Source organism: Diabrotica undecimpunctata, chromosome 6 (assembly GCF_040954645.1).
Source record: "Diabrotica undecimpunctata isolate CICGRU chromosome 6, icDiaUnde3, whole genome shotgun sequence".
Lineage (NCBI taxonomy): Eukaryota > Metazoa > Arthropoda > Insecta > Coleoptera > Chrysomelidae > Diabrotica > Diabrotica undecimpunctata.
The window spans coordinates 79,638,157-79,710,245 of NC_092808.1; positions in this window are offsets into that span (position 1 = coordinate 79,638,157).

Here is a 72,089-nt window from a genome sequence, read left to right on the forward strand (position 1 = left end):
TGACATATTGAGTTGAAAGTTAGGCAGTTTTTTCCGCTGATGGCACCACTAATTTAAAAAAAATTATTTAATTTGTAAATTTTAAATTATATATCAGTTATAAAAGGAAACCAATCCTGAACCAATACACAGGTTTAGGATCGTAAACGTGGTTCAGGTTTGTGTTTAACTATCGTGTGTATAACTATGTTTAACTATAAGTTTTACTATCGAAGGCCCAGGATTGTACTAAAAACAAATATATATATATATATATATATATATATATATATATATATATATATATATATATATAAAATAAAGTTATGTATATATATATATATATATATATATATATATATATATATATATATATAAAACGGAGCTTTGAGGATTATTGTGATACGCAGCGGTGGAATAAGTGTACTCTTTTAACTGAGTTTCAAGCTTTCGAAAATGTTTATTTTCATCGTCAGGAAAAAACTAAAATAAAGTGCTACTGTTAGTAAAACATCCTTGAAAAAAAATTTTTTATTAAAAGATGTAAAAGTTGTTTTTTTACTTACGTAATTGAGATTATTATTTCTTGGATGTTACACTAACATGTGACAATATTACGAACCACGAGTTAAAAAAATTAAAAAATACATGGTGTAAAAAATTTTTTAAAATTGACAAATTATATAAACTGACACATAAGAAAAAGACAAAATCAAAAAAATTGTTTAAAGGCGAAGTGTGCCAGCCAACTGTGAATTGTGATTAAGAAAAGATGTTATTTTGGACATTGCAAAATGACGCAAATTCTTCTATTATTTTATATATTTATATATATATATACATATATATATATATATATATATATATATATATATATATATATATATATATATATATATATATATATATATATATATATATGTATATGAGGGTCCCATGATTTACCTTGATCTCAAATTTTAACTCACAATTTATATTATCACCAACTATTATAGGAGGTGAAATCAATGCAAACCTTGAGATCTAGGGTTCATTTAAACTAAATCCTAAAGAAACTCAGCTATTAGACATACTCGAGAATACTAATCTACTGCTTTTGAATGGTGAAGAATCTACCAAACTTACAATGAATAACATTAAATCAGTCGTCAACCTAACATATTCGTCATCTGATCTTGCTATTGTTTTTGTGAACGGTATACACGGATGTAATGGGATCAGGTCATTTTCCAGTTATTGTCAAAATAGACAAAAAAATTCATTTAAGTGATACATTTTTCAACTTTAAAACTAAACGGAACCTGCGCAAGTCAAATTGGGAAATATACAAACATAATATAACGTGTACGTGGAAGTTTTAGAATACCCTTCTTAAAGAGAAATTTAAGAAGTGTGATGCTAAAATTAATCACATGACACATTGGTGTTACTAGCTCCAAGGTACAAGATTTTATTAAACTATTTAATATTTCATCAAGAATTGTGGGAAAATTCAAACTAAATACATAAGGTCATTTTACCAAACTAAAGGATGGATAAAAGACCAGAATCAGTGTTTATAACAGAAAATATCAGTGGCTATATATATATATATATATATATATATATATATATATATATATATATATATATATATATATATATATATATATATATATATATCGAGAAAAGGAGTACGACCGTCAATCCAAAATAAACTAAGGTACACTCGAAGAGTGGTGGGTTTTTCGGTCAAAGTGGAGAAATAAAAGACAAAGAAGGTGGCTACTTCATCTATTTATTGAAGACGTTTCGCTTTCTGCTCAGAAAGCATCATCAGTTTTTCTAAAAAGAACAATATGAAACCAAACATCCATAGAGAAGTTAAAAAAAAAGTGTGTTACCTTACAAAGACATGTAGCAGTCGATGATGTTAAAAATATGAAAAAGCTTACGAAACTGGACATTTAGAGTTAAAGTTGTATAAAACAATTAATTGAAACTAGGTATAGTTTGCAATTTAACAAAATTAGCACAGCAAAAGAACATGTGATAAACATACATGTATATAAAAAAGTTATTATGAAAACTTAAGTAAAAAACATTAAGGTTTATTTTAAAGTGTAAAGAACTAGAAGGATCATGAGAATGCACTTCCAACAATTTATTCATAATCAATTAGATTTTAATTTTAACTTTAGGTAACAATATTGAGTTATTTAAGATTAATATAGTAATAAAGATAAAATTATGTTACCAGTCTTAAGCTTACTGAATCTCGCAGGTAAATGAATTTACAGGTTTAACACCCACGCACACAACGTGAATAGATATGGCCTTGAGGTCAAAGTGACAAAAACAGCAAGGCAAAATACCAACCTCTAATATAATAGGGCGGTATATTCAAAGAATGTGATAAATTTGGTTGACAACTTGTCGTTAAAAAGCCAAACAATGAAAGGAAAAGGTGGTTAAGATCACCATTTACCCTACAGTGATTGATTTGTCAACAAAGAACAAAGCATGCGAGGTCAATCCAAAATATCATATATTATAATATTAATGACGTCACTGGTTAGCCAGCCAACAGGTGAAGATTAATTCAACTTCAACTATATATATATATATATATATATATATATATATATATATATATATATATATATATATATGTGTGTGTGTGTGTGTGTGTGTGTCTGTATGTGTGTGTTTGTGTGTGTGTGTGTGTATCCTCTAAAATAACAACTGATCTGCTAGATGAAAAGGGGGTTAAGATTAATTAAGTAAACAGCTGATTAAAAACCAAGTGTACTGTGTTTATACATTTCATTATATTTCGCCAATTTTCATTGCCATCATCAGATGAAAATTTTATAATTATTTGTTATTTGATATTTTACTTGATTGAGGTTAACGACAGTGTGATTTTAATTAACCCAAGAACCACAAGGAGGGATGGGATCGTGCGTGACACGATCACATAATTTTTTTTGACAAAAGCACGATTCTTAAAAACGGTCGCTCTCTAGTACATTATCTTCATCTTTGCATCACTAGAAACATCCTTATAAAGAGTTTTCCATAATTCCTCTTGCGTAGTAAAGGGACGCTATTAATTATTAATACTTAGAAAACATTTACCGATAAAACACTTGTTACGGCAACGGCAAAATATAATGAGGTGTTTGAACAGAGTACACTTGGCTTTTAATCAGCTGTATACCGAATTAACCTCAATCCCCTTACATATATATATATATATATATATATATATATATATATATATATATATATATATATATATATATATATATATATATATGTATATACATATAAATATATATATAGATATATACATATATATTATATATATATATATATATCATTTTAACAGATTCATTAAGATACATTTGAATTGCTTTTAAAATCATTTTAAAATATTGAATATACTACTACCATAATTTCACCTGAAAAATATTAACGAGATCTAATCATAATCAGATCATAATTATATTGCCACCCTATATAAGTTAAATTGACATGTAACATGTTTAAATCTCGATATTTTATTCGATTCTCCCCAATTTCAATGATATGAATAGAAAGTGCAAAATCAGCTAAAAATACACTCTTTTCTCGAAGAGCACCCGTCGTTATTACAAAAAGAATAATAATAGTTGTCACAGAAAATGATCTAAATCAAACTTTTCAAACGACAAATTCGATTTTGCATTGATAATCCACTCCATGACAATGTGAACTTCCAACTTCTTACTATATTTTTGGAAAACGAGATTGAAGATGACACCTCTTTCTTTTGTATATAAACTTTCATTGAAACAGAAGTTCTGATTGTATTCGAAACTTTTGTGCTTTGTTCCAAACTTACATTACATTTTTATTATAAAAGAAATTGTATTTTATGGTTTAGGAGTATGAAATTGGAAATTTTGTTCGGAGGAGTTTTCTAACTACGAAAGTAATTAATATAATTTGCCTAGGTAGGTATTTAAATTATTTAGAGTTCTCATTAAGCAATTCTGTCGTAGCTTCGGTAATAAACTAAAGGAAAGCATTGATAGATATTATTACGTAGGTATATTTGTCTACCTTGTACTAATAGCGCCTTAATGGAATTCAAATTGAACATCAATATGAACTCTATTAAGCATAAAATAAAATATTATTATTTTTACAACAGACTATAAAATTAGGCAACTAAAATATTAATTGTTAGAAAAAGTTTAATATTTTTCATTACGTAAAATATTATTATTATATTAGAGATGGACAGTTCTAGATAATGGATACTTGTTTAATTTTGCCGAGATGATTTTAATTTTAAATATTTACTCCTCAATAGTATTATGGATAGCGATAATTCTTAAAAAAAAAAGAATAATAACATAAAAAATATACTTGACATACTTTGGTGTAAAACTTAGTGGTCAAACAAATGTGTAACTTCGTTATGTTTCTTATATTTTTCTTGAGAGTGTACTCATAGTCTCAAAAAAAAGCGGTTCCGTGACATATAACGCAATAGTCCCTAACCCAACAAGTGACAACAACCAATAATTCGTAACGCCGTCAATTCATAACGACGACACTTTGTAACATCGACGGTTCGTAACTACAACTATTCGTAACGGTTTAATTCGCAACGCCCCCATTTATGTTTTTTTAGCAAATTTAGCCTTACTGGATATAGACAAAAATGTATTACTTTTCTACACTAGAAATGCCGATATATTTCTTAAGACGACTTTTTTTAAAAACATTTCACATATATTTTGCATATATTTTGGTGAATGTGACAACTAAAAAATATTTTGTTTTTGTATATAACTAAGTATGTATTCCTAACATTGATCATGTATAGTCAAGTATACAATTTTTAAAGTATTCATATTTATTTATTGTAAAACTCAGAATAAGTGAGCTATATTTCTTAGATATGTGATATGTCAATAGACATTCAACATCATAATCTTAGACGACTGTAAATGTGCGCCCTTTTATTTGTTTATATTTCCAACTTTAAGGCATTCTTTGGCCGCTTTCATATTTCAAATAATACGTCAAGTTAGTTGTTGACGATGGTGGTTCCATATGATGTATCGAGGATATGCTGGATTTCTTAATTTACCACTTTTAATATCATATAATCATCTTAACTGGTGTTTCAGCCCTAGTTGAGCCTAGACCTTCGTTATTCTATTTCGCCAGTCGTTCTGTTCATCGCCAACCGTTGTCAGTTTGCTGCGTCGATGTTCCTCGCGTCCTCGTCCACACCATCCCTCTACCTCTACTACTATTTCCTACTGGTGTCGCCAATAGGGTTCATCTAGGTGGGTAATTTTTATTTGATTTTGACACATGTCCAGTCCATCTAAGTCTACCCAATTTTTTGAAATATATTACATCTCTACCATTAATTATTTCTTTATACATCTCGTACCATTCGAAATAATATTGCCATCTCCAAATTTCGTTGTTACAGATTGCGCTCATAATTCTGCGTAGTAACTTCCTTTCAAAGACGAGTAGGCCATTTTCGCCTGTTCAGGAGATGGTCCATGCTTCTGACCCATATGTCACCACTGGTAGGATGTGTGCTGTATTAGTTTGGTTTTTTGGCTTAAATTTTTGCTTTTTAGCTGCTTATTTAGCAAAAAATTACACTTTTTCGCTATCAGTACCCTTCGTTTTTCTTCTTTAGATGTGTCATTATCGCTTGTTATGAGAAAACCCAGATAGGTTAACTTATTTACTACCTCAAAATTATAGTGGTCTATGATAAAGTATTGTTCGGCATTTCTAGCACTATCTCTGTTATTTGGCATTGACGCCAACATTTTGGTTTTTTCCTCGTGCGGCCGTCAAGTAGTTGAAAGCCATCTCTTTATGTCCTCGTGTGGTGCGTGCGATCAAATCCAAATCGTCACCGTAAGCCACAATTTGCATTGGCTTAATAAAGATTGTTCCCCTGTTGTGTAACTGGGCATATCTTATATGTAGTCTGTTCTAATGCTATATAAAAGAAAAGACACGCTAGCACATCCCGCAACCCCGTATATTTTTAAAATTCTTGTGACAGATCGCCTTGTATTTGTACTCTGCAGATTACATTACTCATACTCATAGTTGTTTTTACAAGTCTTAGTAATTTAAAGGGAATCTTAAGTTCATTCATAGCTTCATATTATTTACATCTTAGGGCGCTATACGCTGACTTAAAGTTTACAAAAGGATAGAACTTATAATGTGAAATGTATTGTTTTTTTTTTAGATTCCACCTTTAATATACGTAGTTTTAAAGTATTGCAAAAACTCTTTAGTTTTGTCATTAAATTCAGGAAAAATTTTTGCGCCTTGTAAATATACATTAGTTTTGTTTCTTCCATAGGGAGTAATCATATTGAAGTTAGCTGATTTATTTAAATGAAAAAAAAACCTTTGTTTCAATTATATGAAACTCAGCTTGTAAAATACTAATTGCCGTCTTTCCAAAATCAAGTGGACAAGAATCGGGATTTAAATTCTGTAGTGGGATTGTTAACATACATAATAATCTTTGATAAGTTTCTTCGGTTTTATTTGGCAGTAACGCAAAAAAAACAAGAAAATGCTATATGATTAAGTTGACTTTTGATAGCATAAAGTTTGAAAACTAGTTCAGATACAAGTTTGAAAGTTTCTTCAGCTAACCAATTTTGATGCTATAGGAACAAATTTAATAAAACATATATAACATACAAAACCTAACTGCTTACGTTAAAATATTAATATTTATTGGGATCATGAGATCCACTGTCACGTAACAGCACGTTGTATTTTTCATTAAGTAGAAAATTCATGTTGTTAGAAGTAGCAGATATAACATTTGTTTCTCTCTATTTGGCACGCTAAAGTATTGTTAAATTAAAATTTTTTTTGGCATTCTGGCAGTAGTAATTTAACACTTTCATTTGCTTAAAGAAGTTTTGTACTCAAGACCTTTTTTGGATGTTGCTCCAGGATTTTTCTTATTTGCTTTCCTCTCATTTACCACCTTACTTCAGTCCCTAGTCTTCATTTTATTTGATTATAACGTCACCTTTTATCACAAGTGATTTGGACTTAGAGTTATAACGCATAATTTCAGATACGGTTATCTGATTTTAAAGAAACTCAAAATTTTGGAATGTAAGAGTACATTTTCCATGCAAGCTAAGACTATAGGTAGGTTTATTTCTTATAATAAATTTTGTTCAAATATTATTCTTAAAGCACTAGTTACAAGATCACTAATATTTCTCAAATTATATGTTTAAAGATATTCCTCTTAGCAGCTATAATCAATCGGAAGGCATATTATAATAATAGATAGTTACACATTTTCCTTTACAAAATGTTTACTTATAAAGTTGGGAATTTTTAAGGATGGTTAGCAGCTAAAAGTTACACTTATTAATTCATTAATACTTTATTTAGGCGTATGGTAATTTAAGGAATAATAAAAGGCTTAATTATATTTCCTTTATATGTAGATTATATGTATTTTAAAACACAATTTTTAAAATATATTTCTCCACGAAATATGAAATGAGTTAAAAATGTTTATCCTAATGTTGTTCCGGTACATTGTAATAAAAATTGGTTTCCATGTTAACAAAAATAAAAAGAAAATAATTCAATTTTGACGTATCAAATTAAACTAGACTACAAACCCATCGGATATTTTTAATGGGTTATGTGACCCAGTATGAATTGCATATAAAACAATGCTACAATATGTAATAAACTATGCCTCCAATTCTTATCTGTACGAGTGGGTCACAGGTAAGACATACATACCACTCACGGAGAGGGGGATACATTTTAACCAAACATGTTTTGAATTTTTCTAAGGTAAATTGTTCTATACATTGGTAGTGTTTTATTTTACATTAATTCAAAAATTTTTGTTTTACGAGATTGTATTCATAAAGGGACAGGGAAGTGATCATTTTGACCCGAATCGATTTATGTGGGTTATTCAAGAAATTTCACTTTTACGTGGGAATTTTGTTCAATTGGCAATATAATTTCCTAAAAATATTATTTCTAGGATTTTTTTTAAGTTCTTGTTGGTTTGGCATTGTTGTGCAGCATTAGTCTAAAAGCCGTTAGTGACGGTCTGATATTAGATTGATTTTCAAAAATGTGGTCAATTCGTGGTCGTGGTCTTACTCAGCAACAAGCTTTGTCTTAGCTGAATTAGAATAATTATCCGAAACCAAATCCGACGTTCAAGATGTTCTAGAAAACAATGAAGAGAGTATAGAATTTGAATCCACTAATTTTGGCTGCGATAATAGTGACGATGAAATTTTTCAACCGCCATCGAGAAGCTGCAGTGATGAGAGCACTGATACCTCCGATGAGGGCCCTTCTGGACCCACATCATATGCAAAAACAAAAATTATTGTCGGATCTGTTTTAAATGTTTTTCACTTATGTATTGACGATTATTTTTGAAACACATAAATCGGTGTACAGAAGTTAAAGCATCAATTTCAAATTGAAAAGTGATAATCAGTAAAAGAATTTGAAGCGTTTGTTGGACTTTTGTATTCTTGTTTAATTTTAGGACAAAGCATTTTTAATCTGATGATCTTGTGGTCAACAAAGTGGGGACTTTCGATTTTTTCAAAGACAGAAATGTCTCAACACAGATTTTTACAAATAATACGGTTTATACGTTTTCACATTCGGTCAACCACAAGCCAAAGACTTCAGAGCGATAAATTTTGTTTAATTTCAGAGGTTTGGGAGCAATTTATTTTAAATTGTCAATCATGTTATATACCTACCAAAAACATAATCATTGATGACTAACTTTTTCCAACACAGGTGAGGTGCAGATTTACGCAATTCATGGCTAACAAATCTGACAAGTTGCTAATCAAGTTCTGGCTGGATGTAGATGTAGATTCTCGATATATTCTTAATGGTTTTCTGAATTTAGAAAAAGATAGCATTCGTCCTTAAACGAAAGAGTTTTTTAAACGTGTAGTGTTGAAGCTGATGACGAAATGTAACAGCTGATAATTTTTTACTTTTATCCATCTTGCCCAAGAGTTCAAAAGCAACAATACAACTAATATCGGAACAGTCAACAGAATTAAAAAGAAAAACACAAAAATACCTGAAAAACAAAAAATGAGCTTTTCTGACAACAGCTGTCAAGTACAAAAACTGCGATGCAATGTGTTACCAAGGTAAAGCTAATAGAAACGTAATTTTATAATGCTTTACTTGTCAATAACAGTCAACGAAGCAGGAAAGAAAAAGCCAGAAGTTATAAAATTTTATAATTAAAGTAAATTTAGTGTCGATGTTATCGACCAAATTGCAATGAAGTACACGAGATTTATGCGACAACTGCATAAAAGAATTTGTGACCAAGAACAAAAACAATTGTGTGTATTCAATAATTCTTAGTTGATTGGAACACACCAAAAGTAAGAAGTGGTCAAATTGACCACAGCCGTCCTTGCAGGTAGGTCACTTTGGCCGTCCTTCTAGTGTTAAAGCTTCTAGTAAATATTTCTCAAAAACCCGTCATTGCTAAGGACCCTTAAGCTAGCGGGGACAAATGAGCGGAATCCAATTTAACTTACGTAATATTTTTTCACCCATTTTTCACTTATTTATTACCTACCTACTAATTTTTCACCACCTAGCAGACTTTGGAAAAAACACTTTTTGCTTATGGCATATGTTTTCACCCATTTTTCACTAATTTATTAACAATCTACTAATTTTTTACCACCAAACCACCCTTAATGGGAGCGATTCTGCTGGCTCTAGGTTCAAGCTAGCACAATTCAGAAAAAAAACTTTTTGCCATTGTCATATTTTTTTACCCATTTTTCACTAATTTATTGTCACCCTAATAATTTTTCATCCCCAAACCACCCTTAAGGGGAGCAATTTTGCTGGCTTACGGTTAATATAAGTAGAATTCCAAAAATAATATTTATGATATACCACAGTGCTCTGCTAGGTTTTTATGAATTTATTACCATACTAGTAATTATTTACCCTTCACCTACTTCTTATAAAAGGTAAATAATTCTGTTGGGTTAATATTTAAGGTGATAAATTTATTTTTACAATTTTAGTGTACTCTTCTTGTAACTGAAAGTATAACTTGGTTGCCAGGTTTTTACTGAATTTTATCCACCCTCGTAATTTTTGAACCCCTAAATGCCAGAGTTAATGGGAAACCTTCAAGAAGCTACGCATTCACGCTAGCCAAATGCGAAATCTTTTTGGAGATATAAAAGCGCTTTGCTAGATTTTTACTATATTTTACCAGCCCAGTCATTGTTTTCTTAACACCCTAATTAAAAACATTCTGAAATGTTACTCTGTGCTAACTAATATTTATTTTTTAAATGTTTAAATATTGAAAATATGAAAATACTTTTAAAAAACTTTTAAATACTTTTTACTGTTTTAAAAAATTGACTCTGATTATAGTAGTGAGTAAATGGCTAAGAGAAATCGAATCGTGAGTCCCTTTTATGAATATAAAATAACTGAAATCAAGTTGAGTATTAGTAAATACAATGCAATTGTTATATTTCAGAAAAAAGTTTTCAGGTAAGAAATATTCAAATTGAAATAATTTTATTATGTCTATTATATTAATTACCTAATTGTAAAGGAGGGTCAAGACACCTTGCGCACCTATGGTTAAATGATTAAAAGATTTGTATTTATTGGGTATACATCCATAGACCTGAGCGAAGTGTAACGCCAATCAAGGAGTGGGGGCTGCAGTCTTAATCGGATTTTAGATTGATACCGCCCTCATCACTATTATTTAACTTTGGCAATAAATTTCAAATATAGAGCCTCTGTACTGTCCCTGAATGTGTTTTATGCTGAGTACAATAGCTTTTGAGTAACTTTTAATACTAAACACCAACGTACATTCATCTACGCACGATCAGGTCTATGGCTGATTTTTAACTCTTGAAATGTGAAAACATTTTTTTTTTATACCGGACGAAAAAGTACAACTTTTCGCCCCCGAAATTTTAAAGTAAAATGCTGAATTTATGTTCAGTGTCTTAGGTGAAAAATATGAAGATAGCAAAAAATAGTAAAAGGTTGAAGTAAAAGTACAATACAAAAAAATTATTAAAAATACCTTTTATAATTTTGTTTTGTCAGTTCAAAATTTAAGCTAGCAGAATTATTGGCTTCTTATAGAGAGGTAAACAATTGTGAAGGTGGTAAATGAATTGGAAAAGCTTTATAGCACACAGTGGTATTTAACAATTACTTTTTTTATTTTAACCTAAGCTACCACGGGTTAGTTGAGAGGCGAAAAATTAGTAAAAATTGAGCAGAATCATGTGATATTTCAAAATTTTTATTTTAATTAGCTAGCTTAATATTCGATCTTCCGCTTAATAGCTTAATATTGACTTTCAACAAGGAGTAGTTAAGAAGTGAAAAATTAATAGGGCGGTAATAAATTTGTAAAAACCTATAAAAACACTGTGGTACTTCAAACATATATACATTTTCTCCTGACGAAGTCACAAAATCGTGACGAAATATTGAGACGGAACAAATAGAGTTTTATTTCCTACAGACCGATTGCTGATACTATAAATCAATATTTAAAACAGTACGGTCGAAATATATATATATATATATATATATATATATATATATATATATATATATATATATATATATATATATATATATATATATATATATATATATATATATATATATATATATATATATATATATTATTTCTGCTGGCTTGAATATTTAACTAGCGGGAACGTTTCTACATAGAATTGCTTTAGTGGTGGAAAATTATCAGGGTGGTGAAAGTGTAGCAAAAACTTACCAGAACACTTTTTTATTTCAATAAGTAAATTTTCGCCATAAATTTTAACCTAACAGAATTATTGATTGATAGAGTACATTAAAATTGTAAAAATAGATTTTTCATCAACTCATCTCTTAACCTAAGAATTGTTGACTTTTCACATGGGTTAATTAAGGGTTAATAATTCTTCTTCTTCTTTTGGCATCATAACCCTGGATGGGTCTTTGCCTGTCTGGCTATGTCCTTCCATTCAGATCTCTCTTGTGCCCTTCTTCTCCATTGTCTTATGTTCATTGTTTTCAGGTCGTCTTCCACGTCATCCAACCATCTCGTTCTGGGCCTTCCTTTTTTCGCCTTCCTATGGGCTTCCATTGTAACATTTTCTTTGTTGTTTTTGCATCGTTTTTTCTCTGCACATGTCCCAGCCATGACAGTCTTTGACTTTTCACAAATCTTACAATGTCATAACCTTCATTTAACTCATTAACCTCGTCGTTTCTCCTGATTCTCCATGTGCCATCTTCCTCTTGTACCGGACCATATACTTTCCTCAGTATTTTTCTCTCGAATGTCCTGAGTTGGGCATCATCTTTTTTCGTCATTACCCAAGTTTCACATCCATAGGTTACTACGGGTCTAATCAGTGTTCTGTAGATAGTCATTTTGGTTCTTTTGTCTAATAATTTCGATGTCATCAATCTTTTATTAGCATAGTATGTACGATTCCCGCTGGAAATACGGGCATTAATTTCGCTACTTACGGAGTTCTTCTGATTGATTTCTGTGCCGAGATATGTAAAGGCATCCACTCGTTCGATAGTACCTATAGTTCTTTTGACTGTCATACATATACTTCGTTTTTGCTTTTTTTTTTTTTTTTGAGACGTCTTTTTCTTGCTTCAGGATCAATTTGTTTGAACACTTCCATTAGTCGTGGCTTATTCCTACTAATGATGGCTACATCGTCTGCATATGCAGTAATTTGTACTGATTTGGTGTTTGTATGGCCGGTTATATTGGTTTTTCTGATCAAGAACTAGGTTGCCTCAAGAACTAGGTTGAATAGCATGGTTGATAGGGCATCTCCCTGTCTTACTCCCATGTTGATGTTAAACAGGGGAGACAGTTCTCCATCTACTCTGACTGCGGCTTTTGGACCCTGCAACGTCATTAGGGTAAATAATTAGTGTGAAATTGCTTTAGTGGTGGAAAATTATCAGGGTGGTAAAAGTGTAGCAAAAACTTACCAGAACACTTTTTTATTTCAATAAGTAAATTTTCGCCATAAATTTTAACCTAACAGAATAATTGATTGATAGAGTACAGTAAAATTGTAAAAATAGATTTTTCATCAACTCATCTCTTAACCTAAGAATTGTTGACTTTTCACATGGGTTAATTAAGGGTGAATAATTACTAGGGTGGTAATAAATTTGTTAAAATCTAGCAGAACAGTGTGGTATTTCAAAAATATATTTTTTTCTAATTTCACTGGCTCTAATATTAAGCTAACAGGAACGTTTCCAAATAAGATTGGTTTAGGAGTGCAAGATTATCAGGGTGGTTATAGTTTAGTAAACATTTAAAAAGCACTTTTTTATTTCAGTTATAAGTAGAGGAGAGTGAATTTAAAAAAAAAAGAATTTTTTCCGTTAAATTTTATTCTAACAGAATTATTGACTTTCCATAAGGGGTAGTTTACCGTGAATAATTACTAGTGTGGTAATAAATTCATAAAAATCTAGCAGAGCACTGTGGTGTATCATAAATATTATTTTTGGAATTTTACTTGTTTTAACCGTGAGTCAGCAAAATCGCTTCCATTAAGGGTTGTTTGTTGGTGAAAAATTATTAGAGTGGTAATAAACTAGTAAAAATGGGTAAAAAAATATGCTATCGGCGAAAGATTTTTTTTTCTGAATTCTGCTAGCTTGAACCTTAATCCAGCAGAATGGCTCCCATTAAGGATAGTTTGGTGGTGAAAAAGGATTAGGGTGGTACTAAACTAGTGAAAAATGGGTGAAAATATATGCCATAGGCAAAATGTTTTTTTTTCCGAATTCTGCTAGCTTGAACTTTAAGCCAGCAGAATCGTTCCCCTTCAGGTTGGTTTGGTGGTGAACAATTATTAGGGTGGTAATAAATTAGTGAAAAATGGGTGAACAATTATAACGTTGGTTAAACTGGATTTCTCTTATTTGTCCCCGCTAGTTTAAGGGTCCTTCATTTCTATCAGATTTGTAGCATGGAAAACATGAAAACCAGATGCTTAAGCAATTATAATAATAAAACAACATGTTAAGTGAAGTTCATTGAATTAGTAGCACATAACCTAAGTGTTGACCAACTAGCAGTACCTGTACCAAAAAAAATGAATTTAAAATCTACGAAATTTGCAGAAATTCATTAAAAAAAAAATGAATATTATAAATTATTTCTTTCTTTTTTGGAAAGATTTCTATAGAAATTACTGCGAATAAAATTTTCAAAATAATTCAGTTAAAAAAAGGGATTGCGATGCAATGACAAAATGTGGATGAAGCATGTTTCAAAATAATAATACATTTTAACAGGAAGAAATATTAGTTTAAAGTAAAAGTCAAGTATTTATTTTTTAAATTTGTCTATACGTTTAGATGCGTTTAGATACCTTCACGAGATTATTCTTTTAAATTATCAAACGCTAGAGATTTGCTAGGATGTTGTGGTCTTTATCAGCCACGGAGTGCAGGTAGGTGTCAGTGACCAATTTGTAATTCTCTCCAGATCTATTTTATAATTCCTGATTGTATTGCAGTGATGAGTTTGTACTATCTACGATTGCATTTATATTTGGTGATTGGTTGACGTGTAGCCATACTTTCAATAAATTATTTAAGTAAGTGGTAGGTTGCGGTTTCTGCAATTTTATTGTTCAAATTATCAACCCATCCTAATAATAGTAGAATCAAAATAACATATAGAATAATGTACCTGTTTACATATAATTTATAATTGTTTTATTGGTAATATTTTTTATTTATGACATTGTTGGCTCAATTACTTATTATAAGTTAATTTATTTTTATACCGCAAAGAAGTTTATTTTGCATTGCTAAGCTTCTAGAGATTTTATTGCTTTTTCTAGCATATAAATATCCTCATTTAGCTTTACGCTCCTGGCAGTCTATTATTACTTTTTTTCATCTAAAAACATTTACGAGATAAGTCTTCCTTGCCATTCTAGCAGCAAAGTATTAGTTACACTCGAAATAATATCAAATTTCTCTAATTCCTTCAGCGTGCAACCCTAGACTTCTTCAGTAACTAAAATTACGTCTTATTGTCCCCCGAAATAAATGATGCTTAAATATACGGCGTTCGTTTTAACGGGTGTCCGTTTTCACCAGATGTAGAAACTAACGCTCTCTTCGTTTGCTCTAGAGGTAATATGTCCGTAATGCCGTCCTTTGCATTGTCACATGCACACAAAGGACACCACTTACGCAATTGTGCCGAACCATTGGCAGGTAATAATTAAGAGCACTGGAGGTCTTGTATTTGTTGTGACATCAATGTTGGAGTTGCCCTTGTCCGTGGGAAGTGTATCAGAACCGTACTGGAGAAAAGTTGTTCAGTAAGATAAATATAAATAGTGATTTTCACCAAACTGAAATACTAGTCTAATATTATTAAAATATTATTTGTGTCCACAATTCAAAATATTTTTACCACCAATTTTTCAAATTATTTTTTAATAATCTGCTGTCTTTGACATTGTCCATTTTATACCAATAGTGTTATGTTTATCAAAAATTTATTAACTTAACTTTTAAAATTCCTTATTAGTTAACAATTTACAATACGGGATTCTCAATATTTACCATTTTAATTAGTCCACAATATCAATAAAAAAAAATGTTGTAACTTATTTGTTAATCCAATTCCTTCCTTTGTCCCAATTTTATTTATTTAATCTGCTACATCAGCTACATTACTAACATAATCTCCCATTTTCTCAGACCTACCCATACATACACTGCCAACTTTCTCTATCCATACAAAATTTTAGCTATATAGGCCACATTGATACTTAAGATTTCAACTAAATTTCACATATTATCAGCTATGACGGTACTGTAATTTAAATACTGCGAACTCACATAGCTATCGGGGCATTCTGGTGTTTCTCGGTTACATTTGATTGTGCTATTTACCAATTAATATGAATTGTTCCACTAACCAAATGTAATAATTTTGCATTTCTTAATTTTCGTTACACTCAAAATAATTTATCACTTTACAATCAGTATAATTGAAACAGTATGTGATACACTGAGATACAGTTTCATACAAAATTAATGTGTCTTTGTTTGAGATTCACATTCATGTTTCCATAACTTTCTTTTTATATACATTTTCTCATATAGAAAAGTCTTTAATTTAATTTACCTTACTACATTCTCCTTAAATCAGCTAATAGTTATCTACATAGGCAACGAACTTCACAAATAATATCATTTAGTGGCACTTTGCATTGACTTGATCGATTTTTTCTCTATAGATCATTGTTATGCAAACATATTCATTATTATTATTACGCAGTAGTTTACCTTTTTACCATATTATCACACAACACATTTTCACCAAAGCTATTAACGTCATCGCTCAAATGTACGATCATGTAATAACTTCATTTAAGCAATTAACTTTACTTTGTTAACTAATAACATAATTTTCATCATTTAATTAAATTTAGTTTAGTTTACAATAACTTAATTTTTATTAATTTTAATTTTAATTATTACAATAATATAATTCATTCACACAATTTTATTACACACAATACCTATATTGGGCTATTATTTAAGTGGTCGCCAAAAACCCACTTTCCGCTGTCTTAAGCAAATGTCAATTGTTAATTATTTTCATAGATTATTTTGCTTTCTCTCTGACCTAGTAAGATAACTGTCTTTTATCGTGGAACAAAGTAGTCCTCCTATCGAACAGGAAAAGTGTATGTTCCTTTAATGTCAAATCGTATAACATCGACCTCGTGTTATAAAATTATTACAATTAACCATAATTGTCATTTAATTCAAAGGTTTTTAAATCATATTTCGTAGTTAGTTTGAACTACTTTTAAATGTAAGTATTTTCCACTTTTTTTGTAAATTAACAGTTATGTTTGTGTCATTTTAATTTGTTTGCCATCCGTGAATAAGTGGATAAGTCAAATTTTCGTAAAAATAATATATCTTAATCTTGAAATAGTTCTCTTTCAATTTCGTCAGGTGAATAAATGAGCAATTTAAATTTGCAAGAGTTTACTTGATAGGAGCTCGTGAATATTTGGATTTGACGATTTATTTGGTATCCGACCCGGTATATCGACTTGTCTAATATAAAAGAGTTTTAAATATTTGTTTCAAATAATGTATCTTGACTTAACCATCCTTGTACATAATATTCAGTCAGTGAATAACTAGGTATATAGAAATACCCACTTGGGCACGTTGTATTTTGCTTTATTTTTCATAGTATCTTTAATTACCTGTTTATTAACATAACAAAATAGTAGAAAGTTTTACATTTAAATAGGGAGTAACTAGATATTCAAGACCAGTCCGTCAGTTTTAGTTTTAAGTTTATATAGTTAACATGCGACCCGGTATTATAACGAATATTAGGTATTTAGAGGAGAGTAGAAAGAAAATTTAAAACAAGGGAGGGATAAACACCATCAGCTTGCAGATCAGGCTTACAAGGCAAAACAGGTGGATAAGGAGGTTGCGTCTTCAGACACTAAAAAAAGAGCATATACTTTTGATCTTTATCAGTGCCTTCCAAGCCCCTTTTTAACAGCGACCACTGTCTTTTATAAGCGATAAATGTGGACGTTTAACCTTACCGTTCACGATTTAGCAACAAATGAAGTTACATGTTTCATGTAGGACGAATCAACTGCTGGAAGAGGTGACAATCAGCTAGCTTCTTGTATTTACCGTCTTTTATTGGAACATCATGATATGGAAGAGGTAAGAAAATCGCTTTCATGTTTACTTTCGCTTTTACAAAACTACCAAATCTCAAAGTTATAAATCACAAGTTTTTGGTCAGTGAGCATACTCACATGGAGTTTGATACAGATCATGCTCTTATAGAGAAAGAAACAAAGAGAACACACATTAAGATCAATCACCCTAATGACTGGTATCAGCTGGTAAGATCCTGCAAAAGGAAGAAACCATTCAAAGTAGTGGTAATGAAACAAGAAGAATTCTTGGATTTCAGCAGTCTAGGAAAAGGAGCATTAATCGTTAAAAAAGTTAACACCGATGGAGAAAAGTTTCTGTGGCAGCCAGTGCAGTGGTTCCAATATACTAGTAATATTGGAATAGTAAAATATAAACATAGTTTACATGTCTTCAATCCTTTTAAATCTGTAAATTTCCGAAGAAGAGGAAAACACAGTGTACCAAGCAAATTGCCCCATCTTACAGACAAGCTTCTGCCAATTAATAAGACGAAGAAGAAAGACCTACTTGATCTTTTGCCGCTTATCGATAAAGTTTTTTATAATTTTTACCAAAATTTGCCCACTACAAATATGCAAGACTTGGACCTCGATTTGGTAGAGTTTGATGCAGATAATCAGTAGTTTTTCAGTTTCCTTTTCCAATTAAAGTTGACGTTGCGTGTTATAAAGAAATAAAGTATAAAAAACTGTTTAATTTTTTGTCCTGGAATTTATGTACAGTAAGAACAATAAGTCGGTAACTCAATAAGAATACAGAAATTTGGCGTGAATAAGTGGGTAAGTTGGATTTTTTAAAGCGTAAGTGAAATACTTACAGCTCATAATTATGTACTTCATTCGTTGCATAATGACTCACCAATTTCTATGAAAAGGAAATTCTACTTAAATTTTTTATTCATCAAAACGTTTAAAATGTTTAAAATAGCCACACTGAAAAGTTTATATTTTTGATTTATCGACTCATTAACAGATAGCATAATTTTGCGATTGCGGCATCGATATCAACAATTTGGTATTGTCCCTAAAAGACATAAAGGTCGTCAATATGAAACTACTAAACGGTTATTGAGGGTTTCCATGTTACGTAATATACATCGTGGACTCAGATTAAGATAGGCACAAGAACATGTGCAGTGGGGCTTATAAGAATGGAGTTCTGTGTTATTCACAGATGAAACTAGGTTTTGTCTCTACCCTGATTGAGAAGGAGCTACTGGAAAGGAGCTGGTCAACAAGAGAGACATAGGGATGTACAGGGTGTTCGCCTATATAGTGGTCTACAAGTTATGATGTTCGATGGAAGATTTTTTTATTATCAACTGTTCCCGTTTTAATAAAGGCACTTTGAATAAATCTCAATAAATTGATAGTATCTAAGAACCTATTATCCTTCTATTTGCTATTGCTGTAGGTCCTGATCTTTTATTGTGCACAATATTTATATTAGACGAGGTCTTCACGATCTTCTTCGACAGAAATAGATCCTATTGCCTCAAAACGAAAGTGATAATTTAATTTTAAACATGCCAAGGAGGTGTCAAGCTGTGCTGCCGAAGAAAACACAGATCATTGTACACGTTTTTGTTAAACTTTTATATTTTATATTCCCTTTTAAGTTAAAAATTACATTAAATTATTGCACTTTTTACTTTTCTTTGATTATTTTATCACAAAGAAATCCTAGTACATTAAAATTAAGCTGAACTTATTACAGACTAATTAGGAATTATAACGGTATGCCACTTTTTAAAATCCAATCAAAACTAATGTGCATATGAGAAAAAAATTTGGTATTTCTTAGACATTTTTGATGTGTTTATTTAAGCTAATAATCGTATAGAGGTCGGTGAATATAAAAGTCAACTACAATATCTATAAAAAATAGAGGAAAAAATGGCAGCAAAATTTATTTTACATGTTAATATACAGAAAATGGTAAATATGACATGCATTGATATTGTACACGTTCTAGAAGTTGCACCCCGTATTTAGTATTCCTTTGTATTCAGAACGAGCATTGCTGTTCCTACTTCCGAGCTTTTTTATACCTCCCATTATCTCGAGGCTTAATTGAGCTCATCCGGCCCTGAACATGTCATAGAAATGGAACAAGTCAAGAGGTTCTACCCTATACTGGATTATTTGACCCTTTGTTCCTTCCTCTTACAATTATTTTATTGTACGTTTCGATTGGGAAATATTTATTTTATGGGTGGAGTCAATCTAAAAGAGGTATATTTTTAGAATGGCGATAACAATCTTTGTTATGGCTGACATGCCTGGGAGTTCGGTAAAAACATTAGGAGGTAGTATAATAGGCAATAACAATTTATATATAATAAATATAACCGATGTCAACAGAAGTTTCTTTTATATTCTAATGATTATTTATAACAACATAATATTCTTCACGTAAAATAGTGTATATTTTTTAAAAATAAATGGTTATTTTTTATTACTACTCTACTTTTGTCAGAATTCGGAGCAATATTAAAAATTTTGTCTTTCTATTTATTTTACATAATTACAAACGGACAGTGCCTACTTGTAGAAAATTAATTGTCTTTTCTACAATAGTTTAATAAATAAACAATGATAATTAAAATTATTTTTCCCATGTAACTAAATTAAAGCGATTTACGATTTAGCGATATTATGATCAGCATGACACGCCTTCTTCCTGCTGTATCGTATCTCCTGCGATTTCCAGTTTCTCACATTTGAACTATTCAAACTTAACTACCCTTAAATCACTTCGTCTTTGTCTTCTCAAACAGAAGCACGCTAGTCAAATTCACTCTTTAGATTCTCAAATAGAAGCAAGTAAATATTTCTTCTCACACTTCTCAAATAGAAGCAGAATTCAAATTAATTTTATTTTATTAAATAGCTAACTTCATGAAATTCAGTTTTAGTGTATCTAATATGTAAGTAGGTACCTAAAATAATTCCTTAATACTGAAGAAAATCGACAGTTTTTGTGTCAATCATTCGTAAATACCGGTCCGACAAATTACAGGGTTGCCGGATATACAACTAAACTTGTTTGCTTTACACATCTCATTTATTTAGTTTTAAGAACACTTAATATCAACATTTGTGTATTCTAAGAACATTTATATATTTTATTATATTTCAAAAAGGTGATTTGTTAGGAATATTGGCTATTTATTAATGTAAATCATAAAATATTTCTGCCGAAAGACTTATTTTAATTATTCTATTTTGCGACATATTGGTCACTGCTGGTTCGAGATTTATATTTAGTTTTCATCTACCAAATCTAGGAAGCTAAGAATATAGTTTTATAAATATTTGCTTTTAAATCATCGAACCAGCTACATCTTCTTTTCCCCTACAGTACTTTTTACGAATTGAATACAGAGATTTTGACAAAATTATGAAAAATCCAGTAAACAACAATCAATCGTTCTATTATAGGGTCTAATTCAAATATAAATACAAAGCAAGGAACGTAATATCGAATTAGCAAAATGGAAATCAAATATCTGGATTCATACTAAAGCTAAACTTAAAGATTCAGCAACTCAAGTGGTAGTAAAATTTCTTTATGCATATCAAGTAAAAGTTACAAAATAAATAGATGCACACCATCACTTAACAGTTTATTTACTGCTAAATATTCTAGATCAAAATTTAAATTGCGCAATTAAGTGAGAGACAAAGGCAGTTAAAAAGAGGGTCAGTGAAAAGGTTTGAGAGAGACACGAATGTATAAAAGAGAGACCTACCTATTTCCAAATATATTTATGAATAAACAGAATAATAAATACAACTTCAGCTAAATGGATGCAATGAAATTTTATTCCGTGTTTCATATTTTATATATATTTTATATTAACACGATATTTAGTAACAAATAGAAACTTACTATACAATAAACGATTTTTCAGCTTGTTGCTACCACGATTCTTGATCATATTAAAATAATGTATCACTAAATAATAACAAAATCTTTGCACACATTCCTGTATTGACAAATAATTAGAATAGTTGGATAGGAGCGATTTAAATGCATCGGTCGTACAATTGCAAATTATTCAATGGAACTACAACTGCATTAAATTCGTGAATTTTGTGCTCGCGATGTTCATTTATAATTGGATGTTACATTCAGTTTCTATCGAAGTATAAACATAAATGATGCGCTAAAGCTGATTTTCACAATTTCGACACAACTCGATTTAATGTTATTTTATAGTACAATTTCGTTACTATTCTTGTTTAAAGCGAAATATCAAACTGCTTTAGCTCTCAAATTATACGTTTTAGCGCACTTGTAAATGGAATTAGTGCCAAAGCAATTTGAACAAGAAATTAAAACTTACCAATTTTAGTAACAATGTTATCAATAAAATATAGTTAAGATATGAGATAATGAAGAATAGACCAGGCATTAAAAGAATAATTAAAAAATGAATACAATTTAATGGTATAAACCATTCAAACAAATGAAATTCATATAGATGATATTGGAGATATGGGGAATCTAAAATTGCATTCCACAACATATCTCCTCAACTAAGCAAAAATCCTTAGCGAATTGGTTTCTAGTATTCATAAAGAGTATACCGGAATAAAAGGAAAATGACAGTTAAGATTTGATTTCACCTATAGTGCGTCGTCCGCTTATACGTATTTTACCCTAAAAGGGGTCGTCAGAACGGCTATTCACAGACGCTCTAAACGTGAAAATAAATCTTTCCGGTCTTGAGAAGCAACTTTAACATGGCTTCGTATGGACGCAAATAGCGACATCTGATAATAAATCCTTAAACTAATTTTTCGAAACCAAATTCAGGTTTATGCTTTAATCTGTGCCTTCTAAGAATTGCAAGGCAAAACAGACGTTGATTAAAATGAAATTCATTTCAATAAACCCAGGTGATCATCCTACCAAAACCTTGTGATTACATATCGGAAACTACTAACCATAAAACAAACATCAAAATTACCAGAAAGTGATAATCTAAACCATTTGAAATATAAGAATCTCGAGGTTCTATACCACATACATGCAAATTTGACAGCAGAAATTAAGAGACTTAGATTTGACATCTTAGGAATTTTTGCTCTCTGAAAGCCGTCTTTTCTACACCAGTCATACTGTAGCCAATTTTCTTATTGTACATTTTTCACTAAGGTTAGGTTTTGTGTTAGGGTTTTCGAGTTGCGCAAGTGTCTAACATGACTACTCACGTGGCCAGGACCAACGGTTTTATTTATAAAATATTAGTAGAGGACAGAACTATGCACTATTCAAATATTAACGACCATTGTACGATGTAATACAGCTGTAGAGAAAAATATTTTTATAATCTTTACAAGTTTTATCCAATTTTCTAATAAGATTATCATGCGAGAAGTAAAAAGTTATAAGAACAATCTTTATTTTATATAAATTTACTCTTCAACTGCAGACAAATATCAGTAAGAGATTTTAATGACATTGAAGTCAACAAAAAACTGATATAACAGACATAATAAATGGCAGAAGGTAGTATTGCTTGTCAAATTTAATTGATACTTGGCCGATTTGAAATTAGGCTCCACCCACGATGCGCATTCGACCACAACACAATTCGTCCTTATTATTTCTTGGCCCTTCGAAGTGCAAGGTACTTGTATAGTCTGCGACAAAGTTATTTTTTTATTTGACTTATGTTTAAAGTTACTGTGTGTTGAAGAAATATCGTATTACAATAGATTTGACTTTTTAAATAATTATTGTTAAGTATTTTAAATTATAAAAATGGATTTTCATTCAAAATTAGAAGGCAAAGTCTTGTCTGGACAAACGAGGGAGGTAATAGCAAATGTAATTATTTTTATGCAGAGAGAAGCGATGCAAAATCCGCATGTTAAAGATTTTAAAAAAGTTCAAGAGCGTGCTTCCTTAGCAACGGGAGTACGTATAGCCACTATAAAACGGATCTCTCGTGAAATGAAAAATATAGAAGAAGGTGCTTCTACATCATTTTCGACGCCTAACAAAAGAATGAGATCTGACCCAAAATCCAACTTGGGCGATTTTGACAAAGGTTTACTTCGGCTTATAATAATAAATTTTTATGTCACGGAAAAACGAGTCCCTACATTGCGACATATAACAAAAAAAATTATTGAGGACAATATTTATACAGGGTCGCATGAAACTTTGAGAAAAGTGATGAGAGATATGGGATTTGATGGAAGAAAGCGAAGCATAACAGGAAAATCCTAATGAAAAAACCCGATATACAAGTGCTCCGGAGGAAGTTTCTCAGAAATGTTAAACAATATAGGGAAGAAAATCGGCCCACAATTTACATGGATGAAACTTATTTTCATTCCTCTCCTACCCATGACAGATACTGGGGAGACAACACCACCGAAGGTTTGCACAAGCCAGTATCCAAAGGGCAAAGGCTGATTATTGTTCACGCCTTCGGCCAAATGGGTTCATAAAAAACGCATGTTTAACATTTAAATCTGGTACGAATTCTGGAGATTATCATAGCGAAATGAACTATATTAATTATAAAAAATGGATTCATGAAAAACATATTCCTAATATACCAGCCCGTAGTGTATTGGGTATTATTATACCAGCCCAACGGGGCTGGTATTATTCTATTGTAAAGAAATAAACAACATATTAAAATATTTATGACTTGCTCAAATGCTAAAATGCCGAAGATCCGAAGAATAAACGTATACGACTATAATATAAAATATTACGAAAACTCTAGTATAAAAATTAAGTAATAAATGTTTCGTCGGTATGTTTCAGGTATAAGATTAACTACTGTTCTTTTATTCTTATACAGTTTACTGTAACGCAAATGTAAAGCTTTTATCTCTGCCAATATTCCTCTTATAAAATTACAGAACGAGACATTTATAGAAGTATTCGAAAAACCTGCCGCTTTAACATGACTGAATGGTCAATATTAATGAGTCAAATAAAATATAATTAGAAGAATTTTTTACCAAGTAACAAAAACAAAATAAAATGAAAAACACAGTAAACTATTTTACGGATTTAAAAACAAAATATTTTGTATTTTGAGAAAAATTTCCGAAGGAAAAATTGAAACGTCAAAATAACATACAATATAGACATATCATAGAAGTTCCATTAATAAATAAGGTCACTCTCTGTAAACTTGTAGTATGGAGTGTACCAACGAGGCAAAGAGACCGAGCGCATTATGTATCTCTTTTCCTCCGAATGCGTTCTCACTTAATTTTCTACGTAAGTTGATAAATTTGTCAAGTATCACCTTAAATTTGACAAGCTATACCCAGACGGATTTTGAGTATGTATTAGAAGTGGGAAATGAGACAGACAACTTATTTTCAGTGAAAACTAAAATTTTGCTGTGAGCATTACTTTTTTTTACTTATCGAAGTAGGGACAATATATCAAACGTATTCTGGCGAAGATGTACGCTTAGACCATAATCTTCTAGAGCGATAACAAGAACTTAAATAAAAGATATTTTAAAGAGTTAAAATTTTAATACGAAACCATGTTTTATGGAACAGTTGAACAAAAACCCAAGCGATATAAAAAAACCAGAAACTCAAAATAGTATAGTACTATAGTAATAATACTATAATGTATTAAAAGCAAAATTACAGGCACAACTATAACAGCAACTCCGAAAGCAGTAAGAGACCTAACAGCTAAGATGTAGAAATAAATCATGTATAACTCAATACATCCGTCATTTAGAGAAAGATCGCCCTATGCATAAAAGAAAATGTCATACAAAATTAAGAGAAATATATAAAGAAATTTAAAAAGAAATTAAACAAATGAAAGGAAAGTGTGAAATTATGTCATTTTTTCGCTGTATTATTAACTATCCTTCTACCACAATATTACAATCATTACCTTAGTCCAACTCTTGAAAACCCTTCCTATTCCAGTTCAACCTCCTCTCCTTTAGAAATACAGACAGTTTTAAAATAGCATGAAGAAAGACTCCCTCTTGATTGTTGACTGATGCTAGGGACAGTCGTTGGCTCTTTCGTCTGCTGAGTCTCACTATACTCTCTCTTGCCTGTTACCTACAGCTTGCTACATACGTATCGCTCTTGCCTATTGTCTATCGATGAGAACGGACGCTCTCTCTTCCTTGTTGACTGTCGTCTGGTGACAAGGGTTTCTCTCTACTGTTGACTGGTGCTAACTAATTTCTTTCTCCTGGTTTTAGTTACGCTAAAAATACCGCAAATACTGTTTTAAATCGTGTACAGACGCAAAATGTGCTCTATCTCGTGATCTTAGTGTTAGTACTACAAAACACGTGTTCAGAAGCCGGTACCCTTAAGAACTTAATTTGCTATTGTCTGTATAACCTTTTACCCCATATCCTAATTTATTTGAACCAGCCTTATATAATACAGTCCTCATTAACTGAAATTATGTTCATAATTTCACATATGTACACCCTTTTTGTACAGAAAGTGCTTAATAGAACAATGTAAGGACATTAAAAAATATCAAAGTTAATATGATAGTTGTGTCAGAAAAGTGGCTATAAAGCAATGTAAAAAATTTAAAGAAATATCATAGGAAACTTGTGAGATTCACAGATTACAAAAAGATACAATAAATTATGCAAACTAAAAAAAACCATTGCTCATTGCTGTATGAACTAGAAAGATCAGTCAAACAAGAATAAGTAAGCAGCTTGCAGGTCAACTTTTTTGAAGCAGGTAGACAGCGTAAGGAATTGCAGGAACTTTTAATAAGAAAGGAACAAAACATTAGTATAAATAATAAAAAATAATTGCCTTCGTAATTTAAAGGATTTAAATTTTTGCACATAAATGCTATAATACTACCACAAAAGACACACAAGCCAACATAATAGCCATTGAACTACGACCACTGTGCTAGTCGATTACCCAATAAAAATTTTGAGAATTTTGAAATATTGTATACGGTGTTTGAAGAAAATTAAAGCTAATTTAAACTCACGACATATAGGCATACAACCCTATTATCCAGGTAGCAACAAACTGCCAAACAGGAGGTAGACGCACACTGAAAATGATACTGAAAAGTACCTTTGGTAAATTAATTAATTTAGCAAGTAAATACATTAATAACTACATTAATAAATAATCAAATACACTTGAATTTACTTTTTTATTTTGATATAATAACACGTATAACCTAATATTTACATAGAATGTAGGTACTAATTATTGTTTTTTACAAAACTTGTTCTCAGGTCGAAGGTCTTATTCTTAATCGTCGATTAGCCAGATAGCAGTAATGCTATATCGCACTATCACTCTTAATTGTAAACGCATCGTTGCCACGTTTTAAACTTTTCGGGACAAGTTTTATAAATATAAATATAACTATTGTTCACCCTTTAATTGTTCAATTTCCGGAGTTGGAAGTCAGAAGGTCTAATTCGGAACAAAAACGCTTTGACCATAACATAATCCAACCACAGCTAGCTGCGTGACCTTAGATGAAATCTTTGTTTTTCTAAGGTCAGGTGGACTATAGTTAGTTAAACTATCATAAACATAAGAAGCAGCTGATTTACAGAAAAAATTAGGGCTAATCAAAATATTTTACTGTTTTAATTGAATATGATAATCAAGACGATGTAAATAAAGTAAAGAATGATATACTATCACTAAATGTCCAAATATGAGTTAAAAATCGGTACATGTAACGAATTTATTCATCCCGATACAAGGATGTAAGACAAACACGTTAAATCTAGTCAGTATACTATAAAAAAAGGTTTAAAAAAAACTTTGTCAAATATTTTATTTTGTTAAAGTGACTTCTTTGAAATCTACATACATTTTTTATGTCTCTTTTCAACTAACAACGCTTTATTTCTAGTTATTTTATTTAGAAAATAGTTTTAAAAATCTGCCCACCCTATTATTTTTGTTGTAAACTCTGATTTGATATATTCACTGCAAATTTTTTCAATCACCACAGAATACACAAATAAATCATTGGTTTTACTGGACAGGCATATACGTGAACTGAATTAAATTGCAAATTTTACATGCAACCATTCAATTAACTTTAATATTAATGATTAATTGCAGGTTAACGTATGTGTATGACCTGGCTAGGTAAATCAAATAATTCAACAAATTGTACATTCTGCCGCCAAATGCCGAAAAGTTTAATAATGCATGTCGATTCCACAACATAACTTTCTAAACAATTTTGAATGCGACATAATTTAAATAGTACAATATACAGTGCAAACAAATTAAGAATAAATTATTTATTTGTTTCATTTGTATGCAATCTATTTTCATTTCGCTGTTTAATAAAAGCTATAAGTTACCAATTTCATCTTTCCCCTTTTCTATTTTCTATGTTCTAAATAGGTTTTCTGTTTGTTAACGCATTTAGTTTAAACGTAAAATAATTTTTTTAAATAAAAGTTTAATACATGACATATATACCGAATGAACGTGACATATATACTGTAACATATTACCGAAGTGACCTATGTACTGAATAAGTATAAAGAATAATTAAACAATTTCCTTTATTTTCCGAATTATATCATAAATTTTTGTTTCTTTAGAACTCATACATACTTTGCTGTTAATTATTTTATTATACGCTTTTTTAAATTTTTTGTACTTTTATAATAAATTTTGATGGTAACAGTTGAATACTTTAAATCCAAGGAGAAGATACATATTGGTTATTCTTTCACATATTTTCTACTTTTCATACTCATATATATTAACTTTTAGACTTTTTGGCCACACCCGTATTTTTCTACTGGACTCTTTCATTTGCTTTACGTATCCGTTGTTTCCTATTGTAGTTCACATCTTTTCTGGAGCTTCGCACAAATCTTGTAACGAAAAAGGTAACAAAATAGATGAAAAAAAGCTGATCGTTCACCAAGAGGAAGACCACGTTGCTGTGTTTGGGAGCTTCATTGGGGATAGGTAAAGGTATAGATAAAAAAAAATAAAAGATAAAAGACAGATAGATACATGATAGTTAATAATTAGATAACAGTTTGACCAAAGAAAAATAAGAAACACTGAATACCGCCAAAATGCAAAACAAATTGGTTGCCAACGATTCTTAACCAAAGAGTAATAAAGGACTCGAGATTAAATAGATTAAACATTAGATTAACATTTCTCTTAAACACATCAAAAACTCACGTTAGAAAACATATCAACAAATTATTAAAAAAAAATTTTAAAAATTGACATATTTACCCATAAGCTGTTAAAGAAAGTTATATCTTCAATAAAATATTGCAAAAAAAGTAAACTTTAAAAAAATATAGTTATTAAGTCTTTTAAGAAAATACATATTAACTTAAAAAAATAGATAATGACACCTATTGTTATCACGAGTCACGATCAACGAGTGCAGAAGTGTTAAGAAGGCTACAAATGGATTGCGAGGTCATAAAGCACATCAAAACAAGAAAGCTGGAATATTTAGGCCACATTACCAGAGGTGCGAAATATGAAATATTAAGGCTTATAATGCAAGATAAAATCAAGGGTAAAAGATCCATAGGAAGACGAAAAATTTCCTGGCTGAGAAACCTAAGAGAGTGGTATAGTTGCAGCTCAGTAGTTCTTTTTAAAGCAGCCGCCAATAAGGTACGGATAGCTGTGATGATAGCCAACCTCCGATAGGAGAAGGAACTACAAGAAGAAGAAGAATTGTTATCACGGACATTTATGTAAAACATAACACAAAAAATGTAAAACGTAAATTTATTTAGTTTTAAATTTAAGGGAACTTTAAATTACACATACTTGACGTATGCAGAGCCCTGAAAGTACTCTGTACACATGAGGTTAACTTGAAAGTACAGATTTGTTAAAACTTTAAAAACTAAAAAAATTTTACCACCACAACCTATAATTTGCTATATAATATTTTTTAGTTATTATTTTAATTTTTGTCAGGATGTCCTTGTGTTTGATTTTTTCTTAAATTTTAGACTCTGGCCGTTGGCCATTTTAGACTCGTGTTGGGCCGTTTCGGACGATCTTTTAAATGACTTAAAAGCTAATGAGTCTATTTAATTAAACGTCGGACTTAAATTTTAAATTTTTAATTAATCAATTGGTTGCCAAGTTTCAAAAAAGGACATTTGATTAAGACATGCGAGACTATACAAGAACGACTAACTATTACCCTTAGATTTTTAGCCACAGGAGTATTTTATCAAAGTTTGACGTATTTGTTCAAAGTCCGTATATACAAAGAAACAATGAAACTACCACATACTTTTAAGTGAATTATATTTTTTTCCTACCTTATTCTTATTATTTAAAAACAATAAACTCTTAAATACAAACCACTTTCTCACATAAATGTTATTAACTTCTTTTCCTGTATAACGAACTGTATCTCTTACATAACGAATTGTTTTTTAATAATATTCCAAAACCCTTTATTTTGCGAGATGACTTTAACGTAGACAACGTCGTATCTATGAAACTGATAACACATCTGGTAAATCGTTGTTGGATGCTACTGAGCAGTGTAACTTTTTATTTTTAAATCACCATTCCCCACTTCTGTTCTGTTAACCCCTCATTCACGATGATATGCAATAGACCTTACGTATGGTCAACTAATTAAAAACCTTCACTTCTCAGCCAATAGAGCAATATTACAATACACGAAAACTACAAACAAACAACACATTCCAAAACCGTGGTGGGATAAAACGTACTAGGAAACAGCTTAACACAAAAAATTACTTACCTGTATTAAATAAAAGCAAAATGCTACAGTAAGTATCTTAATGGATTAAAACAAGACAGGGGCATTAACAAAGAGAACTTTTAAGAAAAAAAAAAGAAAAACTGAAGGGAGCGTTATGAAAGTAAAAATCAAAATACGTCCATTAAAGAGCTATGGACAAAAGTAAATTGCTTGAAAAATTGAAAACAACTCAATAATTTACCGATTGCTCATAACACACCATATATATATATATATATATATATATATATATATATATATATATATATATATATATATATATATATATATATATATATATTTATATATATATATATATATATTTATATATATATATATATATATATATATATATATATATATATATGTATATATATATATATATATATATATATATATATATATATATATATATATTGTCATACTTTTTCTTTTCCAACCAAAGAAAAATAAATAAAAAAAATCCATCGAAATAAAATTTTAAGAAATCATTATAAACAAAAATGTATATATTAATTTAAGATAAGATTTAGTGTAGATAAGAATAGAAATTTGTTTGGCAAACGACCTGTTTCCGTTGCAAACAAAATTATCAAAAAACCTTTGTTTAGAATTAGAAGACATTTTACCTGTAAGTTAATCTCTTCATTGTTTGTAGAGTCGAGTATTAAATGACCATATTCTAATCTTTTGAAATATGTATAAATGATGTATTGAAAAAAACCAATTTTAAAGTAAGCTATTTAGTTTACTCTGAAACCGAAATTAGGCTTTTCCAATATCATAGTAAACACAATTTAAGCTTTTTGATTGGACGGTCGTTTTTAAATGGGAATTTGGGAGTCGATGATGAGACAGGAGAAGTCAGTCATATTTTGGTCATCGAAAGGAAACAGTCGTGTGTCTCAAGATAGGGTATGGTTCGTGAGTTTGGATACCGGCGTAACGAAAAGAAGTGAATAGTTTGAAGAAGGAGATAACAAGTAGATTAAAAGAGGTCCTTGTATCTACCGTGGGCATTTTTATAAAGTATATGTGAAAGTATTCTTACGGCATCAAGTTGACAAAAGGAGGTCCTGGTGTCATAAATAAGTAGCGGAGTTTGGAGAAGTGAATCAGGTGTTTTTTGTGTAGTCTGCAGGAGGTTTGCAGAGACGTAAAGAAGGAGCCGAGGTGCCAAAAAAAAGGGAGATCACATCTTTGAGGAGACTGGACTTTTCTGGGTATGTTCCAACATACAACTCAAGAAGAAAATAAACTGTAAGTGTTTGTACAATTGAATTTTATATCTGTGAAGGATCGTTTCGACATCATGGTCATTAGCATTCAAATTTAAGAATTGAGGTTTTGTTAGGCTAATCAAAAGTTTAAAGTTTTGTGGTTTCTTTTTTTTAAGTAAAGAAAATTTTAAGTAAAATTGGTTTTTCACGTAATATAAATGTATGTAACTTTATAATCTTCTTATCATAATAATTTGATTTATTTTCTTGTATGCTGATTGATAAGATAACGACAGAATTTAATAATTGTTTTATTCGTTCATATAAAATAAAGAAACTTAAATCTTTGTAATATAATATATTTGTATTATTATCCTTTCTTCTCTTCCGATAAAAGACAACTAGAAAATCTTTTGAATCCATCGAACACAGGTAATATAAGGATTATTTTACTTTTGATAAAAGATAAGTTATAATTTTTTTATTGGCTCAATAAACTAAGTTTGAACTCAAAATAAACAATCATAACAATATATATATATATATATATATATATATATATATATATATATATTTATATATATATATATATTTATATATATATATATATATATATATATATATATATATATATATATATATATATATATATATATGTATATATATAATACAGTTTTACAAAAAAATTTTGCCAGATTGGGTTTCGAATGATATTACCAATTATATAGTTTTTGTTTCTAGAAATAAACTTTATTTAGAACGTCCGTTTTACCTATCGTAACTAAGAAGGGTTCTAAACAAAGTAATAGTACTGTTCCTGGTAAGATCAATGTATCTTATCCTATGATCTCTAATTTAATAGTTCAACACACAATCCATCTACTTAATATTCTAAACAATATCTGGGCGAAAGTAGCACCAATTTCAGAGAGATAGAAAGAATATATCATACTGCCTATAACAAAACCTGGCAAACGAGCTGATGACCACAATTCATATCGCCCAATATATCTAGCATCTTGTGTTCCTAAAACCCTATTACCCTACTTAAAGGTCTATTTAAAAATAGATTAGAACACTAGTTAGAATTTAATGACTCCCAAACTCAAAGGTTCTGAAAGTATCATATGCTTTTGATAACAGAAATTTGGATATCCTTGAACAAACGTTGATATTAGTCGGGATACCAATTGCTATATCATCTGTTTTAAAAAACTTATACCTATACAGTATTTTTCAAATATATAAAAAAAATAGCTTCCTTAAATTTAACTAAGAGATACTGTAACTATTTTCAGTTGGGAATAAGCCACAATATAAGTTTAAAATAAGTTTATTTTTGAGATAGTAATGTAAGGTAGTAATGTATTTTCTATGTTTAATGGTAATTATATATATTATATATTATATATATATATACATATATATCATATATATATGTATATATATATATATATATATATATATATATATATATATATATATATATATATAATTTCGTCTACAAGTACTTGAGTTATGACATTCTTACAACTGAAAGATAAAACCAATAATGTAAAGCGTAAATAATAGAGCAATAATCCATTACGTGGATCTAAAGAACCATCAAATCCATATAATCCATAATTGCCTAATGAAGGCATCGATTCATCTGAACGGAGTAATCAACAGCTCGAAATAATTTGTATGAAAACAATGGATTGTCATGTCCAATTCGCAAAATCAATCGGTATAAATGTGGCTATATCAATCATAATTTAAAGTCACTTGTACGAACAATCCTTTCGTTTAATAAAATCTAAATGAATTTTGTTTTTATTAAGAGATTTAAAACCAATTAACAACTAAGTGGCATTTGGTCTGTTAATATCAACTGATCGAGAGTTTATTAGATTAAAACAAGATATTTATTGCATTTGTTTTATTTTGCAACAAAAATTAATATTGTGCATGTGTATGATACTCTACAGACCATTAGATTTCAATATGAAGTTCAACCACAATTTTATACCTTATCCTTTTTTGTGTAATAAAAATGGCATATGAGATAAAAATGGAAATTTAGAGTAAAACGGGGTTTGTTTTTCTAAAAAATTTTTCTTACTTTCCGCAACTTTTCCAAAGTAAAACTTTTAGTTTCGACAACTTGCCGTTATGGTTTTTTTATGGTTCCTTATTATGAAAACTAACAACCTCTCAAGTGGCATATACAAGAAAATCAGGGACATTGACCTATTAATATTACATGTTTAGGTCTTAAATAGCACCAGGAACCCTTATGCCAAATTTTTTAAAATATAATCAATATTTTTCTCTAGATTCGTAAAATGGAATATGGAATAAAATCGTCACAGCACATGCAATTTTCTTTACAAAAGAAAATCAAATTTTACTCTCTTAAATTTCATCTTTCAGTACCTCTTCTCAAATGCATAAGCAATAAAATTATAGCTGAACTTATTTTGACATCCGACGATCTGGCGAGTTTAGATGAAAATGATATAAAGCTTTCTATGATCGAAATGTTCTATTAGAAAAAAGAGTCATAATGTGACCTGATATTAAAGCAGATGTAATTGAATATAACAACGGGACGGGACGCGATACGGGATAGATGGAAAAGTGCAGGACACGGAACGGGACAAGAGCCTGTCCCGCTCTACCGCGTAAAGCTCTAGTCGACTTCCAAGCAGCCTATAACAGTCTTAAAATAACTACACTACATAATGCAATGATAGACTTTGGGATCTCACGTAGGTTAGTTAAATTTACAAAAATAACAGTGCAAAACAAAAGCTCGTGCATTAAAGTTTAAGGAAACTCTACGTTTTTTATTATAAATAATGGTTTAAGACAGGGAAACGCGCTATCATGCATCCTCTTTAAATTTTACCTAGAAAAAGTCAATCAGAAAGGTTAATATTAGATTGAACGGAACTATTTTTGATAAATTGACACAAATTTATACATTCGCCGTTGATATTGTTGGAGTAGGCAGAAGCATAAAAGACGTAGTAGTGTTTTACAAAGTTTACGAACGCTGCAGGTGGACTAAGACTTGTTGTAGACGAGGAAAAAGCCAAATATATTTTGGTTGCTAAAAACCCTTAAAATGTTCAACAGAAAATCGAAAATCTACACCTTTAAACTATTTAAAGAGTTTACATATCTTGGATCGCTTACTACCAACACGACAAACGACGAAGTATTAAAAAGTCGCATAGCAATAGCAAACCGAACCCTTTACGGTCTTTAAAGACCGTAAAAGTGGAAATGTTTGAGAAATAAAAACCCTGAAACGTACAGTAAAGCTTAACGTGTACAATACCCTAATAAGACTGGTTTTAATATTTGGGACTGAAACATGGTTTGTCTTTATCAAGAAACGCCGAGAGACTGCTTGTATTTTTGAGAGAAAATTACTTCGATAGTTTTTTGGGGCCGTAAACGAAAATAATCTATGATGTCGAATATATAATTTTAAATTATACCAGCTATACACAGATCCAGATATTTGCTATTCCAGATAAGGCTAAGAGCACACATTGCTAGGTTGTTAGATAATGAGTACACGAAGATATTGATATTCTTAAACACATAGGGCAAAAGAAGTAGAGAAAGACCGTAAAGAAGACAGATTGATAATTTTAAAGGCGAGCCGTAAAGATTCTAAGTGTCAAAAGATAAAGGGGTGTTGCTAGGAATCGACTGTAGTGACGTATTTTTTGCGAACAGGACAAGATCCACAAACGATTGTCAAGCGAATTCTGATGATATTTATCTAGTTTGGACTAATAAATTATTGGCGACATATAATTTTTGATTGCAACTTATTTTACCATAATATAATATTTATTTGACGAGAAATACTTATTACAATAGCTCATGAGTTGAGCTATCGAGCTCATTATAGAATGAGCTCATACAAGTAGATACAAACTTATTCCAAAGAAATAATGTCCAATTCGATAATTAACAAAATAAAATATAATAACAATAATAAATATTATTATGAAAGGTATCAATTTGTATTATGAAAGGTAGTGTAAAATGCATTTGTATTGCTAAGTATCACGGAAGGTACACACAAATTAACGACATGCAAAAAATCAGGACCGTTTAATTGACGTCGAATTTGGAGACTACACAACTGACGAATAGTCTAAGAGAGATCTTACCAATGCACAATATAACACTTTAACTGCTGCTTCCTAGCTGCTTTTACTGATATTGTATTAATGTGGCCGATGAATTGGAGACGACTATAAAAAATTATACCTAAATTTTTAATACTACTGACTTCAGATAACTTCTTACCCCCAATGTAGTATAAGAAATTAATTGGTTTCTTAATTTTATAAAATGTTATTTTGTGGCATTTTGGAGTATTTAGCTGTAAATGATTTTGTGAAAACCTCAACCATAAAGCATTAAATGATCCTGGATAAAATCAATACCTAACATTGTATTAACTCTCCTAAAGAGTTTGAGAACATTTGCAAGCATTAATCTATTTGTGTATTTTAATTAATTTGTTAAGTTGTATTTTAATTAATAAACAAACAAAACAGCAAAGGGAATAGTGAGCCCCTGTGGCACACCAGAAGTAGTCTCAATAACACCAGAGCAATAGTTTCCAATTTTTATTTTTTAAAGCAAAGCTTCTATACTATACTTTTATTTTTTTCTCTATAGTGAAATGCTGAGTCGAGCGTTATGGGACTAGCGCCTCAAGATGTAGTCGTCACGATTAGCTTCATGGAATAGCGGGTTCTCTCATCGATTTACTACTCCGGATCAATTCGTTTCTACTCATGATCTATTTACTTTAAGCGGGTTTAAATTTTAGCGGAGTCAGACAGGGTGACTCGTTAAGCCCACTTCTCTTTAATATAATAATGGATGAAATAATATAAGCAGTACGTAAATGTCGACGTCGCATTAATCGCCTAGACAGAAGACAAGCTCCAAAGATTAACCCACATCTTCAATACAACAGCCAAGGAATACAATATGATATTATCAGCAGAAAAAATCAAGTGTATAACAACATCTAAATAACCACTACGATGTAAAATCGAAATTGATGTGAAAATAATAAAGCAGGAAGCAAGGTTTAGATATCTGGGAATAGATATAAATAGTTACAAAGATATTGAAGAAGAAGTACGACAACAAAGCTGTAAAGCGGTGGGATTTCTTAAAGACACAATCTGGAAAAACAAACACCTAAGACAAGACAAAAAACAAGAATCTACAAAGCAGCAATTAGACCTATATTAACATACAAGGCGGAGACAAGACCTGACACATCTATAACGAGACGACTACTCTATGGTTTGTTTTTTAACCAGGGGAGTAAACTAAAAAGATAGATTAACACCCAAGAAAGAGACTAGAAAAGTCACAAAATACATCTTCTTTTTTGGTTGATTATCTCGGCCTTGCGGTAATCGAGTAATCAGTATCGGACAACCTCACACGTCTATTCTAACCTAACTTTGTTTATGTTTGAATAAAAATTTTGTCCAATTCATCTCCAATATGTTTTTTTTGTTTTTCTAATTACCCGGTGATCCAGTTTTATAGATCTCTTGAGTCTATGGTAGGTATTTAATTATAATTTAGAGAATATTTTGATTGGGGGGAGTCAATAATGTTACAGATCTAATAATGGTTATTCACAGAAATTTGCATGTATGCAAAGCTATGAAATGACTTGGTTTCATTAAGACATAACAGAGATTTTTGTAGTATTGCATCTCTAAAAACCTACTTTTATCTGTTCTCAAGTTGAAAATTCAACTATTTTTTATTTTCCATCTACTCAAGCATGTATCAAAAAGTTAGAGAGAGGTCAAAGATTTCTGAAATATTGTTCTTTTAAACTGCGTAGACCATATTCTTACTCTGGTGTGATCAATTTCGTGAATCTAGATTTTTTTCTTACCAGAAGAGTTAACTTTGACTTAATCATTATTTTTAAGCTTAATAATCCAATCTTCTGAATTGCTTTAGCCAATTTGTTTTACATATTCCTTCCCATTCACTGCTTTCGACTTTACTTGTTTATGTTTCATATCACATAATTAATTAGGGTTCCAATATAGGTGTGGTCCTACTTTTTATGCATGCTAATCAGTTACCTCATTAGATAGATTTGTTTAACTTGTGTATCAATATCTTTAGGTTCTATTTGAAGCAGTAAAATGCAAAATGATACTTTGTATAAATAAGTGTGTACTGGCAACTTCTTTCATGCTGGACTCTTGTTTAATTTTGACAGTGAGTTTGTCCCCATTTGTTATCAATAAATAAAATTTACTAAAAAATACTGGATTTCTGTGAGATAATCAACAAATTCAATCTATTATGTTAAAGATACATTATTGTAATGAAAATAAAATGAAAATGCTTCCAAACAAGTATACACACAGTTTAAAAGATAGTTGCCGTTTTTTAGGTGATAATTAGATATAAATAACATCCGTTTATAAATTTATAAACATTTTAAACTATATTTAGTATAAATACCATCTAGAAAAATATCACATTAACTACTATTCGCATATCATCAAGTCCAAGTTATTAAAACAACTTACAAGAGTCACAAATCGATTTAGATATTAGAGAAAATAATATTCAGTGCATAATATATTCGAGATGTATATAAAAATAAAAATTTAATAATTTTATTAGTCTTCCAAAATATCCTCTCCACTTATTTCTTAGTGAGGTTCACGAACAACTACACAATTTTGAATTTCTTTATTTAGTTTTTCGGCAAAAACATAAGAAGAGCATTAGATGATATAAAAAATGTATGGGTGACAAAACGGAAACAGGAGTGGAACTAATACATTATTAGATTGGCAGAGGATAGGATAGTACGAATAGCACGAAATAGGTCACCAAACGGACAAAGAAGTATTGACAGTATATCCATCAGTATATCCGTCAGTAAAAGATGGTAAGACAAACAGAAAAATAAAAGATTTTCGAACATAAAAATTTATGGTAAATATCAAAATTATAAATCTTTAATAGCGCTCGATATTATAATCAATTTAAATGTGAAAATTAAATAATTTAAAAGTTCACTTCAAGTATAAATTTCAGTTTTCTTTGAATTCGAATTATTCCAAAAATGAATTTTTATATGTACGCCACTCAAAAGTATACACAGAAAAAATGAATTGTTAGAATAATCTGATGAATTATGTTTCTTTGAAAGGTTTCCTTTGACAAAAGATACAGTTATGTCTTTCTTTAAACAGAACCTTTAACAAAATTTCATTACATATGATAATATCAATAAGATGTAATAAATTTTGTAATCACATTAACAGTGGTGGATAAAACCAACCAACATTAATCTTCTAATTTATATAAAGAAAATACTGTCAAAGTATCAGATCATATTTTAATCGGACAAGCTGTTATAATAGTCCAACATTTATTTTTAACATTAATATTTTTTAATTCTGGAAAATGCATACAAAGGAAGAGGATACAGAATGGGAAACAAAGAAATAAAAATACTCTGTTACGCAAACGACGCAATATTGATAGTCCAAGATAAAGATAGTCTGCAAAGACTGGTCCACAGATTTAACACAGAGCAAAACAATTTAATATGGCAATCTCATCTCAGAAAACTAAAAGAATAGTAGTCAGCAAAGAACCAACCAGATGTAAAATAGACATTGATGGCATGAATATTGAAAAAGTAATGGAACTAAAATACCTGGGAATTACACTGTCCAGCTATGAAGATCTAGACAAAGAAGTGAGAGATCAAGTAAAAAAAGCAAATAGATTGGCAGGATGCCTCAATAACACTATATGGCGAAACAGACACATTAACACTGAGATGAAGTCAAGAATTTATAAAGCCAATGTAAGATCAATAATAACATATGTCTCAAAAACAAGATCCGACACAGCCACAATGCAAAGGCTACTGGAAACGGTGAAGATTAGAGTACTGAAAAGAATTATAGGAAATACGCTGAGAGATCGAAAGAGAAGTGAGGACATTAGAACAAAATGTAACGTACAGTGTATAAACGAATGGACTCAACAGTAGAAAAAATAATTAAATAACCACATAAGCAGAATGACGACCCGTGTTGTCAAAATAACAGGAGATAATTCACCAATCGGCAAAAGAAGTATCGGACGACCGCGCAAAAGATGGAGTGACAAACTTCCATAGAGGTATTATTTCGCCAATGAACAAGCAGAATTGCTTATAAAGAGCAAGAATAAGAGGAAGAAGACCATATAAAATGGAGTCTTGTTTCCTGTACATTATAATCTACATCAACAAGAAAACGATTTAATTAAAGCCATAGAAAAAAGAAGAAAATTTCACCTTGAAATTGAGGGAATATTGTTGTAAATTATGTATTAGATAGCATTTTGCATAACTCAATCCACAATTTCTAAAAAAATTATTTTCTATTAAACCACTTGTTGTATTTCTGAGGTAATTTACAATATATATAAGTTTTAAACTTACTTTCAAGATAAATTTTATAGGATATTATAATGCAGTAATTTCCATTTGTATAACGGTACATATTAATCATAAATTAATATTATTAGTTCAGCAATTTAATTCATTGTTCGTAGCATTCGTGATAGCTGAGTTTAAGGTGAACAGGTTATCGGCCTATTACATCCTAATCCAGTGCCAGGGCTGCTGGCTATAGCTTCTGAACAAGCTATGCTTTCTCCATTCCTTGTCCGCGCTGACCCTACCTTCCATTATTGGGGTTGGATACCCAATATCCAATAGCGTTGCTCAGGTTTACCGGAGTTTACCCGTGTGATCAAGATCACACTGCAAGTCCAGAGATGGAGGCCCCAAGGAAACAGAACAAGAGAAAGGCCCCGTAAAAGATGGATAGACGACGTAGAGAGATATCTTAAAACCATGAACATCAGGCAGTGGCGAAGGAAAGTATCTGACAGGGCAGAATGGAAGAACATTGTTAAGCAGGCCAAGACTCACAAAGGGTTGTAGCGCCATTAGAAGAAGAAGAAGAGTTTAGCAGTTTTTGTACTATATTCTTGAAATTTGTGATAGTTTAAAGTAACTTATTTAATATCAATGACATTTTGTACAGTATTTTTATTATAAATTTTCTTAAGCATATTTTTTTTATTTTAATATTAACTAAATTTTTAATATTTTGATTTTTAATTATTGTTCGGTAATATCTTTTATCATTTTAAAACTTCCTAGTTTTCGTTAAATTTTTTTCTTGGTTTCTATACTTATTTTATTTATATTTGGATACTTTCTAAATAAGTTAAAGTTTCCTTTTTTGTGAAATTTAAAGAACTACTTCTTTTTGATACAGACATAATCAATAATAATTAACAGTTTTATAAGAAAACAATATTTTTCTTATATTTTAATTTTAACAAATTAAAATACAAGAAATATTATTTTGACAATATGTCATTTTGACAAAAATTGTGTAAATAAAAAAATTGATAGACACACAATTACCAACCTACTAATTTAGACACCTAAGTTTACTTTTAATAATGAAAAGAGCTGTAGGTATTATGAAACTGGGTGTGACATTAAAGTGAATATTAGTTAAGGTTTAGTTTAGGTTGTCATTGTTAAATCGGGCTTTAATTTTTACTCTATTCATTCCCACTTTTTTTTTATATAAATATAATGTCGGATGTTTACAATTATCAGTTTAAAAATTGTATTAAAGTGTGACAAAAAGAGTTAAAAATAGAGAGTTAAAAAGAGTTTAACAGTAAAATATTTTAATTTGAACTTTTATATTTACACTTTGGAAGGTATTTCTAAATCACATAATAAATAGTAAAATATGGCATTTTACAAAATAGTAGTCACAGTAACCAATTGGAAGAGTCCATTTACGTGATAAGGAGTGATCGTTAACAACATGTAAACTTCAATTTTACAACATGTTCAATTTTATTAAAATCTATAAAAATTAAAAGTAAATAATAAAATTACTTTGTTTTATTTTAAACATATTATATGAAAATACTGTATCATTTATTTGAATACGTTCACTTAAAAAGTTCCTGAATATTCGTGGGTGAAAAACCAAAAGTACCTAATTTATTTAATAATATAAATTTACCCTGCCAAATATCCTAAAGAGATCAGTATAGATAGAATCTACCTGACAGCAATTCTCAAAGGACTTAACAATTTTGCTTTTATACATAAGAAGATTCGTAAGAGTCAACTTCCATTTCTGAAACCCATGCTGCCTTTAACAATTATTTGCCTATATTGCCAAGTTAAATGAGAACTGAGAACTTTTGATTACTAAACTATCAAAAATCTTAGCAATAGAAAATTTAAAACAAACCCCTCTATAATTCAATATATTCTTTTTTTTCCCGACTAGAAAATATACATACGAAAACTTTCTTTCCACATATTAGGTAAGCCACCTTGTGACAGTTACATATTAAAGATCTCCGACATAGGATTTGATAATGAGAAAGCACACTGCTTTAGTAAAATATTTTGTTTATTATCAGGATCTAAAGTATATTTTACTGGAGTGGAAAAAGTTAATTTAGAGCACATTATTGAATTGCCATTTTTTTAAACTGATGAAACTGGCCTCCCTATTTCACTTAAACAGACTGTTAAAAGAAGATTTACCTTTTTAATGCCATTATTAGAAGTTTTATTCATAATGCATTACATATGTAAAATTAGATTTTTGAAGAGCCAGGTGGAATATATATTCCGACAACTATACATTATTCTATTATTCTTAACCATGCCTTCAAATAAGGAATAGCTGTTCTGTGTAATATATTGAAGTTTTCACAACACTAGCTTGAATATGGGACTCAACAACTAATAAAACAGCTCCACTCCTTGTTTTACTACTGGTTAAAAAGTTTCTATCACATTATTAAGGTCATTTAGTTTAGCTCGCAACCTACCAACGTTCTAATAATCTAGCTGTAATGGAGTCAATTTATATCTTTTATAGCAGTGCGTTCCTAACTTTATCTACTTTCAAAACCTTTTCTGTAGTGTTATCGATTCCGATCAACTCTAGAATTCCAATTGTTTTTCCCGATCTTCATTTATTCTTGTTTTAAGATCTTCTCGAATTATATTTTTTACATTATATAATATTAAGAACCCCTTACAATTCTTTCATGCATTTCAGTGAAAATAGTATCTGTATTATGTTCAGAAAGAGCATTCTTCGCTTCCTAGCGCTTGGCCTTCTCTCTTATAAAAATTTAATCTCAGTTAGCATAGATTCAATCCGTCTTAAAAACATAGGTACACTTTTAAAAACTAGATGGCATTCACTACAGAAAGAAGCCAAGCACCGATTTTTAATCACCACTGCTCTGAATTCTGAGGGTGCTAGCTCAGTGCATTTTTTATTACCATGATATGTCGTATAGCAACTATCGTAACTGTAAAAAAAATTAACGAGTTTAAAAAAAAACCTTGATATGACGACCTTATCCCGTTTTTATTACTATTCACTGAATAATCAACCGAATTCGGATGTATGCCTGACATTTGTATATATCTTTAACTTACCCGTCAATATTAAATAATTGCAATAACTATTGAAAAATCAAACCAATGTGATAGCTTTTGTCTGTTACTATATGTATAAAAAGATGTTTTAGAACGTAAAGAATATCACAACTCATTTATATATTGGTTGTCTTTGTGCTTGTAACTTTCATAATAATTTTATGAATTTTTTTATGCAATTTAATTACTTCAGTTACTTATTCACACGTGAACAATAATAATAGCTGTTTAGCAGGGGTTCCATTATGATCATACATATCGAAAAGCCGTTATGTAACTCCCTTCTGACCGATTTATATGTTCGATCTACTGTTGAACCTGTCATTACAGTTCTCACTCCAATTTATTGTTGTTGTTCAGATAATTATTATTCGGAATAGTCCAAATGAAGGTTTGATTATTTCATCAAACAGAAGGTCGTTTTAAAAATTGTTCAGGCATGTGAACAATAACAAATATGTATATATATATATATATATATATATATATATATATATATATATATATATATATATATATATATATATATATATATATATATATATATATATATACTGTGCTATTCAAATATGCATTGTAAAACCACGAATTTTTTCGCAATCGTCCACAAAATTTTTAAACAAATTCACGCCCAATAATCCAGGGGAAAAACATAATATACCCTTTTCATTATATTTCACAAAATTTAGACACATCTAATATAATCAAAGATGTTATAACAAAAGGGGTACAAATGACATTCTTAAATTTTTAATATAAAATATGAGTAACTTTTTAATGCACAAAGTGTATATACGCTCTTCTGTTGATGTCCAATGTCGTCTGCGAAGCGATAGAAAAAATTACTTACAAATATGCGAAAATGTCTTTTATTCTCACAAATTTTCGTTGAATAGTACCCTCACGAGAGATTTTTTCGTATAGTTCATTTTCTAGTGGGTTTTCATTTTTTAATATAAAATATATGAGTATTCTTTTAATGCATAAAGTATAAGCTTATATATATATATATATATATATATATATATATATATATATATATATATATATATATATATATTAATAACTATATATAATATATTTAATTACTGACAGGGAATTTTACTGTCGTCATTGGTTGTGGTTGTCTTTTTAAAGAGAACTTAAGTTGTGACGGATATTCTCTTCGATTTCGTGTAACCAAATGAACTATCTATCTTCCAGTAAAGTCGTCCCAGGAATGTACCGTAAACATATTCACAATGACATTTTAAAGACATCTATTCTTTAAAATGCATAATGTAAAATATACTTTAAATATATGTTTTAATTATCAATATAAAGAAGGCAGATAAAATTAAATTATTATATATAATAACAATATATTATAATAAAGCTACCAGTAATATTTGCTTCCAGAAATTTTTGTGCTCTCTTTATTTATAATAGTTGATACCTTAATTTGGAAAAATATTTTTTTATTTTAATCTTAAAAATAATATGATTCGGTATTTATACAACTACTTAAAAACTAATACAACTAAATCTAACTATATAACTATATAATATAACTATAGATGTTTGATAACTGCATTAAGTGGAGGTATTATATTTAACCGATCTATTTTTGTTCAAACAAATGTAGGTATTTAATTTTCAGCACATTTAAAAAAAAACTCATTAACTGCAAATTAAACTGTATGTTTCAGTGTGTTTGTGATATCCGCGTAGTCCTATAAATTTGTTTTTTTACTCTGAAATGAGATTTAATATTGTGTTCACTCATGATAAAATAACTGAGTCTACTCATATGCGACAACCACTATTTAATTTTTGGTGCAGTACTCGTGGGGATCGATCGTATATTGGAACTATTCCAAGTAATTTAAAACTGTTAATGAGGTTTATTTGAAACATATTTTTGAGTGTTAGAAATTCTACGTGGAATAAAATAAAAACAAATTTATATTCTCATTTTTAAATAAAATTAGATAAAATGTTTTAAAATAGTTAAACTTAAAACCCAAACATGTCGCCCAAAATCAGTTATATCATATTTCTGAAATATAAACGATACCATACAAATAATCTAAATAGCACTAAAACACTTTAATATTCTTCAATAACTTCAATATACCTACTGTCATCCAAAACGTAAACTTAAGAAAAGAAATATATTTTGTTTAATTTTTAATATTGGATAATCAATTTACATCTGCAAGGAATTCAAATATTAATTATGAACAACGATAGTCAATATCACTGGTGCCAATGGTAAACGCTTCTTTGGAGCCAACAAAGAAGACAATCTGCTCTCTACGGGAGAGCGAACTTACGCAACAATGATCAAATAAAGTGACCGTATTTAATAAATTTATTATCTATAAAAACAACTGTAATTATACAAACACATTATAATACTTTAATAACTGTAAAACACACAATAGCAACATTACACAACAATACTAAAAACTTTGTACAATGTATATAATATCGTAAAACATTTTTGGAAGGGACACTACTATTAAAAATGCCAGCGCAAATAAACCATGCAGTATTATCATGCCAAAAGAAACAAATAAAATGAGCCGCCCGAAACAAAAAAACTTATAACTTTTTTTATTTAAATTAATGTGTCTCGGCTGCAAATTGGTTCTTGCTTATGATTTCTTCGACGTGTTGCCTTATAAGAAGGTTTAAGGTTTCATGCTTACTGTATTCTAATAGAGGAGTGATTGAATGTAGGATTGGTCTATTTCAAGGCGGAGTATCCAGGATTGGGAAGGGACGTGTTTTAGTAATGTCGATGGTTTTTTTTAGAGTTAATTTCTGGATGTCTATTATTGATTGGATTCTTTGCGGGGTCTCCACAGGTAATGTTGAAGTAATTAAATGGTAGACTGGATTGGATGGATTTTACGGATACGGAAGCTAAGTAAGATTAAAGAAGATACTCTCGTCGAATCCAGAGAGGTGGTTCATTAGCCTTGCAGTAAAGGCTTTCTATTTGTCTAGATTTGAAAGCGCCTTAGCAAAGACGAATAGAAGTATTATGTACAGAGTTCGATAGCTTTAAGTAAGATTTTGATTCAGACATGCATGTATATGAAGCTGCCGTAGCCCATTTTTGAGCCGATTAAAGCTCTATATATATACATTAAGTAAGATCGTGTCGTCCGCACCCCATGTGTACTTTGATAGTGCCTTGATGATATTAAGTCTCTTCATTGCATTGCCCTTTACTACACTAATATGCTGTTTCCAAGTTAGCCTACTGTCAAACGTTAAACCAAGTATTTTGTGATGAGTAACTAGTTGCAATGGAGTTTTGTTAAGGGTGATAATTGGACTTTGGCTGCAGGGTCTTCTGCTAAACCGTATTAATTTCGACTTAGTGGTTGAAAGAGCTAATCCGGTTTTTTGGACCATACGCTAAGTTGATTTACAGCGGTCTGGAGAACGTTGCATGTGTCAATTGAGCTTTTTCCCTGACAATATAAAATAAGGTCATCTGCGTATATTAAGTGCTTGACTGGTGGACAAATACTGGAAGAAATATCATTTATTGCAAGAATGAAAAGTGTTGTACTGAGTACTGAACCTTGTGGGGCTCCATTACTTTGGCCGAATGTCGCCGAAATTTCCCATTTGTTTTCACTTTAAACTTTCTTTGTTGTAAAAAGTTTTTTATGAAGGAGCAAATATTTCCTGTCATCTTTCGAAGCTTTTCAAGGATGGGTTGGCGCGAGATAGTATCGAAAGCTCCTTTTATATCAAAGACAGTTGCGATCAGATCTTGTTTATTTGAAATAGCGAAAGCTATTTGTGTTTGTAATAGCACTAAATTGTCAACGGTTGAACGGTGATGTCTAAAACCGGATTGCGCTGAGTCAATTATTGCATATTTTTCGAGAAGAAATGTTAATCTTGAATTAATCATTTTCTCAAACAGTTTACATAGTGAGCAGGTTAGACAGATAGGTCTGTATGATTTTGTTAGGTTTGAGGGTAGATCAGATTTTTTTATTAGTATGATAATTGATTCACGCCACAATCTGGGTAATTGCTGAGTATGCCATATCTTGTTATAAATATTTAGCAGTAGTGCGAGACTAGAATAAGATAAATTTTTAATGAATATAATTTGAATATTGTCTGGTTCAGCGGCGGAGTTTGTACAAGACACATACGTGCACATACGTGCACGTGCTAATTCTTCTTGTGTAAAAGGAAGGTTGATAGCGTCAACGTCGTGTCTACGGTACAATGTCGGAATATTATTTGTGGAGCAAGAGGAATTTGTATATTTTGGTTATTTGGACTTTCAATCTGTTCGACTTCAGACCTGAATTTCCATGCAAAACTTTCAGCCATAATGTGAGCAATTGTTTGGTTATGTGTTATAACTAGCTTAGCCTTTTAGCCTTTTGAAATAGATCAGGTTTTCTTGAGTTCTTCTTTTTTGATATCTGTTAAGGGCCGTTTTGCATTTACGTACAGTTAGTTCATATTCTGAATTCCATCAGGGTACTGCTTTTTTAGAGGGGCATATCGTTATTTTTTTTTACATGATTTTCTGCAGACATAATAATGCAAATATTAAAGAGAGTTATTGCCTCGTTTATATCTTCAGATTATTGAAGTAATAAGATATAATCTTCGGCGCTAGTCTGAAAAATTATTCCAGTCCGCTTTAGCGATATTCCATTTAGTAATGGTGTTAAAAATTTTTATTGCTATTTGTTATGACTATCGGGAAGTGGTTACTATCATATAAGCTATCTAAATTATACCATGAGAGTGAATCGGCAGACTTGGGATCACATATGCTTAGATCGATAGAAGAGTAAGTTCCTGAGGCGATGTTAAAATATGTACTAGCTCCACTATTCATCAGACAAGTATTATTGCAACTCAATACAGTCTCTATGGTTTTTCCTCTACCAAATGTTTTCTTTAAGCCCCACATAGTATTATGGGCGTTAAAGTCTCTAACCAGTATAAAAGGGCTGGGAAGTTGGCGAATTAAGTCATCTCGGTTTCTGTTAAGTTGTAACTAGGTGGAATATATGTATTGCATATGGTTATTTGGTCGGGACACCAGACAGTTATTGCTATGTCGTCTAAAGTGGTAGTTAGTTTATATTGTATTAAAAATAAATCATTAGACACGAAGATATATGTTTCTCTACTTGCTCTTGTATACGTAGTGTGAAGGAAATGGTAACGTTCAAAATTTTTAAGATCACGTCTATGTGTTTCCTTGAAACTGGTTTCTTGAAGACAAATGATATCTGCTTTTGTATTATTGATTAATTGTTGTAAGCGTTTTAAGCGAGGGTGGAACTCGTCGCAGTTCCACTGCACTAACGTGAAAGTAAAATATAGGTATTTAACATTAAGAACGTTGAGAGGTCAGAGAAGAGTCAGTTAGATAATCTTCATCGTTGTTTGTAGATTGCGATGTTATGCTTCTATTTTATGAATTGTCTATATTAAGTTGCTGTTTAATTTTCTTAGAAACTCTTGTAAATATATTCTTGATTGTTCTATCTTCAAGTGAAGGGTATATTCTAAACATGTCGTCGAGTAGTGATCGAACGTTTTAAGTGAACTGCTGTGCTTCTTGTAGAGGGTTATTACTGCCGAATGAGTTTTCCAGAAATGCAAGAGAATTTTCAACCGTTAAAGAGAATAAGTTTGGATTTTCTTGATAAAGATTATTTATTGTGAGAACAGAGGAGGCGGTTAATTTAGATTGATCGGGTGCGACTTTCGTGGATTTTTTAGTTTTATGCTTTTTATGTACGTTTGCATCCGAAGAAGGCATTTATGTCTTTGATGGGTAAGTTAGTAGAAGTGTTTGTTTTTTGGGAGGTAGAATCGCTGAAGTCAGAACGAGTTCGTTTTTGACTAGTGGTAGGGAGAAAAAATTCATTGTTTTGCGGCAATAGAAGTGGTAAATATATCGACAGTTTTTATCCGTTGACAGGGAACCGTATTTTGTCTTGTGTTTGGTGGTGCCATACTGTTTAATATTGGGGTAGCAGGGATCGGTTCAGCTGGGGTCGTTTGTTCAGCTGGGGACGTTTGTTCAGTTGGGGGTGGATTGCTAAGAGGATTTTGACAGATCTTTGCTATATGTCCATGTTTTTTGCATAGAAAACATGCCATTTTGTCAGTGAAGAGAAATATTCTGTACAAATTATTGTCGAGTGGAATTATTAATGAAGTTTCAATTTTGAGGCTATCTGTAGTTGGAGTAACGTATACCTGTCTTGTGAACCTCATAATATGCGTAAATTCAACACCGGGGATTCCAGGTTTAATATGTGACACTGGTGAAGCAAGTTGAAGACCTAGATCTTGAAGGTGTTTTTCTATAATATCATGAGGTATTTATGGACAGACGTTGAAGATTATTAGTCCTTTGGCTATGGTAACCAGTCTTTTTACGGGTAGTTCTACAGAGTTGATTGTAGTCGTAGGATATTCTGTTAAAATATGTTTGACAAGTTCAGCTTTTGTTTTTGGGGCTAACAATGTTTATTATGGCTTTGACGTAGTCGAGTAGTATTATGTTTGGTTCTTCTTCTTCTTCTTTAGATGCAAATCCACTAATGGATGTAAGCGATCACATTTTCCGTTAATTCTCTATTTTTTGCAATATGTATCAGAGATTGTATGTCGTTAATCCCTGTCCATTGCCTTATGTTTGGCCAGGACATTTTCTTGCATCCCATTCCTCTCTTGCCTTCAATTTTACCCTCGATTATAAGTTAGAGGAACTGGTATTTTTCATTTCGCATGATGTGACCTAGATACGCCGTTTTTCTTTTCTTGATGGTTTCGAAAAGTTGGCGTTCTTGGTTTATTCTTTTAAGGACATCTATATTTGTGATTTTCGCTGTCCATGCTATTTTTAGGATACGGCGATAGAGCCACATTTCGAAAGCTTCTAATCTGTTTATATCCCTCGTTTTGAGTGTCCAGTCCTCTACGCCATATAGCAGCACTGACCACACGTAGCACTTAGTAAACCTCAGTCTCAGTTGAAGATCGAATTCTGAACAAGTCAGTACCTTCTTGAATTTTACGAAAGCTTGTCGAGCTTGCTCAATGCGACATTTTACTTCCCTGTCCGATGCCCAGTCTTCAAAAAGCCACGATCCCAGGTATTTAAATTTACTCACTCTTTTAATGGACTTTGTATTCAGTGTTATGGTGGAGTTTTCAAGTGCATCCAAGTTTTTGGAGATGACCATAAATTTGGTTTTTTTGGTATTAATCTCTAATCCCATTCGGTTACTGTATTCTCCGATTATAGTGACAAGTTGTTGAAGATCGACTATGTTGTCACAAATTAAGACACCATCATCAGGATATCGTAAGTTGTTGATCAATACTCCATTCACTTTGATTCCCATCGTTGCATCCTCCAAAGACTCTTGAAATATGGCTTCCGAATAAATGTTAAATAAAAGAGGAGAATGCTGTGCCGTTTGATGCCAGTACAAGTTTTCAATGCTTCTTATGTTTTTTTGGTCTATATCAACTTTCTTGAGGATCTTAAGAAGTTTGGTTCAGCATGTATTAATATGGCTTGATCTTTTTTGGGATATTTCGGTTTGGATTTTGACATAGTAGCAGTTGCATATGAATTTGGATTATTACTGATAATGTTGTTTCCGGACATGGTGTTGCTGACTGTAGGAGAACATTGATTTAAGTTGTTACTTATGTAGTCAAAACTAACTATTTTTGGTTTCCTTATAATAATGTTTCGGATAATACGCAGCAATTGTAGCGCATATCTGTATTACTGGTTGCCTGGCTAATACTTCGCCAAACCAGTCCTTGATAGGACTGGCTCATGATACTATAACTAACAACTGTGACGTAAGTCCGAGACAACTTTAATGATGCCAAGTTAAATGCTCTATCTGTTGCTATCCTGTGTGCTTCAAAACGTATTTTTATTTATTCATTGGTGTAATAAAGACTTTGTATATTATATTGTTATATAAATTTTGTGGTGAAAACATTCAGTTTACTGTGTTAATATTACCTAATCTATTTATCGTACGCAACTTCCTCTCGACTACCTGTAGCTACTTTATAAACAAGACTAATTATTTGGTTGCCATAATGTATTGTGCAGTGATGAATTGTTTAAACAATTATAATAAAAAAAGTAAAACTTTTTCGTTTTTTTGTGTTTCCTAGAAACAAACAAATGCGTAAAGTATGAGTCTTCAAGTGGTTTCAGCGAGACAAATTTAATGTAGAAACTGCGAGAATATGATCAAAACATTTTACAGAAGTTGACTATTGTTTAAAAGAAAAACTATTGAGATTGCCTGACAAACAATGAAATATTGCTACTAATAGTGTAATTAATTATGAAATTGTCACTGAAGAGATCTTTTCCTCGCTAAGCCTTCCTAGTGGCGATACAGAAATTAACCCTAAAGATTTAATTGACAGTTATCAAGATTTTATTAATTCGAATATAAAAGACCTGGAATGGGATGGATTGGAAAATTTAGCCGGTTTCATTGCATTTAAGTTACAAAAAAAAAGAAGTACTTGGATATATTCCGGACACTAACGATAAATCGTTTACTTGAGTAAACCACGTTTCAGAGGGTGGTTTACTCAAACCAACACTGAATTTTGTAACTAAATGTAGTGAACTGAAACATATTTTTCGTAGTTATACTGGCGAAACATTAAAAATAACAAAAAATTATTTAAAAAACTTAATAGAATCTGCAAAATGTATAAATGTTAGCGAAGATGTAAAATTACTTTTTTTAGATGTAAAATGTATTTTAAAATGTGAATTCTAAATAAAAATATTAAAGATAATTAAAATATCCGCAAAAGAAAAATCACAAAGATTGTAAAATAAATGTCTAAATGATATTCATAAAGTCTCAAGTATGACCCGCTTTTCCTTTATGGTTCAAATTCTTTACATTTTACCGGCCTTTTATATTTAATTTATGTTTTGTAACAATAATTATTTTGTTTGTAATACACACAATCAAATCGTAGATTCATATATATCTTTAATTCATTTTACAAATTACTTATTAATTTTCAAACCACGGTTTCACAGAAAGTAACTAATTATGACTTCTTAGTGCAAGATATGGCATCCAGGTATACTTACCGTTAAAGTTGTTCATTAGAGTAATCGATCAACGTTGCCATATGATGCATCGTTAAAATAAGATACACATAAGTTCCCTGACTTTGTCTCGCTAATGCGTCATGCGCAAAGTCGATTAAAATTAGAACGGCAAGTAAGCATATCTTGTTTGTTATAGTATAATGGGACTGGAATATGTCAAATGTGACAAAAAATGTCAACACAGCTGAATGTTTTGGTTAGAAAAGTATTAGTAAACAATTTCTTACCGAATAATATTACAGCTCTTGATGTTAAAACTCTACACAACAATTTCTAATCACTTTTTGATGGTTAAATACTTTTAAAAACTGGTATTTACTGCGATAAACAGCCAATTTTTACACTTATTCACAGAGCGGTATGTACTCGTTCGAATGACATACTGTCAATATAAATTATGTACTTAAAAAGAAAACGGCACGAAATAAACCCAGTATTCAAGACACTACAAAAACTAGTTTCAGGTTACAAAGGGATCCGAAAATACTTATTTACAGAAAGCCCCAAACACTTTAACAGATCTGAAATAACTCCCGCATTTAATAAGAAATATATGTTGTTTTAGCAAAGTCTAGCAAAGAAAAATTAACCCTATCCCTAAGTGTTAAATTTTTTTTTAAATATTTTGTAGATGTAATGACAAAAGATAAACATTATAAGATATGTGAAAAACTGGAGAACTATTACAAGATTTCTATAATCATGAATTATTTCACTTTTAAATACATCAAACTGGCTATTCAAATCTAAATAAAAACCAATAAAGTACTTGGTTATGATTTGGTGATAGGAACAATTTGATTATAAGACTGCCTTTTCTAATAATGTATTATTTGCTTTAATAAAATGCAGTTAATTAGTTAGTTGCCAGCTATGTATCTGGTAACAGCACAAAAAGGCAGGGTTTAAAGCATTTTAGTTCCATGAATCTACCTTGGCATGCTTGAATTAGTAACAGCATTAGATATGGCTATTGTTAACATCTTCTTTCAAAATAGAAAAAATCAATTTGTACGTACAAAAGTGCACAAAAGCAGTCACAAATAGATTATTTCATTACAAGAAAAAATGATATACATAAATGTAAGGACTGCATGGTAATAGTTATTGAGACAGTAAGCCCACAACATAAGTTGCTTGTATAGGATATCGAAAAAAAAGTGAATCCAAACCAAGATATCGAAGAGGAGCACAAAAATCAGGTGGTGGATGTTAAAAGATGAGAAAGAAGATATGTTCAGGGCAAAAATAGTAGACAAAATGAGTTGGAAGATTCCAAAGGAAGTTCTAATACCATGAAGGAAAATGGAAGATATTATTAAAGGAAAGGAAAGAAATTTGAAAAGAATTAGATCTGGTAGTGGTGTAAAGGAGAAACAATAATAGAGAGAAAAAGAGAGAACAGTGGCAAGAAAATAGATCGGACAAGATCTTCAAAGCTTTACAGTTGCCAAAGTGACAGTAGCAAAAGCTAAAGCAAAAGCGTATAATAATCTATAAGTACTAAGAAGGAGAAGCCAAGATTTATAAAATAGCCAAACATAGGACAAAGAATGCCAAAGATGTTAATCAGGTTAGATGTATCCGATATAAAAATAGTAAAATATAATTCACGAAAAGGATGTCAAAAAGATATGGAAAAAAGTACTTTGACATATTCTTAAAAGAAGAATTTGACAGACAAACAGTTGAGTTAACGGAGACAGTAACAGCAATGATGACCAAAATAACAAAAGAAAAAGTGGCTCAAGAAATTTAAAGAATGAAGAAAGAAAAAGCAGTGGGACCAGATGATATTCCTGGGGGAAGTGTAGATAACATTAGGAGAGACAGGGACAAATTGGTTAACAGGTCTATTTATTAGAATTAAGGAAGCTGGACAAATGCCACACAACTGGTGAAGCAGTGTGTTAGTACTTGTCTACAAGAACAACGTAGATATACAACATTGTACAAACTACACAGTTATAAAACTACTTAGTCACATACACCACGAAAATATGGCAGAGAGTAAGTGATCGACGGATACGTAAAGAAACCGAAATATTCGATATAAGTTTGGATTTATGCAGGGCAGATCAACAACAGATGCAATTTTCATTACAAGGCAGTTGATGGAAAAATACAAGAATAAAGAAACAAACACTCGTATAGTATTCCTGGGATGAGAAACATATACATTCATATATCGGTGGTTAATACACAAAACACAACCTTTTAGTCTGTAAGAGATAGCACAATCTGAATCAAATAAAAACAAACCTTCTTCCTGTATGCATATTCGTCGCACATTATGAAAATCGTCTGTATGTAATAAAAGTAATGAAATATTAATACAATCGTTTAAGTAAGTGACTAAGAGTAAAAAATTTCTTGAATAAAAAAAATGTATCAATACGACGAGTGAGAATACGTAAAAATAAGTTACAAAATAGTAAAGCTTCATTTTCAATCATCTGTATGTAATAAAAAGAATAAATTATAAATATAATCGTTTAAGAAGTGACTAAGAATGAAAAATTTAACTTAAAAAAAATGTATTACTACGACGAGAATACGTAAAAATAAGTTACAAAATAGTAAAGCTTCATTTTTCTCACCTATAAATTATTAGACCTCTTGAGAACACACCTTTCGTTATACAATGAAATCCCTTTGGAAGTAGTAAATTTTTCAATATATAATGTCAGTGGTAACAATTCGATCGGCGGGTAGAATACGGTACCGATAAAAACTTTATTGATAGCAATAAATATTTATTTACTTTTAAAGGAACACGAGAATCTCGAGAATATCAGATATTGGTTAGTTTATTTTATTTCTGCCGTTTTATAAATGTAGGGTATACAATTATTTCGGATTTATGATACAATTTACCTCACTCGTTATACCAGTAAAAAGTTAGTATTTTGACCCAGAACAGATTTAAGTACATTATTTATTTAGTATTATTAATATATATATATATATATATATATATATATATATATATATATATATATATATATATATACATATATTGTATATGTTGTATATATATGTTTTATCAAGTAGGTTTTGACCAGTTATAAAAGCCAGGTAACTGTACTTTGATTCATTGTCATAATAAATTAATATCCAATTACTTAATAAGTTGGGGACTATTTCCTAACGGAAATAGCACATACTCATTAATATTTTTATATTTATACAGTTCACTATCGAAAACCTATGCAACTGAATTTTCAGATCTCATAGCCATGTAAATTGACGGATACGTCTAACACCGTTAGAAACCTGATATTAATAACTATTTCAAAGCAATTGCTTAAAATAATATCTGAATTTATTAAATTACCACATAAACGAGAAGTGTAACAGGTAACAGGCAATCTTCTGCGTTAAAAACCAGCGCCTTGGGGCAAAAAATGCTGGTGATGAGTTTACCTATCTGCGGTGATGAGTTTATCTACCTCCAAAGGATGGCGGTGATCAGTTTACTATATCTCGGAGGGTCTAATAATTTTATGGGGGGCTATAAAGTGATGAGTCCGTACATGTCCAAACTCATTACTAATTATCATAAATGAACTCGTATGTAGTAGAAACTCATCACCGCAATAAAACCAGTGATTCTTAAATAGAGCCGAAGAGATTTGCTAACTGATAACTGGCCTACCTGCACTCCGTGGCAGGTACACACCATTAAAGGTTTGATAATTAAAAAAACTAATCCAAGTCTAGAGGTGTTAGGTCAAATTTGTTACTAGATATTATTGCACAATGAAATATAAAATTCAATATTTCTTTTTTTGTGCCACTAATTCTATATTACCTTCTTAAATTACCCTGAGTTTGCATTTGCTTTTTCAGTAGGTATAAATGATGAAATTTGAAGTAGTTTAACTAATAAATATTAATTTTCTACTCTTAATATAATCCGACGAGCGATTTTCCAAAATTTTATTTTTTAGACCCTTGATTTCTAATAACTCTTTTAACTGTTCGCAAATACAAACAAAATTTTAAACTTTCCTTGATGTCTTCCATCTAATGAAACCAAAGCTTAAACTACTGCTTTTTACGTGAAAACACGTAGAATGCAATTAATTGTAAATTCACTGAACTTCGTATTGTTCAAATTTGCATAGAAACTTCATCGAAACTCTGAATTTGACAGCACAATTTACCTCTAGGATTTGTTTCTCATATTAACTGCATTACTGAATTGGTGTGAAAGTATGTGCGCGCTCATAAATATACAGATATCTTTTAAAAATATAAATAGATAGTGAAACACTTCCTGTTTTATTAACAGGTTTACCAGTTAAGTACTGTTCATAACTACTAATAACTGCATTAAGAAAGACAAAAAGTATTTAAATAAACAACCAATGTTTAGAGCAAGACTACAATAGAATCCTAACGACTTAGAAAAAACTAAAAACTGAGAAAGGTGTTTGAAGTTTTAAAAATCTAAAAGACAAAATAAGATGTTATATAAGAAAATCCAGTTTAGCATATTTATTAAACTACAATGATGTAAAATATCATAATCTATACTTTAAAGAAGCTAAAATATTCATAAATTGTAGTAGTATATACATAGTTTAGTTTAATAATTAATTAAAAATATTTTAGAATTTAAATAGTGTATTTTTAAGATATCTAAAAATCGGTTTTGTTATTTTTTATATAAATTTATTTTGACAAACTATCTGACTAAAAAAAGAACCTCAAAGAACTATGTTATATAAAACGTTGTTGCTAGTTACAACAGTATCATAAATGATATTAAGTTACTATCAACAAAATAAGTTGTTTACTTTTTACCATATTTAACATTAGTCCCAACGTACCGGTTTTGTACTGGCTTTTTCTTGTACCATACCTGTTCTTTTCTGATCTTCTTAAGCATTCATCTGTGCATTTCGCAGCGATAGATAATATATGGTAATTTTCATGAAACTTTTTTCTATATAGTCATACTGTTCGGTATTAATTTGATTCTTCGTGGTACTTCAATAGCTGCTTTTTAAAGCTTTTTCCAAAATATTACAAAGTGAAGAAATTATAAAAAATGATCTGGATTTTTCTCCAACTTTGGAAATATATTTATTAAAGTCTTCAGTTATCTTATTAATGTTGGTTATTGATTAATTATTTGCAGTAACTTACTATTTATTTCATGTTTTTGATAATATGACCACTATTAGGTAGAGTTATTAACTATTTTTCAGAGATTTTTGGAACATTTCTTATTTTTAATAATTTCTTGTCAAAAATAATATACTCTACATGGATTATATTGAAATTTGTTTGTCATAGAAGAAACAACTAGATGTGCTCGATTTTAACCATCCATTTTTTTAAATCTAATCGTTATTATGTGATGTGTCGTGTCCATGATAATCTGAGCATGCTGCGATAAAACTACATTTCAGAGGCTATTAGCTGTCTCCTGGTATTTAATTTTAATGTCCAGGCTTCAACTCCATACAGAACGCCTGACCGAACGTAGCATTAATACCTCTAATTTGGATGTCTAAGCTAGTTTTCGGTTAAATATACATAATTGGGTTTCATTTATTGTACAACATATTCCTAACCTGTTCCATTTTTATTTTTATTTCTCTATTCGGATGTCACTTATCATTTAGTACTACTACCAAGTATCTAAATTTGTGAACTTGTTCTGTTAAGTTTTAAGTTAATATGACAATGGTCTTTTCTAAACGTTTTAATGAAAATTAATTTTAATAAAATTTTGTATTTGTATTTTGTTTATTTTACATAGATCAATCTTATTTTTGAATATTTCCGTTTCTTCATCTATTGTCTACCAATTTTTACTCCATCCTACATTTAAAAGATAACACACTTATTAACAAAAAAAAAACATTTTTACTTATATAAAAGATCCTGTGAAAAACTAAAAAAAACTTTAAAAAAAAGCTGTCCGGTGTATAATTCTTTCAGCTCGTAGTTGTTATGCCAGTTTTGTTAAACTAGGTTATGTTTAACCGCTTAACTTTTTAGAAAAACACTCAAAAAGAACGGCGAAAAAATATTTACATTGATGCACTCTTTGAGGCCTTCCAGTCTGAATGTTATGGAAGCTAATATAATTTTTATGTATTAGGGGACGACAAACGAGCGAGTCAACTCAAAAAAATTTGATAAAAATGGGATGGCGAGCTTTTAGTTTTATGAAACAAGGCATATTGAAGAAAAAATGTACGTGAGGGTATACGCTGTTTTTCGTGTCAGTTGAAAATGATTGTGCTATAAAGTATTTGAATGTGAAACGGTAAATTCGACAGTCTAACTTTTTATATTTCGGATATATTATTACATTGCTTATCTGTATGTAAAGAAAGCAATTGAAAAGTTTTTATGATATTTTTATTAGTTCTCACATAGTTTTCTCTTTGTTTCAGGTATGTATGTTGGCTGATAATAAGCGTAAGTGTTTGTAAAATATTTAAAGTAAAAGTTTTAAACAGTAAACTAGAATAAAATATCGTACATGGTAAAATATAATTAAAAGTAAAATAACTCTTTTTCACGTTTAAGGTTTGTGTTAACCCTTAAACAACGACGTTTAATTTTGTTGCGTAAAGTACTTACATCATTTTTTATGAAAACGTATTTTACCAATTAAATGTATGTTTTAGAAAAAAAATAAATAAATAACTTATTAACATATATCTAGGAACTTTAATAAATTAAAAAATGTTAAACAAAATTAAAATATGAAAATTAATTATTGTCTTCAGTACAATGCGGATGATACTTGAGATGTTTGACACTGTTTTATGGTTTTAGCAAAAAAAATTTGCAATTAGTACATTTAAAATTCACCTTTTTATAATGTGAACGAGGATCCAAACTGCTCCTTTCTCGTTTCTTTTGATCTATTGGCTAGGCTTGATTTTCTTGCTCTGGAGTATTTATCTTTTATATGTATCTGCCAGTCTCCGTTGCATGTTGGGTATAGCTAGCAGCTGGCCTAGCGTTTGAGGATATTGTGTTTTGATGAGAAATCTTGATTCTTAGCTACATATTTGACGAAACTGTACAGAGCAGTAATATCAAAAAGGTTCATAAACAGTCGATAAAGCCAGCGCGAAGTGAGTAGAACACATGCGTAGTCCCGAATTATTTTCTCGGCACTATCAACTACCTCTTTGGTGGATATGTTTAATAACATCATTTCTGGTTTTCTATTTTCTTTATCAGAAACAGACTTCTGACCCTCATGTTGCGTGGACAGAACATGGATCAGTTTTCTTTGGTACATAAGATACAATTAGTAACTTTTTCCGAAAAGGAAAGTTCAGAAAAAAAAATAGCTTGGTTTTAGAGTTGTTTAGATCCCTTAAAATGTCGGACTTGTATTTTCGAACAGTTCCAATTAGGATTAGATTTTTAATTAGAAGAGTTTCGTTTAAGGCTAGGGACATAAAGAAATTATCTGTAGTAACTCTGTCTGTGTAAATTTGCAAATTATACAGGTATGTTGTTTTCACGGCTACTATTGTCAATATCTTATCACCACACTTTACAGGCTTTGAGCTCATGTATTGTTAAATGGACACTTTCCTCTAAAATCTATCCGCTGTTCATTCACAGTTACTTGTTCATAGGAAAAAAACGCCTCTAAACAAGTCGTAACAAAAGTTTAGCTTGTCTGTTTCACGCCTTTCTTGTTTTATTATTAAATTTGCTTATCTGAGTAAATCTGTAATGAGGCATTGACCCAATAAATGCATCAAGTTTAATAATATCAATGTCTTTGCATATTATGTTCTGGATGCTGGATTTTATTCACTGTAAATTTGATATAGATGAATTGCTTCTTGGATCGTATATTCATAGAAACTTGCTCTCATGTCATCATTTAAAAAATTGTTAAAAATCTCAAATATTTCATTGGCATTGCTATCATATGCCACTGACCCTGGTTTGGTAGTAACAGTATTTCTCAACAAACGTCGAGATGAAAGAGGAGCGTCACAGCACCACAAATCTCCAGATTGTTCAGTTTACATTTTATTGCTTCGTCTAAATTCCTCCTCTATAAGTTCTCCTTTCGTCTGTTCACCAACCCCATTATTTACTATCGTATCTTCAGCCGCCTCATCTTTGACCTCCTCAACACCTATGTTAATATGGTATGTAATTTTTGATCAACTGCCTGTTTTCTTCTAACACAAAATCGGGATCTTGATCGTCATCATAAGTTTGATTTTTCTTATCGCTTTGAAGCGATAAAAAATAATGCAATGAAAAATCCAAGGACGCAGAAATCCGGGCCGTAGAAGAATGTCCTAGATGAGAAATTTAAGAGAGTGGTTTGGCTGTACCACTAACGAATTATTCAAAACAGCAGTAAATACTAGAATCGCCCTAATGATATCCAATCTCCGATAGGAGAGGCTCTCATAGAAGAAGAAGATCGCTCTGATTATCAGTGTCAAATTCAGTAAAATTATTTATTATGTCCTTAAGCTCAGCTTGGGTTAACGGTTGTTGGTAATGTTTGGACATTTTTGTATTGTTAACGTATAAAATGTTTTTTGTAACATTTGAAAGGAAAATTCCAAGTGGTTGGCTTTAGACCATAGTTTAAAAAAACACGAAAAGGTAAAATTATAGAAAATGTAATTACTGACCTCACAGAATATATTTTATTAAAATTTAAAAAATTTCCATTGTTTTATTTCTTTATAGCTATTTTGTTTAGATCATTGATAAGAAAAACAGGAACACTGCAGGAGTGTTATATGAAACAGGTACCAACAACAAATAATTTGTCTTAACTTAAAACCTCAAATATACAATAAATAATTCGAACCATTCGTTTTTGAGGAAGATAAAAAAATACGAAGGATCAGAAAGTGTGCTACATTTCTCTGGGTTATTTATAAAGTTAAAATAAGTTTAAATAAAAAAGAAGCAATACTTTATTTTTCCCATCCTTCTATCTAATGGAAGTTTATTCAAATCATTATTATTTCTAAATCAAAAATCCGTCCACTTAAGTTACCCCATATGGACCCATAAATCTTCTAGCCTTATTATCCAAAATATTCAAAAAAACACTTCAGAGAGGAATAAAAGAAGCAATCCAACCTGACAGCGCAATACTCACTACGCAATAGTGAGTACTTTTAATCAGTATTCACAGATATATAGCATGCATTCTATAAAGTGTGGACAAGGGTTTAATATTCAAAATTAAAAAAATATGTTCAGTTATTTGTACTTAATGTTCAAATCTTGTATTTCGAACAAATAGTTAACCAAAACATAAAAAAGAAAAAATATTTTTCATTGGTTTTATTGTAACTGAGATAACTGGATTTGAAATTCAGCCCATCAACAGGTCCGCGAAGGATAAACATATAAAACAAGACAGAATTAATGTTGATAATCTGTGAATTAAAACTGTTGCGAGTGAGTATAGGAGACAAATGGATGAGGAAATAGAGAGCCTGGAAGAGGGGGAAAATCCTAAGTGATAAGGCCACAATCTTGAACCGATGGGCTGCATTTTTCGACGAAAAATTTATCGGCCATTATATCGAAGAAGCAGATAACACCGTAGCAGATCGAAATGATTGGAATTTATTTAACCCAAATAAACGACCACCTACCACTGAAAAGGTTGCCCAAGCCATTAATAAGCTTAAAAATAATAAATTACAAAGAAATGATCAAATTTGTAGGGGCATCTATAAGAATAGTGGCGACGTCGTGCTAGAAGCACTGCATAAACTTTTACTTCTTGTAGGGCAAAATAAGACCATGCTCTGTATATGGTCTCAAGGCGTGATATGCCCGCTACATAAAAACGGCAGCAGCCCGTGCTGCAAGTTTACATAATTGGCATAGTTGGCATATTTGGAAAATACCGGGCCGGATTAACTCCAGCAAAATCAACAATTGATCAGATTGATTCAATAAGACAAATCCTCGAGAAAACATTAGAATTTAACATTAAACTCTGTCACTTTCTCGTCGACTTCAAGGCCGCATATCACAGCGTCAAAAGAACAGTACTATACCAATCAATGCGTGAGTTTGGCATACCAGAAAAACTTATTTGATTAACAAGAATAACAATCCACAAGGAAACTAAATTCCTGTCGCTGGATGTATAACATGTACCACAAAAAAATATTTAAAAATTCGTTTATCAAAGTTATAATATTAAAAACCCTATCGGGCTACATCACAGAACGTTTTCAGAATTAACATTCCATCATCAGTGCCATCTGGGTGTACATGTTAAACGCTACTAAATATAGGGGAAGGGCGGGCAAGATGGCATACTTAGTTTATTTTCCATATATCTGAGACATAACTAGAGATAAATCATTCCTTTTGATGTATAATGATAGCCAGGTCATTTTTCTACTATTCTAAGTAACAAAAAATCACTCATACAAAGAGATTTATTTAAAAAAAAAATCAAAATCAAAATGTAACAAAAAACCATTTTACTTGCCCAGTGCGGGCAAAATGGCATACACATAAACAATAGTGTTAAATACAAAAATAATTATTAATTTTTATTTTTACGAAGAAAAAAATTTAAATTAAACACTTTAGTTCATACAAAGTTCGCAAATAAATTGTTTTGCTTTTTTGGGAAGTCCAGCACATTCTGAATGTGACCAGTTTTGGCAAATTCGGTATCTTAACCATCCTTCATTAGATTTGGACCTACTAAACGTATCATTGCAGTAAATGTAAGCGCAGTCCTCTTGTTCATCATCATCAATACTAAAGGGTTCTTCTTCATCACTTGATATATTGTTCAGTATTGGTCTGGTCACAATATTTCTCTTGCCTTTTCTCTCTGACTGATGTCTATCTTTGCTCACAATGCGTCTTCCATCACTTAAATCATTGACTATTTTTCTTTTCACGACGTCCCCTTTTCTGCTTTTTATTTCTTCTGCTTTTTTTTCATTTTCTTTTTCGCGGAGATATTTCAGGAAGGGGCTCTCGGTTAATACATCTTGGTATTAACCAGATTTATGTTTGGTAGATTTTCTTACATTACTCTGAGGTACCCGTGCCAATTCCATCAGGATTCCTTCAATAGATTCATCTTTAGAACCAGATGCCGATATTTCTTGGACATCATGATGATCGTAAGTTGCAACGTGAGGAACATTAACATCAGCAGGTAAAGATGTAGAAGCAATGTCAGGTTTATTAATAGAACCAGGCACATCTGTAGTTGCACTAGGCAAAAATGCTTGCTCCGGAAAAATGTCACGATTTATAGGTGATATTCTTGTGGCCCGAAAACCATTTATTGCGATTTCTGAACCAATGAGTAAAAGCTTGATTATAATATTTATGGAGTGGTCCGAAAAAGGCAACATCCAATGGCTGAAGGCGGTGCGTGCAGTGTGCCGGCAGGCAAAGTAATACCAGTAATTCTGTTTAGCTAATTCTAAAGCTTCGTAGCTTTTATGGCTGGAGTGTCCGTCTAAATTTAATAATGCTTTCTGCGCAGGATTCGGCCTGACATGGTCAATGAAATGTTGCATCCACCTTATGAACAAATCTCCGGTCATGTATCCTGATTCATTATGCAATTTTAATATTCCTACAGGTGCGCCGTCATATAAAAGTGGGTTAAATCTTTTTCGGGGGAAAATTATTGATGGTGGTACGTAAGTTCCTCCAGAACTCATGCACACTACAATTGTTGTGTGTACACCCCTTTCTGCGCTCCTGATAGAGCCCACTTGTTTTTTTCCTTTCTGAGCAAAGACTTTTGGCGGAACTTGGACGGTGGTCAAGGCTGATTCGTCCATGTTGAATATCATGGTATTTTGAATTTTGTGTTCTTCAACAACTTCTTCTAACTTATCAAAAAATTTATTTACCTGAGGCTTATTGAATGCCTCGGCCCGTGCAAGAGACGTAGCTTCGGGAAGACGTAATGATAATTGCGGATTTCGTTGGCGAAAACCTTGCAACCATCCTTTGCCAGCCATCTTGGTCACTTTATTCAACGGATGATTAATCTTCATTTTCTCTGCAATGCTATAGGTTAGCTTGCATAAGTCTGCTCTTGTCACGCCAAAAAAACCGGGATTCAAGATACAGAATGTGGGCAACTATTGCAGTCTCCATATCTTCGTTTAAAACTTTTGCCAGGGAGCCCAAATGTTTTTTTTGCTTCAATGGCAATTTTATTTTTATTACCTGCTCGACGTCGTAGTGTTGAGAACGGTACATGAAATGTATTGCTTGCTTTAAGCCAACCCATTTCGGAATTTCGGACTGCCTCCAAAGCTCCTTGCATGTCTTCCTCACTCCAACTATTTCTGTTAGACTTCCTTTTATATGAATAAACCATCTGCAAAAAAACTGAATATGTACCTTAACCTGAAAAACAGACGGGCAAAATGGCATAGTATGTTATTTTGCCCGCCATACTGCTATGCCATTTTGCCCGTTTTGTATTTGCCGACTACTGATAGTTGAAAAAAATTAATAATGGAAATAAACACAATTTTTATTTAAGGTCACATGCAGCGTATAAAACATAATTACCAAAAAGTGAATTCAAAAAGCTCTATAACCTTAATTTAATAAATTATTGAATAAAACTTACATTGACGCATCGAACTCGACCAGCACTCATTCACAAATACACCAATCTCGCGGCCGGCAGTTAAATTAGGTGCACGAGACTTAATGTGGACAGTGTTGCTACTGTTTATAATAAGTATCCAGAATTGCGGTGACGTAGAACCGTTAGCTTGACTACGAGAACAAAAAACCATTTTGCCCGCCTATGCCATTTTACCCGCCCGTCCCCTATAGTTAAAAAACCTTTAAATATTGTTAAATTAACTTTGAGCTACATTTTTCAACTTTATAAACTATGATGTTTCAGTTACAATAGCAACAGATAGCATGGTAACGTAATACTCCACTAGAGGTTGCTAGTCCTGAGACGAAGTATCTACGAAAACTTGTTGATTCAATTTAACATTTCAACATTCAACAATTCAACATTTAAAGGGTTTTTACCCTTATATTTAGTGGCTTTTAACATGTACATCCAGATAGCACTAATGATGAAATATTAATTCCGAAAACGTTCTGTGATGTAGCCCGATGAGGTTTTTAATATAATACCTTTTATAAAGAAATTTTTAAATAAGTTTTTTAGAGAATAACAATGTCTAACTTAAAAGCCGGCATTATGATACAAGGGGGAAATTTTCGATACTTTGAGATAAAGGATGGACTCAGACAAGGGGATGCTCTGACCCTCCTCCTATTTAACATTGCCTTGGAAAAGGCAGTACGAGACACACGAATTACGGACAGCGGTACTATTTAAAGACTATTAAACCTTACAAATACGGCATACTATGAACTCCAAAAACAATTCCACTCAAGAAAGATGCGAAGAAAAACTAAAATTATTTAGATCGACCGGCCGACTTAGGGATACTAGACATCAGAAAATAGCAACACGTTGCCAGAAACCGAACAGAATGGTAACGAATCTTAAAGCAGGCTAGAATCCACAGAGGATTGTCAAGCCAAAGATGATGATAAACAGGTCCATGTTAACAAGTTACTTAACCCTTCAGTAGTCGCTAGGAATTTTTGAAAATTAGTAGTCGCGCGCGGTCGAAACGACCGTTTGGTCTTTTACTTCTTAGTTTGTGTTAATAAAAGTATTTGGAACCAGTTTAAGTAAACCACGATTTTATTAAGATTTAATAAGTAGAGTAACATATTACAAAATAATATAAAAAGTAAACTAATGTTAAAAACACTGGACAGAACATTAAAAAAACTATTTTCTACTCCGATAAAAAAAAAGGAAACTTTTAGTTAATCCGAATAAGTTCAGTTTGGCACTCTTCGCATACTGCACGTGTATGTTCTCTGCATAAAAACTTTTTACATTTACAGCAGGAAACAGTCGTTTTCCGGTTCTTTTTACGGTCACAAAAGTAGCATCTATCATGTACTCCTTCATTCGTTGGAGTGCCTAGTTTTGTGTTAGGAATATTACATATGGCCTTAATGCGTAACTTCAGATCTCTATTTGAATTGTCTACTGTTGCTCGGACCCGTAGATGTTCATCCATAAGAGAAAATGCTAAATGCTTCAAAAATTTTCTTCTAAGCATTCTATTATCAGCAAGGTTGTTACTTGCATGAATCACTAGCGAATTAATGCCTGTGATATTTAGTATGGTGTTAAAAATTACCATGGGCCAACGTCTTGTTTTTCGCGAAACATCATAAAAGGAGCATAGCTGATCAACGACGTCAACCCTGCCTTTTGTTTTGTTATAAAACGTCAGAATTTCTGGTTTATAATGTTCAAATGTTTCTCTATCTATAGCGTCGTCATCATGTAGACTTGAAACAAGCAATATAACTTTCTTCTTTTTGGGGATATACGACACTAAGGTACATGCATCGCTAAGGGCGAACATACTTGATTTTAGAGGATGAGATCCTTGAAGTAATTCAGGGGGCAGTTCCCTTTTGTTCTTTCTAGTGGTCCCCACAACAGTCAATCCAAATTCTTTTTTTAAAACATCTATTAGAGGAATGTTAACGAACCAATTATCTAGAGTAATGTTGCGCCCAGAATTCTTTATTGGCGCACACATTCTTTTTACAACTTCTTTCGGGGAATTGTCTAGAGTAAATGGGCCATCTGGTTGACGACCCACATAAACCTCCATATTTATGGTATAATACATTTCAGCATCACATAAACTAAAAATTTTGAGCCAATACTTTAAGGGTTTGCTTGGAATATATTGTATCCAAGGGCAGTTCCCTAAAAATCCAGCATGTTAAATTTTGCGAAGAGTTATATCCCGATTTACACTTTTCTACGAATTTGTCAAAAAATACTACTCGGATGGCGGCCATCTTATCCAGTCTCCTACGTTCTTCACGATCGACCTTATCATCAAATCTAATACATCTTAGAAGAAACCGAAATCGGGATAAGGACATAAGTAGTCTAAATATTTCGATACCTTCGCGATTAGTTTGCCAGATATCTTCCGTATTCAGGTGAATGTTTCTACTAAATATAAAAGGCCTATAAGAGCGCGAATTTCAGATGGGTTTGTAAGCTTTGCATCCCTCTCCCTAGAGAAATTGCTTGCTATACTTTCAATGTATTTATTAGTGGATTCTACAATTATGTAAATCGTGTCCTCATCAATGAAATAACTCCATATTTCATAAATGTCTTTCAACTTTTTCGTAAATCTATTAGGCCCAGGTAATTGTTTTACTAAATTAGGCTTGCTCATACGTACCCTTTTGTTTTTTCTTTGATGCTTTCTCCACACTGTACCATCTTTTCCCCTAAAAACACTTTCTTCTTGTAGATTATTCAGTAAAACTTCTCATATTTCCTCTAAATCCTGTTCTTATTCGCTTTCCGAATCTTCCGACCTCTCATCAATAATTTCCGGATTTACTTCAGTCTCGTCATCGTCGTCGTCATATTCTATATCAAGCGGTTCTTCTTCCATGAGGGCTTGAAGTCTCCTTTGTCCCTTCTCATAGTACATTCTAAAAATAAAGCCAAACAATTTTGGCTTTACAAACAATAAAAGTTTGCTGTAGCTTAAAATAATTAATATTTGACTCTTAATAATAGAACAAAGAAAATTATGAAATATCCTAATAGTAATTTGTGCAAAGTAATTTAAAATTTGATGACTAATTACATAGTAAAAGAAAGAGAGGTACCTATATTCAAAAGGTTACTAAACAATAAGACAAAAGTATAATAGTATATTATTTAAAAAAGCTAGCGTTTATACATACCTTAAGGTGATAAGAAACACAATAAAACGATTTATAAAAACTTTTTAGCTGACTAGACGCGCGCGGAAATTATGACCTTTGCGCTGTAACGCCTAATCAACAAACCTCCCGCTACTCTGATTTAGTACTGAGGCTCCTTGTATCGAATGAGTAAGCTACTGAAGGCCGTGGTTGCCAAATGTAATTTCTTTCCGAAATATTAGCAATTTTTAATACGTGCGGTCTTTTTGACCATGTAGCGACTAGTTAAGGGTTAATAAGTAAAAAATAAAAAAAAGGTAATGCTGCAATAGATATAGATTAGTAAAGTACAAATTATACCAATACTAAGCCTACAATAAAACAAATTTAATATAAGGTTATTGCAACTCTATTTACATAACAGAACAAGCATTTACAAATAAGTAATCTATTAGCTGATGTTTTTTAGTGCGCTCTTATCAAAGTGATCAAATTTTGTTCATAGAAGTAGGGGCAATGTTTTAAGGAATAAAGAAGGGAGAGAATGTGAATAATGTGCAAATACAATAAAGGTTTTATATGATTTTTTTCAAGACAAAAAACGAGATAAGAGAAACACTTAAAATATAAAACAATTAACAAACTACAAGTAAAAACACACACAATAAAAACAGCAATAAGATGTGAAGAAAGTTGTCTGTCTCTTATGTCAAACCCGATTTTTGTTGATAGCACTTCTTCTTAACTCTTTCAGTGTGGTCATTTTTTATGTGGATAAAAAGTCATGAAGTGTATATTAATAATTGTATTTTTATGTTAGACAAATAATTTCTAAGATAGGCAAAATCTTCTCGAACAGTGTGTCATCAGTTAGCCACAATTTTTACAAAGTGCTGTACAGAAATTCGGGGTAACTTTAGTCCACAGGGCCTAACCGTGTAACATTTACTTTTTTGATATTGGTGTACCTTATAAGTATTATTCATGCTGTTAAAACTGTTTTATTTGGATAAATTGCAATAGAGGTCCCTTTCATTGATATTTCGGTAAGCTTGGAGGCATCTGATATGCTCCATTGTATCAAACTTGTGATCAAAGTGATTACTTATAGTTATTCTGTTGAAAAAGTAAGTATGCAGATGGTTTAAATTATTGTGCTAATGATTTTGGGCCACTTTTGGTACATCAGAGCTTTAAGTTTTAATAAAATAACCTCGAATTCAACAAATACTGGCCGGGCTGAGAATTTATATGATTTCAGGCTAACTTTGCATCACATTGAAACTATTTCAAAATTACCCTGACGATTCAAAAATGCGGAAAATTTAATTTATTATATATAATTTTGTATTTGCTAGGTTTCCTGAAATGCCGAGAATATAGTTACACAGTATACATACTAGAGTCCGTCGGTAAGGAACTATAAGCCGATATACAAAGCAACACATACAAACAGTACTAGAACAGGTTAAAAGTGAAACGCTTAGTAAAAGGCTGGTCCTATCAGTCCTATCAATCCTAAATAAATTAAAACAAAATCACTTAAAAAAACGTAGTACTACCTACAGTATGTTCTCACGAAGAAGAAAAGCCGATAGACAAGCATGTTATTTTGTCAAGCAATTTATATAAAAATTATTTTAATTATAAAAACCATAAAAATTATAAAACAGAAGAATAGTATATGTATATTTTGGTGTAATTAATAGCTATGTAGTTAGTATGATATTTAATAGCAGGATATGACTTAAATAGGTATCAGATATGTTGATTTGTCTATTTAATTAATAAATACAATTTTAAGCCAATATCTCATATGAATTTAGAATAGTAAAAATTATTTCATCGAGCTGACATCAACCTGAGCAACCATACTAATTATATTACCTTTTAAAAATGGACTCACATTTGCAAACATTTCATCAATTATTTTAATATTAAGCTTAACAATGATCGACATACTCGTAACTACCATCCATTTTTGCAATTATATCTTCTGAAGTCAACGACTTTATTACTCATTACTGATTAATGTAACTACCTCACCTCTAAGCTAGATTATAACATCTCATGTTCATTTAGAAACCACTCCCCACTGCCGCAATTTCCTTAAATATTTAGTCGCTTGATTTAGCCATTATATCCATTATGCAAAATGCATGTTGACAGAGTGAAAGAGATAGAGTTAACCAGTAGAGTTAATGGAGTAAAACAAGAGCAGGGGAACTAATAATACATTAACTAGTGACGCTAAAATTTGTTCTCGAAATAATATTGGTTTTAAGTTTGTGAAATTCTGTGCAAAATATTATTAGATTAAGAATATAAATCTTACAGATGCTTAAGCTGTTATTAAACTTAGGTTTTCTAAATTACCCAAACAATCATATATATATATATATATATATATATATATATATATATATATATATATATATATATATATATACAAAAATACGATAATGTATATTCACATACCGTCAAACTTGCCATGCTATGTGTTTTTCTATTTTTAGCACTTGAGATAGAACTGCTGGTAAAACGGAATAAAAAACATTTCCCTTCGTATATAAGTGGTTAGTACAAAACCTTTTAGTCATTTAATGACTAGTGCAATCTAGTTTAACCTGAAGCAAACCTTCTATCTAAGAACACATTGTCTTGTACCAATAATTTGCACCTTGCTATTTTAAAGAAAGCATAAAATAATGTGTAAGTAATATACAAAACGATGTTCTCACTTTAATTCGTCAAATCAGCCATTCCATGACATGTGGTTTGCTATTTTTAGCTCTTCAGACGAGGAAGAGAAAGGAAGGACTGGTAAGACGAAATAAAGAACATTTACCTGAACATGTTTGTAGTTAATACAAAACCTTTCTGTCATCCATTATATCTCCTGATATTTTGCGTAATGCGTAATATATCTAAGAACGCACCGTCTTATAGGAATAATTGGCAGCTTTTTACTTTAAACAGGGTATAAAATAATATGTTAATAATATACGAAAATAAATATTCACATCTTAACAAACCTGCCATTTTATGACACGTGTTTTGCTATTTTTAGCTTTTCAGATAGAACTGCTGGTAAGACGGAATGAAGAACATTTCCATGCGTATATCATTGGTAAATAAAAAAGTTTTCATTCATATAATATATACAATATATATATATATATATATATATATATATATATATATATATATATATATATATATATATATATATATATATATATATATCATCATTCAATCTTTGCTTATCCACTGCTGGACATAGATCTCCCTCTTGTGCCTCTTGCATCCAATTCCTATGACAACGTTTTAGATCGTCAGTCCAACATGTTGGTGGACGACCTCTGCTTCGGTGGGCATCATCTCTTGGTCTCCATTCCAGTATCCGTTTTGTCCATCTATTATCTGTCATTCGAGCCACGTGACCTGCCCAGTTCCATTTCAGTGTTGCTACTCTCTTTACTGCATCAGCCACTCCTGTTCTTTGTAGTAGCTGGCGATTTGGGATCTTGTCTCGTAGTGAAACGCCCAACATAGCACGCTCCATTGCCCTTTGACACACATGGATCTTTTGAACTGTTCTCCTTGTCATGGTCAACGTTTCCGCACCGTAAGTTAACACTGGCAAAACACACTG